The 72,089-nt window shown below is 42.5% G+C and overlaps 1 protein-coding gene across 2 annotated transcripts; it reads right to left on the bottom strand.

The window, feature by feature from the left end:
• Positions 1–35,437: 35,437 nt before the first annotated feature.
• On the bottom strand, positions 35,438–65,426 carry AGTR1 (angiotensin II receptor type 1). 2 transcript variants are annotated; one of them, XM_030217034.1, is made up of 2 exons: positions 65,339–65,426; positions 35,438–37,800 (listed from the first exon to the last, which is right to left on the bottom strand). In XM_030217034.1, the coding sequence occupies exon 2, from the start codon at positions 37,747–37,749 to the stop codon at positions 36,664–36,666; it is 1,086 nt and encodes a 361-aa protein (XP_030072894.1). In that variant the 5' UTR covers positions 37,750–37,800; positions 65,339–65,426; the 3' UTR covers positions 35,438–36,663. The 2 variants fall into 2 exon arrangements, with proteins under 2 accessions (XP_030072894.1, XP_030072895.1); XM_030217035.1 differs by lacking the exon at positions 65,339–65,426 and adding an exon at positions 50,051–50,108.
• Positions 65,427–72,089: the final 6,663 nt, after the last annotated feature.

Raw genomic sequence — 72,089 nt, 5'->3', positions numbered from 1 at the left:
TCCAGATAAGTGCTACTGACCCAGAGGTGTTATCCATATACCCTTGGATTCTATATATGGCACCTAAAATTACATAAGTACATAAGTATTGCCACACTGGGACAGAGCAAAGGTCCATCCATCCCAGCATCCTGTTTCCAATAGTGGCCAATCCAGGTCACAAATACCTGGCAAGATCCCGTCAAAAGTTCAACACATTTTATGCTGCTTATCCCAGAAATAAATAGTGGATTTTCCCCAAGACAATTTAATATTGGTCTATGGACTTTTCCTTTAGGAAGCTGGTCAGACCATTTTTAAACCCCACTAAGGTAACTGCCTTTCCCACATTCTCTGGCATTGAATTCTAGAGTTTAATTACACGTTGAGTGAAGATACATTTTCTCCGATTCATATTAAATTTACTACTTTGTAGCTTCATTGCATGCCCCCTAGTCCTAGTATTTTTGGAAACAGTAAACAAACGATTCACGTCTACCCTTTTCCATTTCACTCATTATTTTATAGACCTCTATCAAATCTCCCCTCAGCCATCTTTTCTCTAAGTTGAAGAGCCCTAGATGCTTCAGCCTTTCCTCATTGGGAAGTTGTCCCATCCCCTTTATCATTTTCGTCACCCTTCTCTGTACCTTTTCTAATGTCATTATATCTTTTTTTGAGATGCGGAGACCAGAAGTGAACACAATATTCAGTGGCGTTCCTAGGGGCACTGACTCCCGGGGCGGTCGCCGATGCGCCCCGCCCCCTGGGTGCAGTGCCCCGCCCTCCCGTGCAGCGCGAACTCCCTTGTCACCCCCCCACCCCGGCGAAAGAACCCCCCACCGGGTGCACGCCGCTGGGGGGGTGCCGCGCACCGGTCAGCTTCGTTGTTTCCATGCTCCCTCTGCCCCGGAACAGGAAGTAACCTGTTCCGGGGCGGAGGGAGCATGGAAACAATGAAGCTGACCGGCGCACGGCACCCCCCCAGCGGCGTGCACCCGGGGCGGGCCGCCCCCACCGCCCCCCCCTTAGTACTCCACTGACAATATTCGAGATGTGGTTGCACTATGGACCAATATAAAGGCATTATAATGTGCCTAAATTTGGCATACACCAGGAATATTCCATAATTACACTTTACTTAATTGACAAATAAGATAATGTTCAAGCACCTTTCTGACCTCATTTGCATCTTTCTTTAAATTAGTCACCTTATTTTCTTACTCCTGTTATTCTGTCTTATCTATTTATATGTTCCATCTTTGCTTACACCCTATGCTGTCTATGGGGTCCTTTTACTAAGGTGCGCCAAAACATGGGCTGTGATAGTATAGGCACATGTTCTGGGTGCATGCAGATCCATTTTTCAAAGGCCTTTTTTAAATTTTTACCGAAAATGGACGTGCAGCAAAATAAAATTTGGCGTGCGTCTATTTTGGGTCTGAGACCTTACTGCTAGCCATTGACTTAGCGGTAAGGTCTCATGCGGTAACCGTGCGGTAATTGTCTACGTGTGTAGAATGACGATTACCGGCTGCTTTCCGCCACATGCAGGAAAATAAAATTATTTTCTGGCGTATGTAGTGGATGCACGTAAAAAACAAAATTACGGGTGGGCCTCGTGGTAGCTGGGCGGTAACTCCAAGTTGACATGCGTTGGGCACACGTAGGTGCCTATGTGGCTAAGTAAAAGGGCCCCCTAAGTGTATTGTGTTGTCATTGTAGTGCAGCATATTGTCCAGCTTATAATTGAAAGAGAAAAATGCCTATATTGCGACCCAAATCGGGAGATGGGCGTCTTTCTCCCGTGGGCACCCAAATCGGTATAATCGAAAGCCGATTTTGGGTGTTTCCAACTGCAATCCGTCGCAGAAATGGGTAAAGTTGACGGGGGCGTGTTGGAGGCGTGGTGAAGGTGGAACTGGGGCGTGGTTATCGGCCGAGGATAGATGGGCGTCTTTAGCTGATAATCGAAAAAAAGATGTTTTTACCGCGATTTTGGGTCACTTTTTTTGGACTCTTTTTTTCACGAACAGGTCCCAAAAAAGTGCCCCAACTGACCAGATGACCACTGGAGGGAATTGGGGATGACCTCCCCGGACTCCCCCAGTGGTTACTAACCCCCTCCCACCAAAAAAAACAAACAAACTTTTTTTCCAGCCTCTATGCCAGCCTCAAATGCCGTACCCACCTCCATGACAGCAGAATGTGTTCTATCCTGTGACAGCCTTTCCCTGGTTCTGATGTGGCTCTTGGGTGAGTGTGACATCTTTTCTGTTAAGGGCACTGCAGAGTCACATAAGCAATGCATTGTGGTGGGTGTAGTGTATTGGGCTCCATGATTCCACTAACTTGTGGCAAATGCTCACGATGTTGGTAGTTGGTAGGCTCTACTCCCATGGTGCTTTTCCCTCTGCTTACTCGGTCAGAGTGTGCCCTGTTTTGTTTCCGGTAGTCCATGAGGTAGTGGCCATTTTTGTAAGCCAGTTTTAGATCCCTTTCACGTGTTAGCCACGCTACAGAACTTAGTTCTTAACTTGAATGTGGCTGAAAGAGGGCATTGTACAGCATTCTGCCAGCTCTGACCTACTGCTCATCTCAGTACCAGGGAGACTCGTTGCCAGTGGGGCACAACCTCTGATCTGCAGTTAACTGTGAGTAAGCGTGCTTATTCCAATAAAGGACGTTTTCGGAGAGATTAGTCTTCAGGTGTCAACTGGTGTGCCAATGTTATATAGCAGCAACCAGTCCTAGAGGCCTGCGTGTATGCAGGTCCCTCGAGCACTTTTAGTGGGTACCGCAGTGCACTTCAGCCAGGCGGACCCAGGCCCATCCCCCCCTACCTGTAACACTTGTGCTGGTAAATGGGAGGTCTGCAAAACCCACTGTACCCACATGTAGGTGCCCCCTTCACCCCTAAGAGCTATGGTAGTGTTGTACATTTGTGGGTAGTGGGTTTTGGGGGAGGGGGGTTGGGGGCTCAGCACCCTTGGTAAGGGAGCTATGCATGTGGGAGTGTTGTCTGAAGTCCACCGCACTGACCTCTAGGGTGCCCAGTTGGTGTCCTGGCATGTCAGGGGGGCGAGTGTACTATGAATCGTGGCCCCTCCCACGACCAAATGGCTTGGATTAGGACATTTTTGAGCTGGGCGTTTTTAGTTTCCATTATCGCTAAAAAAAACAAACGCCCAGCTGAAAAACGTCCATTTTTTCGAAAATACGGTCTGTCCCGCCTCTTCACGTACCCGTTTTTGGACATAGACGCCCATGGAGATAGGCGTTCGCTTTCGATTATGCCCCTCCACGTCAGGAGCGTAGCTATGGGTGGGCCTGGGTGGGCCCAGGCCCACCCAATTTCAGCTCAGGCCCGCCCGGCCGGCCGCCCACCCAAGCGCACACACACTGCATCAGAAACGGTACCCGCTCTGGCTCATCTGATCGCTCCAGACTCGCAGCGGTAAAAGCAGAAAGCATCCAGGCTTTTCAACTCTGTCCGTCCTTCGCTTCCCTGCCCTCTCAGCGCGTCCCGCCTTTCTCTGATGTCATTTCCTTTCGGGTGGGCGGGACGCGCTGAGAGGGCAGGGAAGAGGGAAGCGAAGGACGGACGGAGTTGAAGAGCCTGGATGCTTTCTGCTTTTATTGGCTGCCCGCGCCAGTTCGCCGCTGCGACTAGAGGAGGGAAGGAACTGGAAGCCATTTAGAAAATATTTTTCTACTCCCCCGCGCAGCCGTCGCCGTTCACTCAAATCACAGGAAGCAAACCTGTGAGCTGCTGCCTGCGTCCACGTTGTCGTTCTTTATTGTTGGTGAGCAGAGGGAAGGATGGGATTGGGAGGGGTGGTGAGTACAGAGTATGGGTAATGGGGGACTAATGAAGTGGGTGAAAGAGGGGGGGAGGAATTTAGGAGACTGGGTAAGGGAGAGACAGAGGGGGGACTAGGAGTGCTGGAAAGGGAATGAGAGGGAGATGGTCAAAGGGGAGAGAGGCGCATCGATGGACATGGATGGGAGGACAGGGCCCAGGGAGAGAGGAGAAATTGCTGGACATGGAGGGGAGGGCAGGGAGAGAGGAGGGTTGCTGGACATGGGTGGATGGAGGAGAGGGCAGGGAGAGAATTGTTGGTCTGGGATGGACGTGAAGGAAGGAAAGACAGGAAGGAGATGCACATGGATGGAGGGGAGAAAGAAGAAATTCTGGACATGGATGGAGGGGAGGGAAGACAGAGAAAGGAGATGCACATGGATGGAGCGGAAGGGAGAGAGAAGAAATGCTGACATGGATGGAGGGGAGGGAAGAGAGAGGAAGGAGATGATATGAGGGGAAAAGAAGAGAGGAGGAAAACTGCACATGGATGGAGAAAATAGGCAGAAGCTGGATCCACTGGACAGTCAAGTCTGCGGAGGACCAGAAATGAAGAAGAAAGGAGGAAAGGAAAGAAATAAATGGAAAGGAAGCCCTGGAAACGGAGTAAAGAGGACATATAGCAGCAGAATCGGATACTGGGCCAGCATGATCAGAAAAACAAAGTCACCAGACAACAAAGGTAGAAAAAAATCATTTTATTTTCATTATAGTGTTTGGAATATGTCCACTTTGAGAATCAGGTGCTCAACATTAAAAATTTATATTTATTTACTTATTTATGGCATTTTATCCCACATTAAACATGAATTAGATTGGCACCTGGGATCATTTAATTTTTTTTCCTGGAGAGAGTAATGCATTGCCTCCACCCCTAGGCTCTCTCCCCGGCTATAGCCAGCACTGCAATTTTGAGAGGAGGTGGACCGGGGGGGGGGGGGGGGGGGGGGGGGGGGGCGCAGAGGTGGACCAGGGAGAGAGCCTGTTGTTAAACATTTACCAGTAAACCACTGTCTAGTGCCCACCCATCCAACCTGTTGGCCCACCCAAAAATTGATTTCTGGCTACGCCACTGCTCCACGTCATACTATGTATTATTGTTTGAATATTTTTACTGCTGTAATTGTCTATAGCTTATGTTTGAGTTGTTCTTGTTGTACACTGCCTTGAGTGAATTCCTTCAAAAAGTGATAAATAAATCAGAATAAATAAATAAATAAATAAATAAATACGTAGTTAATTGGTAATAATTGGGTGCTAAAACAATTTTTGACTCTAATTGGCAACAGTTAAAATGTATGCATCTTTCTAGTAGAGATTCTATAACGATGTGCGCGTAAATTTGTCATGTGGATCTGAAAAGGGGGTGTGGCCTTGGGAGGGACATAGGCAGATCATGGGCATTCCTAGAATTTGTGAGCAGTGTTATAGAATATGGTAGATGTGCTTAATTTCAGCATGAGGATTTACACCAGGTTTCAGTTGGTGTAAATCCTTGTGCCCAAACTTGGACCTGTATCCTGTCACTAAGGCAAATTTGGGCGCTGTTTATAGAATAGCGCTCAGCATTCATTTTTTTTTTTTGGTGCCCAAATCTGGGCACCATTTATAGAATCTAGCCTGTAGTGCTTCCGAATATCCTTACATAGTCTGACGTCCTGCATGACAACGTGCAGGACGTCAGACTCACAGAAACAGAACGAAGCCTTGCGCCAGAAGAAGAGGACCTCGGCTGGCGGGGGTTGGGGTCCCCTGCCAGCAAAGGTAGGCGACGGCGACGGCGGGTTGGCGGCGGGAGGGGGATCGAGAGGGTCGTCGGCAGGGGGGTCCAGGGCCAAATCTACGGGGTCCTAGGCCCCACGTAGCTATGCCACTGTTCTGGAGATGGTTTCTCTCACTTCTCTCCCCTCCCTCTCATTCTCTCTCCAGCTTGCAACTCCAGCACTCCTGCATCTGTGCTTGCATCTGTAGCTAGGCAGAGGGGTGGGCTAAACCTCTGACTTCTAAATGTACTTCAGCCAAAGACAATAATTTAAGAGTCAGGGAACATGGGAGACAAACTAACTAGGCCCAAATGCTGGGCCTTAAGTACTAGGACATTCCATCACAGAAATCGACATACACCCTAGGGGGTCTAGCTAACATATGGCAGGCAGAACCACTGTGACCATTTCAGATGGGGATGCTATAATAAATGGTACACACCTCCTTTTTACTCTACTATAGTAAGGTCTTGAACCCATGAGCATACCGGACTAGTAAGTGGTCTTGAAAGGATTCTTACATATCTTTTTGATTTGCTTTGTTGCAATTAGCTAAAGTAATATAACTAACACATCATTACTGTTAAAGGTGCAGCACAGTTTATTCACACTATTTGAGGCCTTGGGCAAGTCACTTAACCCTTCATTGCCTCAGGTACATACTTAGGGCTGGATTAAGTAAATAGTGCTCAACAATAGGAGATGGGAAAAATCAGTGTTTTAGTGCAATTCTATAAAAGCCGCTCCGAGATGAGTGTCCTTTATAGAATAGCAGCTGGAAGGGATTCCTGTACCCAACTTTGTGTGCAAGGACTGGTGTAAATCCTGGCATGGAAGTTGGGCATGGATCCCCAGAATTCTATAAAACTGCACACATCTTTTGAGAATGCTCCTGACCCACCTATGCCCCTCCCTAGCCATGCCCCATTTGGGCGCTAGTCTTATAGAATAGTGTGCAGCCAGATCCGTGTACAATCCCTTATTGGCTTAAATTAACATCAATAATTAATTATTAGCTTCCAATTATTGATGCTAATTGGCTCATTAATCAATTGGATTGCAACCAAATCTGGGCACTTGTGAGCCCTCCAGAGACAGGAAAATTATGAACTGTACCTGGATGCAGCTCACCTTGTAAAAGCCATGAACCAACAAAAATCAATCAACCAACCATCTAATAAATAAATAAATAAATAAATAAATAAATAAATAAATAAATAAATAAATAAAGTTTGTAATATCTAATATATTGTGTTAAAATAGAAAACTGTTGTTTATACCTCAATCATGGGGTTTGTTTTCATGAGGGAGACAATGCTATGTTGCCTGGTTTGAAAATATCTGCCAGCAGTGTTCCTGTTTGGAGTACAGGCTTATAATGTAAGTGCTATAATTTACTGTAAAAAAATGACATTAATTTACTCCAGTGTGCTTCAATCTTTATAATCCTCTATGCTAATGAATCTGGATGGGGTGCATCATAACAGATAATAAATGAAATGTGAAACATCTCGGATATGGGGGGGGGGGGGGGGGGGGGGTTATATATGGATGTATTTGTGTATTCCTTTTTGCTACCACCTTTCTATTAAGGCTTGCAGAATCCTACCATGAGCTTATGGGCTATGATAAAACTTTCTAAAGTGAAAACAACTGAAGTGTACTAGTCTATTTATTCCTCTGCTTAATACCTAAAGTGTCTGGGGTGAATTCTATATATGGCGCCAAAAAATTGGCACTGAAAAAGCGCTATTCTATAACCCACACATAAAGTTAGGCATGGTTTATAGCAGTGTTTCCCAAGTCCAGTCCTGGAGTACCCTTTGCCAATCAGGTTTTCAGGATGTCCGCAATGAATATGCATGAAAGAGATTTCATATAATGGAGGCACTGTATGCAAATCAAGTTCATGCATATTCATTGTGGATATCCTGAAAACCTGACTGGCAAGGGGTTCTCCAGGACTGGACTTGGGAAACTGGTTTATAGAATAGTACTTACGCCCAGATCTAATGCCTAACTGTAGGCTTGGCTATTTGCACCAACTGAAACACAGTGCAAATGTATCTGCCTAAATTGGGCACTTATACCCTGTGTGAAGAAACAGTATGTTTTAAGCATGTAAAATGTATTGGATATTTTCCTGCATTGTTCTGAAGTGTATTTCTCCTGTTCGGCCAGCAGATGGTGAATATTTATGCTTGAAGCTGTTACAGATGATAGACTTGACTGTTTTGGACTCTGATTGGCCTGGAGTTTGAAATTACCCAGTAGTGCTGACTGTTGCTTCAGTCTTAGCCTGGAAGAAGAGGGAGACATATCTGTTTGCTAAGGCTCTGTGAACAATTATATGTCCTGATCTTCCCAGGTACTGTTTAGCCAGTATGCAAATGTTTAGGTAGTGTTATAATTGATCCATATTTCAGTTACCTGTTATTGTATGCTAATTGCACATTTTTTTGTTCATTGCTTCAGTGTGAGAATAAACATATTTGTTTGTTTGTTCTGCCTGTCTAGACTGATAAAAAATCCTGGTGGTTTGTGTGTTGGGTCTGTGAGTGTTTTCTGGGATCTGTGGGACCACTAGGAGTGTGGCTCCAGTAACCTAGAAATCACTGGGGATAATTTGAGAGCAGGCAACTCGCCCAGAGGCAGTTGTGAGCCAGTGGGTGGGAGGAGGGTGTTAGTGTAGATCACAAGCAGCAGGTGCCTGAGCTGTGCTGGGGATAGACCCTCTAAGTGGCCACGGGGTAACCCCATGTGGGTGGTTAGGCATTTTGTGACACTCTCCACCTTATTTTCGAAAGAGAAAAACGCCTATAGTGCGACCTAAATCGGGAGATAGACGTTTATCTCGCAAAGGCGCCCAAATCGATATAATCGAAAGCCGATTTGGGCGTTTCCAACTGCACTCCGTCACGGAAACGAATAAAGTTCACGGTGGCGTGTTGGAGGCGTGGTGGAGATGGAACTGGGGCATGGTTATCAGCTGAGGAGAGATGGGCGTCTTTTGCTGATAATCGAAAAACAAAAAAGGCGTTTTGACCGCAATTTTGGGTCACTTTTTTTGAACCCTTTTTTTTCCACGAACAAGTCCTGAAAAAGTGCCCCAACTGCCCAGATGACCACTGGAGGGAATCGGGGGTGACCTCCCCGGACTCCCCCAGTGGTCACTAACTCCCTCCCACCAAAAAAACCCCCACTTTAAAAACTTTTTTCTAGCCTGTATGCCAGCCTCAAATGCCGTACCCACCTCCAAGACAGCAGAATGTGTTCGATCCTCTCACAGCCTTTCCCTGGGTCAGATGTGGCTTTCGGGTGCACTACAGGGTCACATCAGCATTGCATTGTGGTGGGTGTAGGGTATTGGGCTCCGTGATTTCATTAGCTTGTGTTACAGTCTCATGATGTTGGTAGTTGGTAGGCTCTTCTCCCATGGTGCTTTTCCCCCTGCCTACTGGGTCAGAGTGTGCCCTGTTGTGTTTCCTGTTGTAGTCCATGCAGTAGTGGCCATTTTTGTAAGCCAGTTTTAGTTCCCTTTCCTGTGTTAGCCACGTTACAGAACTTAGTTCTTACCTTGAATGTGGCTGAAAGAGGGCATTGTACAGCATTCTGCCAGCTCTGACCTACTGCTCATCTCAGTACCAGGGAGACTCGTTGCCAGTGGGGCACAACCTCTGATCTGCAGTTAACTGTGAGTAAAGGCGGTTATTCCAATAAAGGACGTTTTCGGAGCGATTAGTCTTCAGGTGTCAACTGGTGTGCCAATGTTATATAGCAGCAACCAGTTCTAGAGGCCTGCGTGTATGCAGGTCCCTGGAGCACTTTTAGTGGGTACCGCAGTGCACTTCAGCCAGGTGGCCCCAGGCCCATCCCCTCCCCCACCTGTAACACCTGAGCTGGTAAATGGGAGGCCTCCAAAACCCACTGTACCCACATGTAGGTGCCCCCTTCACCCCTAAGAGCTATGGTAGTGTTGTACATTTGTGGGTAGTGGGTTTTGGGGGAGGGGGGGTTGAGTGTTCAGCACCCTTGGTAAGGGAGCTATGCATGTGGGAGCTTTTTCTGAAGTCCACCGCACTGACCTAGGGTGCCCAGTTGGTGTCCTGGTATATCAGGGGGGCCAGTGTACTACCAATCCTGGCCCCTCCCACGACCAAATGGCTCGGATTAGGACGTTTTTGAGCTGGGCGTTTTTAGTTTCCATTATCGCTAAAAAAAAAAACAAACGCCCAGCTCAAAAACGTCCATTTTTTTCAAAAATACGATTCGGCCCGCCCCTTCACGGACCCGTTCGCGGAGATAAATGCCCATGGAGACAGGCATTTCCGTTCGATTATGCCCCTCCACGTATTCTATAATAACACATTTAAATGCTAGGAACACCCCTGTTCTACCCATGACCCTCTCATTTCCACATGCCTTTTTACTAGAGTGTAAAATTTAGGCGCAGATCCAGTGCCTAAATTTATGCATGTAACTTCCAATTAAACCTAATTAAAGCGATAATTACTTGTTAAAAAGCCAATTATTGGCACTAATTATCTCATTATTCAATTAATTTGCACATGCAAATTTGGCACACACCCAAATCTGAGCGTGTAATTTTTGGCGACTTCTATAGAATCAGAGGGTCTGTGCCTTCTGTGTGGTTTCTGAACACTGCTATAGCCTTTTGTAGGTAAAATTATGTTTATTAAACACTTTCTATACTGCCTTTTCTGCAAACAGGTCAAGGCAGTCCACAGTCTAAAATAAAAATAGAGGACAATTCAGAAACGAACGCCCATGTTCCATAGGAAGGAGTATATCACGCATCAGACCAAAAATTTATATTAGATTAATAGAATGAGTTGTTCTTTATTGCTGAAAATTAATGACTTATATATTCTTTCTGATCATGTATTTACGACATTCTTGTTTTCAAAGTATATTTGTCCTTAAAAGGGAAGAAAACCAGCAATTCTCAATCTTGATTTACATCCAAACCCCAACAGAGCACATTTTCCTGCATTAATACTATTTTATCCCCTGGGTTTCAAATTATTCTATTTGACTGCTATAGCTTGTCTCTATAATTGAAACAGATGCATATGCACTGTGACCCACTTCACTTATAGTTTAAAATTAAAAACTGCTTAACGATTACTTGGAATGCTAAGAAAATACTCCAGAGAGGAACAGCGTTGCAAGTCTCTTATCAGTAAAATGATATAAATTTTGTGGGATGATCATCATCCCTAATTACATTTTTCAAAAAATGGGATTTCCTAAACATCTCTGACTGCTTAGTTCATAAAATTCATACTGTATTAAACTGGCAGGAAACTAACTAACGGTACGGGTAAAGATAACATAGATGTGACGATTTTAGGACATCACAGAGGTGTGGGATGAACACGGAGGAACTCTATTTAGAAAATAGATGGTAGAAAACAAAAATAAATTAAATTGAAAAAATTGAAAAAAAAAGGCTTAAATGGCTGAAGGGGGTGGATGTGTGAGTGACGCTTGGACGGCTACTCCGCCTGCAATGAACTACGGCCGGTGCCAGGCAGACTTTGTAAGTCTGTGTCTGTATATGGCAATCCGGTTTAGGATACTTTTGAAAAATACTAACGCACGAGTTAACGTGACCAAAGAGGGAACATACTGCAAAATGCTTTTGTGGTAGCCTGTTTTTCTAACGCTAATTGCATGTTAGGGCTTAACACCTATTAGTAAAAGGTCTCACACGGTAACCGAGTGGTAATGGTCTACGCGTATCAAATTCCACTTGACGCACGTAGCTGCCGCACGTCAGAAAATAAAAAATATTTTTCAGACACCAAAATTTAAATTACTGCAAGGTCCACGGGGTGACCGGGCGGTAACTCCAATTTGGCACGCGTTGGGTGCGTGTAGGCGCCTAGGAGGCTTAGTAAAAGGGTCCCTAATGTCTAACTTGTGATGAAACCTATGCTAACTGCTTAATGCTGTTTAGAAACATGCCCCTTTATTTCTCACTTGTTCAGATAGTCGTTTGGACTATAAACTGCTTTTAGCAGTAGTTTATCATGCCTACAAAAATTAGAAAAGGCTTTCTAGAATTACTAAATTTGGTGTCTAGCTTTAAAAGTATTTGTAATTTTGTGGTGTTAATGACACATTTTGTGCATTTGATTTAATTATGTTAACTTTTTTGTATCTAGCTTCCTCATTTTGGCTTGTATACTTATTTTATTTATTTATTTGTTACATTTATAGCCCACATTTTCCCACCTGTTTGTAGGCTCAATGTGGTTTACATAGTATATAAGTGGAGGAGTAGCTTAATGGTTAGTGTAGTGGCCTGACAACCAGGGGAAATGGGTTTGAGTCCCACTACAGCTCCTTGTGACTCTAGGGAAGTCACTCACGGGATCCTTTTACTAAGCCATGGCAAAAAGTGGCCTGGTGGTAGTGTGGGCACTTGTTTTTGGCACTCACTGGGCCAGTTTTTACTGCATCTGGGAAAAAGGACTTTTTTTTTTCAGTGGGTCGGAAAAAGGGCCTGCGGTAAAATTGAAACCAGTGTGCGCCTATTTACAGCCTGAGCCCTTAATGTCACCCATTGATCTAGCAGTAAGGGCTCATGTACTACGCATACGGTGATGGGTTGGTGCACGCCAACTACTGATTAACTCCGGAAATGCAGTAGGCAGTAGGAATTAAAAATATAATTTGTCCCTGTAGTATGGGCGTACGCCAAATCCAAAACTACCACCGTGGAGGCACTCTAGCCTGGTGGAAGTCTCATTTTGGCACTCACTGCACCCACGTAGAGCCTACTTCGCTTTTGTAAAAGGGTCCCTTAATCCTCTATTGCCTCAGGTACAAAATAAGTACCTGCACATAATTTCATTGTAACCATAGAAAGACAGTATTTCAGATCCCATCCCCTTTCCCTATATCTTCCTTTAAGATTTGAACTGCCTTCAACACTGTTTATTGAATAGGTGGTGATCGAAGTAGAATAAATATTGAATTATTATTACTGCTAAAATCACTACATTTATTCTTTTTCCTGTCGCCATGAGAAGGAAGGGTCCCCAGTTAATTCACCTTAAAATTAGTAATTTACTAAGGGCTCCTTTTACTAAGGTGTGCTAATGGATTTCGTGCACGCTAATGATTAGCGCTCGCTAAATGCTAAGAAGCCCAAAGCAGTAAAATGGGCTTGTTAGCATTTAGCACATACTAATCATTGATGCACACTAAGGGCCATGTTTTCTAAGCCACGTTAACGTTTTTAGCATGTGTTATCCCTGTATGCATGTTAACCGTGTACGTGCCTACAGTATCCCTATAGGCACCTACACAGTTAGCGTACGCATTAATTGTAGGCGCGTTAAAAATGCTAACACGCCTTAGGAAACAGGGCCCTAAATCCATTAGCGTACCTTAATAAAAGGAGCCCTAAGAGTGGTTGAATTTTGGATGATTTTGTTGAAATGTTTGTTAGTTTTGAATTTTGGATGATTTTGTTGAAATGTTTGTCAATTTTAAAGCATTTTATTTCAGTCTCTTTCAGAAATTAAGTAGAGGAGTGTGGTAGCTGTGTTAGTCCACTCTTAAGGTTATCAATAGAAATCAAACAAAATAAAACATGGAAAAGAAAATAAGATGATACCTTTTTTATTGGACATAACTTAATACATTTCTTGATTAGCTTTCAAAGGTTTCAGAAATTAATATGTATAAAATTAAAGGTATATGCGTTAATAAATTTTATGCTCACCAATTCAGATTGTACATGTGCAAAGTCAATTTAATTCTATTCTTAATGCACATAAAATTTCTGAATCGAATGCACACGAACAAATGCACAGCAGTAGAATTTACATTACTTTCCTTCTCAATGAGCAGAGAGCTGCTCCACTCTGCTTGCCAAATCCTGACCCTCGGATTGTGCTATCCCACTGCATTTGTGACTTGCTTTTGAATACTGTACTCCAGTACACTTGCCCCAGGATAGGAGCATAATACTTGATAGCCACTCACAAACATATTAAAGCTAGTCCAGTAAACAGAGTTATTACTTTACAGTACTTCAACTTTAGATGCATTTGACATTTAGATTAGCAAGGAGGGAATTAAATCCTCTAAAATGCTCTGGCAGGAAGTTATACTAGACCTGCAGAGCTGGTTGAACATGATTAAAATAATGAAGGGGAAGGCAATAATTAAAACTACAGTCCACTATTTCTCTTCGTTTAGTTCTCGGTGGTTCTTTTAATTAAGCCGGAGAGTGATCTTTTTTGTCCCTTTACATTCAACTTTCTGTAATTTCTGTGTTTTTGTGTACTTGATTTATGATGACCACTTTCTTGTCCATTGAGATAATAACACGTGTAGGCTGTCTTCATTCTGCAAGGTACAAATACTGACAGTAAGTTAGATGTTCACTGTGCAATAATCAGGGCAAGAGTTATGATTTTGCCACCCATACAGTAGACAGGAGTGGAGGGTGAGGGATTGGATCCTCCCTTGTAGCTTACAACCGGGGGGGGGGGGGGGGGGGGGGGGGGGATAGCTTGAACCTGGAAAGCAGCCATGTTCATGCTTCTATGAAGTAGCATCCTTGGATGGTCCTTAAATATGTGGGAGAAGGCTACTTTATGGTTTTCGTACTTGGAGGCATATTTTCAAAGCACTATGGAACCTTGTAAGTCTAAGTGCTTTGAAAATGAGCCCATTGGTGTCATAGGCAATTGCCTATGTTGTCTATTCCTTTACATCTGGGCCTGGCAATAATATATTTCGTAAGGGTGATGTGGGGAAAAGTATTATACACAAATTTATTTGTGTTTTCAGTTGAAATGAAATGGGGGAACTTTAAATGAAAATCTCTGTTGGTTTCAATTTGTTTTGAACACGAGAAGCAAGAAAAATGAATGAGAATTGCTGGTTTCATTTTTAAAATTGCACCAACCTAAACAATATAATAAAAACGTCCCATTGATTCTGTGGTCAGTCCATAAACTATAGGAAGATAGAAACAGAAAATATGATGGCGGATAAAGACCATATGGCCTATCCAGTCAGTCCACTCGTACCAGCTATTTATCTCTACTATTCCTTCTCCTCACTTAGGGGTCCTTTTACAAAGCCACAGTAAAAAGTGGCTTGTGGTAGTGTGGGCGCATCTTTTGGGCACGCGCTGGGCCACTTTTTACTGCGTCTGGGAAAAAGTTCATTTTTTTAATGGGCTGGGAAATGGGTGTGCGCAAAAATTAAAACTAGCGCACACCTATTTACAGTCTGAGCTTTTACTGCCAGCCATTGACTTAGGAATAAGGGCTCCCGCTTTACCCACACAGTAACCATGCAGCACGTGCCAACGTGGCCGCACTGCTGATTACCACCAGGAATGCCCCCGTGGTAGAAAATAGGAAAATATTTTATATCGTGGGATTCGGCACGCCAAACTCTGAAGTACCATCAGGCGCATGAGGTACCCCGGCGGTAGTGCCAATTTAGCGCATGCTATCCGCATGTTAGCCCTCCCGCAGCTTTGTAAAAGGGCTCCTTAGAAATCCTTATTCCTCTATACTTGTCCTCAGGGCCAGTCTTAGGCAGAGGTGACCGCACAGGGCCTCGCGCTCCCAGGGACCCCGTGGTCACGGTCACATCCCCGGCACTGGTGGCCACTCAGAATCTTAATTTGCAAATTTGCAATCTCAGAAACCACCTCTCCCCTCCCCCGCAATGTTCCCTAGGGCCTCGCACTCCCATGGTTGCACGTTGATGGTCAGAATCTTTCTGCACAAGTTCTCAACCTCGGAATCCCCCCCACCCCACCCCATCCCACCCCCCTAGTGCTGCCCTGCCTGGCTTTTACCTCAGTAGGCACGCAACTCAGCAAGCAACCAGCAGTCATTTTTTTTCACGTGGCTGAGCCGTAGTGAGCAACAGTACAGCTGAGCTGTGATTGGTCACGGAGCTTGTCTCTTTCTGATGCTAAGGGCTCTTCTAATTGGTGGGGATTGATGACCTTTGCCAATCAGAAGAGTTCTTTTAGGTGCCAGACAGGCTCCCTGATCAGTCACAGATGCTCTTCTTTAGCTCTGGCTCAGCCACATGAAAAAGCTGTGACTGAGTTCACACAGTGAAGCCTGCAGGCAGTGGCTACTATGGAAGATCAGCTGCATGGCCAAAACCAGATCCCATGAAATACTAATCCTCTGGGCAACAGTGACAAACATGCTCCCAGTTCCAGAGGTTCCCACTGAGCCACCAGTGGGTCCTTGATCAAAGACTAAATAAAAGCGCTCAGCCTGCTGTGTTGCGCCTCTTAGGCCGCTGACTTGGGCTTGTTGTGTGGTGGTGGCACCAGATAACTTAAGTTTCCACTGTTCCCATTTTGATCAGTGGCGTACCAAGGGGGGGGGGGCGGTGGGTGCGGTCCGCCCCGGGTGCACGCCGCAGGGAGGGTGCCGCGCACCTTTAGGCTCCGCACATTCTGTGCTCCCTCTGCCCCGGAACAGGTTACTTCCTGTTCCGGGGCAGAGGGAGCATGGAAAGAGCGAAGCTCACAGGCGCGCGGCACCCCCCCCCCAGCAGGTAAAAATGCACCCGGGGGGGGGTGTCCTTTCGCCAGGGGAGAGGGGGTGCCCTTTCGCCGGGGGTGGGGGGGGTCATGCTGCACTTGGAGGGGGGGCGCATCGACGATCCACCCCGGGTGTCAGCCACCCTAGGAACGTCACTGATTTTGATTGAGTGGGTGGCACAAGCACTGGTAAGAATCAGATTATTTTTTATTTTATTTTATATTTATTTATATCACTAATACTATTTTGGTTTGATATTGACTATCAGTAGTAATTATTTTTTAGAGAACACCACTTAAAACTAATTGCATGATTTTCTATGCAATGTTCAGCTGTTCTTATTTCAAATTCATTGTTGTGGTAATTATTTTAGAGGATAATACTTTGTAAAGTTCCTGAAGGTGATTTCTCCCTTGGTTAATATGATTTTAGAGTTATTAATTTTTTTTGAATTTTCAGTGTGCATACATAGAAATTTGTTTTTTGAATCTTGTCAAAAAGAGAGGAGCTAGATGGGGCAGGGCTAAGCAAGAATCCGGGTGGGGGGCCCCACCGAAGTGGTCTGCACAGTGCCCCGCAATTGCTAAGACCGGCCCTGCTTGTCCTGATTTCAGATACAGTCCAAGTCTTCACCGCCTCCACAGGGGTGCCATTCCATGCATCTAGTACCTTTTTATAAAGAAGTATTTCTTTAGATTATTCCTGAGTCTGTCCTCTTTTACCTTCATCTTCATTTCAGAGCACCTCACATAAAGATGCATCTGTTTGTGAAAGCCTTTTTGCTATAAGAAGACTTATCTGATTGTGTCTTGTTTCTTTTTCTTTAGTCAGGACCATCTTTTTTGATCCTGTCTTAGCGTTGTGTACTTAGCGATTAATATATGTTTAAGACTATGTATGTAACTATTGTCACCCGCCTTGGATAAAGGCGGGATATAAATGTAGTAACTAACTAACTAACTAACTAAATAAATCTAATATAATAAAACGCACCGTGAACGTTCTAATGAGGACAACATTCTGAAGTCACTAAAACACTCCCTGAAGGGTTCGTGGAGTTCGTGTTGTGAAGCCACCCAGCCGTCTCTGCCCCGCCCTCGCGTCAAACGTCATGACGTCGAGGGCGGGGAAAACACACGGATCGCGAGGGCCCTCTGTGGTGGCGGTTCCGGCAGCGCAGCGTCAGGGAAGGAGGCGGCGCTCCCGACGTCTCTAGCCTTCCCTTCGCTGTGTTCCGCCTTCTTCTGACGTCAATGATGACGTCAGAAGAAGGCGGAACACAGCGAAGGGAAGGCTAGACGTCGGAAACGCCGCCTCCTTCCCTGATGCTGCGCTGCCGGAACCGCCACCACGGAGGTAAATTAAAAAAAAAAACAAAAGAAAAGGGATGTTGGGGGGATAGAAGAGGGTGGGCAGCAAAGTTGAACACTGGGAGCAGGAGGGCAGGGGAAAAACGACAGCATGGATGCGAAGAGGGGGGGGGGGGGGGAAGAAGAGGGCGGGCCAGGCTGGGACATGGGACAGAGAGGAGCATGGATGCCGGGGGGGGGGGGGGGGGTCATGGAAGGAAGAGAAGGGAATTACAGGAAAAGGAAGAATGGAGGGGGCAGGGGACAGAGGAGCATGGATGGGCATGGATTGGAAGGGCATCCCTCAGGGAGAGAGGGAAATTGCTGGAAAGGGATGAATGGAGGGGGCAGGGGACAGAGGAGCATGGATGGGCATGGATTGGGAGGGCAGGGCTCAGGGAGAGAGGGGAATTGCTGGAAAGGGATGAATGGAGGGGGCAGGGGACAGAGGAGCATGGATGGGCATGGATTGGGAGGGCAGGGCTCAGGGAGAGGGGAATTGCTGGATAGGGAAAAATGGAGGGGGCCAGGTGACAGATGGGCATGGATTGGAAGGGCAGGACTCAGGGAGAGGGGAATTGCTGGATAGGGATGAATGGAGGGGACAGATGGGCATGGATGGATATGGATTGCAGAGCAGGCCTCAGGCAGAGAGGGGAAATGCTAGATAGGGAAAAATGGAGGGGCCAGGTGACAGATGAGCATGGATGGGCATGGATTGGAAGGGCAGGACTCAGGGAGAGGGGAATTGCTGGATAGGGATGAATGGAGGGGACAGATGGGCATGGATGGATATGGATTGCAGGACAGGCCTCAGGCAGAGAGGGGAAATGCTGGATAGGGAAAATGGAGGGGCCCAGGTGACAGAGGAGCATGGATGGACATGGATTGGAAGGGCAGGACTCAGGGAGAGGGGAATTGCTGGATAGGGATGAATGGAGGGGACAGATGGCATGGATGGATATGGATTGCAGGGCAGGCCTCAGGCAGAGAGGGGAAATGCTGGATAGGGATGAATGGAGAGGGCAGGTGACAGAGAAACATGGATGGCCATGGATTGGGAGGGCAGGGCTCAGGGAGATAGGGGAATTGCTGGAAAAGGATGAATGGAGGGGGCAGGGGACAGATGGCCATGGATTGGGAGGGCATGGCTCACACTCTCTCTCTCATATACAATGTCTTTCTGACTCTCACTCTCACACACTCTGTCTCACACTGTATCACATTCACTCTCTATGTGCCACACAGTCACTCACACACTCGCTTGGTCTCATACACTCACTCTCACAGAGAATCTGTGTCTCACACACACTCTCTCTCTCGCCCACACACACACACTCTCTCTCACACTGTGTCTCACATACACACTTGCACACACTCTCATTCTCACAAACACACTCTCTCACAAACACACTCACACCCAGACTCACTCTCTCTCTCACACACTCACACTTTCACTCTGACTCTCAAACAGTCACTCTCACATACACTCTCCCAAACATACACACTCCAAGGAAAACCTTGCTAGCGCCCGTTTCATTTGTGTCAGAAACGGGCCTTTTTTACTAGTAAATAAATAAAAGAAATATTCCCCATCCTGCATATGCAGATCTTCAAGGGACAGAAATTGTACAGCAAAATTTTAAAATGACAAAAGAAAACACACACAAAAAAACCACAAGCCCAAGAATATAGAGCTTAAGAAAATCAGTCACAAACAATTCTCCAATAACCCAAATCTTGGGACTCACTGACAGCACAACTTACAAGCACACACATGCAGTGGAGAAAAAAACCTCAGTTGAACCAACCAACAACAGTTTCAAGGCGTAGGCCAGGCTCACCATTATGGGAAAAAACTCCACTACCTAAGGTGTAAGAGTAACTTATTAAAGTGACAATAAAGAGTCACCAGAGTAGGGATAAGATCACAGGAAAAGCAATTGTCCAATGGGCATCAAACTTCGTTCTGGTTTAGGCATAACACAAACTTAAAGTAATACTCATCACTCAATCTTCTTATTCTTCAGTCTGAAGCCAACCAGCATGTCCACAGATCCCATATACCCAACAGGGATTCCCCGTTTCGCTGAAGCTGCTTTAGGGGTAATGATAGGAAAACAATTCCTGTGTCTTAGGTGAGCCTGGCCAATATAAGAAAGCATATCGACTAGGGGGAGAGAATGAGGATCACTAGTGCCTGCTGAAGACCTGCAAGTGGTAGGCAAGGACTTTGGAAGGGGCTATGAAGGGTGTCAAAGGTCCCTGGAGGAGAGGGGAAGACTAAGGTGGCAATTAATTTTTCCTGGCTGGGTTGGATGGGTAGGGTCCCAAACTAGATCCTGTTTTGTTTGGCTACGTTTTTCCTTTTTTTTGTGTGTCGCGGTAGCGTGAGCACATCTTTCAGGCGCACGCTGGGCCATTTTTTACCATGTCCAGGAAAAAGGGCCTTTTTTTAAGATCCTGGAAATTGGATGTGTACTAAAATTGAAACCAGCACGCGTCCATTTTCAGCTTGAGACCTTTCCGCCACCCACTGACTTAGCAGTAAGGTCTCATGCGCTACCTGTGCGGTAAACATGCAGCGTGCTCCAACTGCCATTTACTGCCGGGTAGGCATCCTGTGGTAGAAAATAGGAAAATATTTTCTACCATGTGTTTTTGGCATTCACCAAATTCGGAATTACCACCAGGGGCACGCGGTAGCCGGGCAGAAAAGCTGATTTGGCACACGCTGGACGCATGTAGGCTCAAAGGCGCCTTTGTAAAAAGGCACCAAAGTTATAAAAAAAATCAATAAAGGAAAAACAATACAAAGAACAGCACAATACAAAATTTGTCCCAGTGCACATTCCTGAAATTAAGAAAAGATAAACTCTTTCTAGCACAATCAATAGAGTATTTTCAAAATGTCACAGCAATTTACAAACTCTGAATACAGCTAAATGACCTATTACTTATCTACAAGCAACTTATAACCCCTGAAACGGTTTATTAATTCTGTAAATATTCTAAATAATGAGTTATAGGCCTTAGACAATTCCATGGCATTCTTCTGTATCTAAGATTTGGACACTGCAGTACATAAAGTCTGTAACAAAGAACAGCCTCGGGAAATAAGCTCTTAAAGGCTAATTGTTAATAACCGAGGTCATATGATTTTAAAAATTCTTTAACATCAGGGGGAACCTGCTTAGGTAAAGGTTCAGTCAAGGTTCTTGTCTTGCTTTGAAAAGTTGTTATTCATACCTCTTTTTTTTTTTTAAATTTGCTAACGAGCAGCAATTTGTTTCAATCAAGCCTGTGTCCCATATGGATTAAAACATCTTAAAAAGAAAAAGAATAAACAGATGCTGAAACACTTGAAAAAGGCAGGAAAATGATTCTTGTTGGCTAGGATTGAACTTCCTAGGCTACAGAATTTTAGGAAGTAGGGTTTCTACTATTCTGTGTAGGAAACCTTTTGAAAACTAAGGAGGCCTTTTATTGAACTGCATTATGCATTTAGCATGCGAAGTAACACACTGTCAGCCAGTACCCACATTAACCATTACTTCAGTGACATTGAACTTACCTTGCACTAATTCCTGCATTAACTGACCAATGTGGCAAAAGCTGTAGACTGGGTAGAGACTGGATGATGGCAGGACCTTACACTTAATGGATGGTACCGTACTGTGCATTAAATTTACAGGCCGCAGTTAACCCAGAACAGTTAATGTCACCTCAGTAGATGATGCATCCACATTAGCTGCAGTTCAGTTATCACCCAACGTGTAATTAAACTCTGTAATTCATTGCCGGAAAATGTGGTGAAGGCGGTTAGCTTAGCAGAGTTTAAAAAGGGGTTGGACGGTTTCCTAAAGGACAAGTCCATAAACCGCTACTAAACGGACTTGGAAAAATCCAAAATCCCAGGAATAACATGTATAGAATGTTTGTACGTTTGGGAAGCTTGCCAGGTGCCCTTGGCCTGGATTGGCCGCTGTCGTGGACAAGATGCTGGGCTTGATGGACCCTTGGTCTTTTCCCAGTATGGCATTACTTATCTAAAGGGGGTGTAGCCATGGGAGGGGTATTGATGGGTCAGGGGTGTTTCAAGAAAATAAGTGTGATGTTAAATTAGGGTTTTTTTTGAGGGGGTACTTGGGGGTACTCAGTACCGGCACCTTTTCCATTGTCTGCTAAAATTGACCCATGGGCCCCAAGTTTTAATGAAAGAGCTCAGGCTCTACACACCAATTCTACCTTGTCATAGATTCTGTGACTGGTTGCAGGGGGCCTGGCTATTGTAGGGTGCGTCCCTCAGTGATCACCTCACCACTGAAAGGTGGCCTGGCATTTGAGTACTGGCACCATTTTTGCTAGAAAATAACGCACTGGATGTTAGAGAATAGGGTCTTTTACGTGCCCAACTGTCATTAGTTGTACACCATGTTTCAGTAGGTGTAAGTGCTGCTCCCAAAGTTAGGCACCAGGTCTGCACTAAGCTAGTATTATGTACAAGGTGCTCTACGCAGAGCAGACTTTGCAGGATACTGGTTTAGCATAGAACTTCTAAGTGCCTAACTTTGGGTGTCATTTGTGATTCCCTCCCTATGTATTTTGGGTCTACGTTAGTATTAGTGCTTAACATTTATTTAATTATTTATTGGGATTTATTTTTTGCCTTTTTGAAGGAATTCACTCAAGGCGGTGTACAGTAAGAATAGATCAAACATGAGCAATAAGCAATTACAGCAGTAAAAATATTCAAATAACAATGCAAAGTATTTCATAGTATACTACTTACAATGTCAACATAATATGCAATAGAAAATTTTAAATGACAGCGTATAAGCAAAGAGGAAACATATAGATATGTAAGAGAGTAAGAGGAGTTAGAAAGTAAGGTGACTAATTTAAAGAAGGGTGCACATGACGTCAGAGAAATGATTAACATATAGAAAGGTAAGAGAGTAAGAGGAATTAGGAAGTAAGGTGATTAATTTAAAGAAAGTTGCACATGAGGTTAGAGAGCTAGGGTAGGACCAGTGAAGATCCTAGGTTGGCTGCCACCCAGGGCAGATCGCCAATGCGCACCCCCCCTCCTGGGTGCAGCACGACCCCCCCTCCTGGTGCAATGACCCCCCCCCCCCCCCCAGCACATCAACCCTCCCCCCCCAGGTGCATTCTTGGCTGCAGCTCTTGGCTCTGCTGGCTCCCTGCTCCGGAACAGGAAGTAACCTGTTCCGGGGCAGAGGGAGCAGGGAACCAGTGGAGCTGAGAGGCGCGTGGCTGCTCTCTGCACCCCTCCAGCGTCATGCACCCGGGGCGGACCGCCCCGACCGCCCCGCCCTTGGTACGCTGCTGGGTAGGACATACATTAACAGAGGCTTTTGTGTTAAAATTTAAGGGGCTCTTTTACTAAGCTGCATAGGTGCCTACGTGTGCCCAATGCACGCCAAATTGGAGTTACCACCCGGTTACCGTGTGGCCCTTGTGGTAATTTCAATTTTGGCACGTGTCCGCTACAGAAGTCTGAAAAATATTCTTTATTTTCTGATGTGCGGCAGCTATGCACGTCAAGTGGAATTTGACATGCGTAGACCATTACCACCCGGTTACCGTGTGAGACCTTACCGCTAGGTCAATGACTTGTGGTAAATGGATGCGCGGCAATTTTCATTTTGCCGCATGTCCATTTTCTCCAACACAAAAAGGCATTTTTTTTGTACGTACACTAAAAAAATAATTCTGCACGCATCCAAAACATGTGTCTACACCACCGCAGGCCATTTTTCAGTGCACCTTAGTAAAAGGACCCCTAAGAGAGATGAGGGTTGTCCGTTGTCGAATTCACACCTTAGGACCCCATAGGACACTTATTCCCAGTCTTCTCCCCTTTGCTGTCAGCACACACACTCTTATCCAAGGGAGCAGGTTCTCTATGAGTGGAAGGAATCTCTTCAGGGCCCCAGCATAGAGATCCCTTCAAACAATGACAGAGACAGATATAGGATGCTCCAACTCTCTTTGTTGAAATTATGTTTGAAATAATTACTGATTTGAAGTCTTTCCCTTTTGAAACATTCTGGATTTACACATTTACTCTAGTGGCATTTTGTGAGATTGACATTTATCTCTAGTAAATTTTTCATGCTTTTAAATGTCTTGGTCAGGGTATGGCGTTTTTACTATATGTTTACACTTAGAGCCCTGGAATGTTAAAATATGTCACACATTTCGCACATTTTTGCCAAAATATCTATATTCCCAAATTCACAATTAATCTAAAATGGTACTGCTTACTTGCATTCCACCCTTTTGTCATATAGGGATCCTCTATGTTTATGCCATGTGTTTTTCTTCCAAATCATGATTGGATTTTTTATTTTCTTTTGGCAGAGAGGTCTTGTACTCCTAAAGCAAGGGAACTCTTCAATTCTAGGCAACTTTCTCTTTCTTGGAGATTAATGTCATAAGTAAAGTTTTATTCCTTCTTTCTGCTTCCAGGACCTTACTCTGTTTTCCTTCCAGGATCTCATTTTTCTCTTGCTGTTTCCAAGGTCTCATTGACCCATTGCCATCTGCTTGCAATAAATAATTCTTGTCATTTCTGTTTACAGTTCTTGCTCTCTCTTTTGTCTCAGGGTCTCTCCTAACCTTTAATGTATTTCTGCTCTTTCTCTCCCTCATACACAACATGCTCACTACCACAAAATGCTTTAAGCACGTTCTCTGTATGCAAAGGGAACATTGAGTAATTGAAATAGTATGCGTGTTGTAATTACCTTAAATAATTTTGAGTTTATTTCTCTGGCTAACCTCTTATGCTTAGTTAAATGACATGTAACTTCAATCAAAATAAATGAAACATTTAGGGTGTGTTTTACTAAAGATTAGCACATGTTATCTGCCACAAGGCACTGCTGCAGATAACATGCACTAATCATTAGTAAAAGATCCCTTTAGAGAATGGAATTTATAGATTATGGATTCCATTAACAATTATCTCCCTAATTCTATATTATTGCATGCCTATTTTCATGTGCACACATTATAGGATACTGCCAGTTATGTGTGTAACTTATTTGTTAAATTAGGCACTAATTGGTATTATCAATCAATAATTAGCTATAATTTGAGTTAATTGGCGCTAATTGGCACTACTTTGTAGTTATGCATGTAACTGCAAATTGCTGGTATTTTGTGACCTTAGGAGCCATTTTACTAAAGGGTTGGCATGTGCCAATCCAGAACTTCTGCCAGGCTAACGTAGGAGCCCAGCGGTAGTTCCCACCTCCAGCATGCGCCATTTCCGGTGGTACAAAAATATCTTCTAATTTTGTAGTCCAGGGGCTTAACCGGGGTAATCGCTGCCTGGTTACTGCTGGGTTACTGTGGGAGTCCCTACTGCCATCTCACTTACAGCATGGCCATTTCTTTTCCTAAAGAAAACCCCAGCCTTTTATCAGTTGCAGTAAAAGGGGGCCTCAGTGAGCATCAGAAACTCATGCCGATGCTAGCGCAGGCCCCCTTTTACTGCAGCTTAGTAAAAGGGCCCTTTACCCCTGGATTCTATATAGCGCGCCTAGAGTTACTCACAGTTCTGTGCATAAATCTAGGCATATTCTATAGCTATACATGTAGCTTGTTTTAACAAACTGTTAACAAGCAATATTGAGCACTAATTTGAATTTATGCACGTACGTCGCTAAGCATATTCTGTAATCTACTGCAGGCAAAAAGGGGCATGCTTAGGGGCGTGGAAATGGGCATTTTGTGAGTGATCCAAAATCTACGATTGTTATAAAATATGGGCCAGTGTGTGTAAATCTACATGCAGGGATTTACATCAACTTTTCATTGGTGTAAATGGATGTGTGTAGATTTAGTCGCATGAACTATGCCTAAGTGTATTCTAAATACCGTATTTATGCATAGTGTTTAGAATATGCTTAGATGCAATTGTCTAATTTTGGGCACCATATATAGAATAGGGCCCTATGTGATTTCTTTAGTGCGCAACTGCTAGGTGGTGTGGATGTGGGAGGGGCATGGGTGGGACAGGGGCGTGTCTAGCAGTTATGTGCTAAGGTTACAGAATGCCATCAGTTATGCACCTGAGAGCAATTGGTGCAAGCATTTCCATCAGCCATTATGGCAGTATCAGTGGCGTAGCCACAGGTGGGCCTGGGTGGGCCGGGGCCCATCCACTTAGGGCTCAGGCCCACCCAACAGCAGCACATATTTAGTGCTAGCTAGTGGGGATCCCAAGCTTCGCCAGCTGAAGACCTCCCCTTGATGGTGCTGAAAACATTGCTTTCCACTTCAGCAGTCTAAGCTTCCTAAGCTGCTGATACTGGCCTCATTGCATGGGGGGGGGGGGGGGGGGGGGGAGGAGAACACTTGGTGCCCACCCACTTCTTGACTAGGCCCACCCAAAATCTGCTGTCGGGCTATGCCCCTGGGCAGTATAACTGCTCGTTCCTAAAGTTAGGTGTGTAACTGTACACTTGTGCTAATATTCTATAATGGCCATTAACACACATGCTTTAGGTGCCTAACTGTAGGTGATCTTTTGAGAATTACCTCCTATTTGTACATGGAGTGGAAGAATAGACTATGGTTAGAGCACTGGGCTGACAAACATGGAAGCCCGGTTCTAATCCTGTTGCTGCTGTTTGTGATCTTGGGCAAATCACTTAACCTTACATTACTTCAGGTACAAAATTAGAGCTCCTTTTACAAAGCAGTGCTACTGATTATCGTGCGCCGAATGTGAAGAAGCCCATGGGATTTGAATGGGCTTCTTTGCAATCAGTATGATGCTAATCAGTAGCACTGCTTTTAAAAAGGTGCCCTTAGACCGTAAGCCCTCCAGAGACAGGCAGATACCTCCTGTACCTGAATGTAACTCACCTTGAGCTACTAATGAAAATGGTGTTAGAAAAATCCAAATAAATACATTTTGAGGATAGAAATGACAGAGACAGGTGGCATCTTACAGAGTAACCATTTTATTGAGACATGAGCTTTCAGGAACGCTGCCATTTTTGTTATACTAGTCAAACATAGCTATCCTTTTTAAAATGCCAAGGATAGATAACAAATAATTGCCTATGAGGAACCCAAATTGGGATGGAAAAGATGATATATCCAGTCTGGGGAATGTGTACTTGCATGAAGGTTTAGCATGTGATCCATGTCGGTTTTGATAGATGATTCAGTTCTAGCTTTGCCCCATTACATCTAGAGGCTTAAAGTTCTGCCTTTTCCAGAGAAATACTATGGTAGCAAGTGGGACAGAAGGCAACTCTGCCAAGGCCAGTCCGCTAGGTGAACCTCCAGCCATGTACCCCCCCCCCCCCCAACCAAAGTGTGGCTCAAAGCCCTTTCCCTTCCACTCCATAGTCCAGCATCCATTAACCCCCTTCCAGGTGGCCTGCATCTCCCCTTTCCTACCTCCCCTCCCTAAGGGTCCAGCATCTTGTCCCTTCTTTCCCTTTTCCTTCACCATCCCCAAGAAGTTCAGCATCTTGCCTTCCCTACCCCTTCAGGTATTCAGTAGCTTTTATTCATTGATTAATTTTGTATATTAGAATTTATTTTGCACAATTTAGATAAAATTCACCCAAGATGATGTGGAGCAAAAATAATATGAGCATAGGCAACAGACAAATACGGTAGTAAACATATTGAAATAGCAATACACACTATGGCATGGAGGGGCATAATCGAATGGAGATGACCATCCATAAGGGTGCTCATCTCTAAGGACGTCCCAGCGAAGGGGCGGGGAAACTGCTATTATCGAAACAAGATGGGCGTCCATCTTTCATTTCGATAATACGGTCGGGGCCATCCAAATCTCAACATTTAGGTCGACCTTAGAGATGGTTGTCCTTAGAGATGGTCGTCCACGGTTTTCGGTGATAATGGAAACTGAGAATGCCCATCTCAAAAACGACTAAATCCAAACCATTTGGTCATGGGAAGAGCCAGCATTCGTAGTACACTGGTACCCCTGACATGCCACGACACCCTAGGGGGCACTGCAGTGGACTTCAGAAATTGCTCCTAGGTGCATAGCTCCCTTACCTTCGGTGCTGAGCCCCCCAACCTCCCCCCCAAAACCCACTCCCCACAACTGTACACCACTACCATAGCCCTTACGGGTGAAGGGGAGTACCTAGGTGTGGGTACAGTGGGTTTTGGGTGGGTTTTGAAGGGCTCACATTTACCAGCACAAGTGTAACAGGTGGGGGGGATGGGCCTGGGTCCGCCTGCCTGAAGTGCACTGCACCCACTAAAACTGCTCCAGGCACCTGCATACTGCTGTCATGGAGCTGGGTATGACATTTGAGGCTGGCATAGAGGCTGGAAAAAAATTTTAAAAATTTTTTTTTAGGGTGGGAGGGGGTTGGTGATCACTGGGGGGAGTAAGGGGAGGCCATCCCCAATTCCCTCCGGTGGTCATATGGTCAGTTTGGGCACCTTTTTGAGGCATGGTCGTGGAAAAAAAATGGACCAAGTAAAGTCGACCAAATGCTCGTCAGGGATGCCCTTCTTTTTTCCATTATCGGCCAAGGACGCCCATTTCTTAATCACACCCCAGTCCTGGCTTCGCTACGACTCCAACATGCCTCTGTGAACTTTGGTCATCCCTGCGACGGACAGCAGTTGAGGACGCTCAAAATCGGCTTTCAATTATGCCGATTTGGGTGACCCTGAGAGAAGGATGGCCATCTCCAGATTTGTGTCTAAAGATAGGCGCTCTTCTCTTTCGAAAATGCCCCTGATATTGTGCTACTTACAAGGTCCACACAATAAGCATTAAAACTTCTTAATAGACAGTATAAGGTGTAAGTGGAGGTGGACTGTAATGAGCTCACAGCACCTTCCGGTTGAGTATAAGAGAAGAATGCACAATAATTATCATCTAGATATATTTTAGTTAAATGGAAGGCATCGTAACACCATGCTATGCTAGTTCATTCACTGTTTCTATCTCTTATGGAATGACTTGAAGGGGTTATCTAAAAGCAGGGAGAAAATAAGCATATGGTGGAAAAGCACAGAAATTAAGCATTAACTAACAGATAAAGCCAATGAAAAGTAAGCACCTGTCAAGCACATTAAAATATAAAATTTCTCTTTAATATTGCATCATCCATGATTCCAAAGAAAATGCATATGAAATATTTATTTACAATAACACCAAAGAAAACAATGATACACAGTCAATGAGTTAAGATTAGTCCAATGGTACCGGTTTGCTATTTTTAAAGAAACAGACCTGCTTTCTTTCCTTACCAGAGACTCTCACTCATCATTTTAAAGGTGTTTTGGGAAACTCTGCCTATCACACAATGGTATCAGCCGAGTTCCCACTGGCCAGTTCCCACCTACCAATTCCTCCCCGAGACAATTCCGACCAAGGACTCCCCCCCCCTCCCCGGTCATTTCCCACACTCCCTAGCCTTTTTTTTTTTTACTGACCTTAGCTTCTTTCTTGTATCGGGTCCCATAAGTCCTGGTAATTTGTTATAAATCGTAATCAGTTTGTCATTTTGAGGGGCTGAATTAGGTTGAAACCTAGTTAAGGGGTGTAGGGGGCATTGCCCTCCCATATGAACTATAGTATGTATTTATCTATTTACTTATTTATGACATCTAGATCCTGGATTAAACATGAATGAGGTTGAAACCTAGTTTGGGAGGTATATGTGTGTGAGGGGGGGGGGGGGCATTGCCCTACACATGAACTGCATGTCTGGAAGGGGAAAGAGATGTCTAAAAGAATGTTGTGTGTGTGTGTGTGTGTGTGTGGGGGGGGGGGGGGGGTGATGGGATCCAAATGATCTGGAGGAGGAGAGGGAGGGAGATAGGTGGGTTATAGGTGGGAATTGGATCAGTGGGAATTGTCCTGATGGGAATTGGTGGGCAGGAACTGTCCAGGTGGAAACTGACCTAGAACCTACACAATAGGAGTAATTCTATAAAGTGGGTGCTAATTATACACATGGAATATACATGTAAATGATTATAATAGTGGCATACACATGTGTATATGTGCATATACGCCCAAATTCCACCTACAGGCTGTTCTGCAAAGACTTGCATACCTTGCGTAATGAATATTTGACAGATGGGTGTACACACTGGCAGAGTCTGGGCATAGCATCAGCGGGACTTCAATCTTACAATGCAGAAACAGATTGATCAGGTGATTTCAACATCTGTTTTTCAACTTCGCCTCTTGAGTAAGTTAAAAGGTATAGTGCCTGCATCAGACTTGGACAGTTGTGCAGAGCCTGGTACAGACAAAAATTGATTATTGCAATCCATTTTATTTAGGAAAGTCATCTACTAGGTTCCAGGGTCTGCTGATGATCCAGAATGCAACAGCACATCTGATTATGAGAATACTGAAATCTCATATTACACCAGTTTTAAAAGAGCTCCATTGGTTGCCAGTGATGCAGAATGATTTTTAAAGTCTTATCATTGATTCATCAGTGAATATATGCTAATGCACCAATATATATTTAAAATAATTTCAGTATGTATTACCCAAAATGTTCTTTACGATCAGAGACTGCAAAACAATTATGTCTTCCATCAGTGACAGCACATCATTATGCTGAGACTTGCACAAGCGCATTTTCCATTGCATGGCTCATAATGTAGAACATACTCCTAGAGCATTTAAGACTTTGCACAAATATTCAGTTTAAAGAGTATTTAAAAGATCACAGTTTTGTGAAAACTTTTCTGGAAGGATGACACTTTTTTTTTTTTTTTACTTCACTCAAACTGTTGTGGTCTTATGTATTTGAATTTTTAATTGTGTATGGTCAAAGTGGGATATACATGTGGAAAACTAAATAAAAATTTATGTGTATAACTTACACAGTACTATAAGTTATACACAAACATTGGTCAGTGGTCTCTTTCATAAAGCATATAGGGATAGGTTTATTGACCACAACATGTGTACTCTAGAAGAAAGACGTGCGAGAGGGAATATGATAGGGACATTTTAAGTACCTCCATGGCATTAATGTTCAGGAGGTGAGCCTTTTTCAAATGAAGGAAAACTCTGGAATGAGAGGGCATAGGATGAAGTTAAGAGGAAATAGGTTCATTGTTAGTTTTGTTTTAGCGCATATGCTAGTGTTTACCTTGGACTTCTGCAGGCACTCTATTTTACGGAGGGACAACTAATGTTTCTCTGTTCTATTGTTATCATCTGCATTGTCTATATATGTTATTTTTTTCAGTTACATAATAGGACTCCTGCAAAGGCTCTATAGCCAAAACACTGCCCATGTTGGGTCCTCCATTTGAAAAGTGTTGACCTCTGTTTCATGTTTAACTACAATAAAAGTCTGGTTGCTGCCATCCTGGCCCATTTGTGTGATCACTCCCACCATCCTTTGCCTTGCTTGGATTTTTGTCGGAGTGTTTTGGTTTCTCTTGCTTGTGTTGTACAATTTTAAAATGTAATTCACTTGTCAATTGTCTGAAAATTGCCCATCTTTACCCCTGCAATTGTTTGAAAATGGCCCTTAAAGAAAGAAGCACTGAGCACAAACAAGTCTAAAACAGGGCAATTTTCGAATCAAATGATGGTCATTTTTGAACCAGAAAACATCTATGTTTGGCACTGGATTTTTGGCCATATTTTTGCAAAACGTCCAAAATCAGATTTGGATGTCATATCCAAAATGCCCCTCTTTATATGATGTTTGTGCTCAATTGTTCTAGACATTTAGACAGAGGAACCTGTTCTCTAGGTGTTTAATGGGAATGAAATGAAAGAAAGCATTTATTGACTTTTGTTTTTACAGGTTTTATTGTTGGCATGATAGTTTTGATATTACACAATATGACTTCATTGTTGTGAGAAAGTGAACAGTGGGGACATAAAAAACTCACTTTTCATTTTTCTTAGTTTCAGGCTGTGATGTCAGATTTCTCCGCTAAGCTGTGTACAAGCTTCCCACTCATATACTACCTTGTGGCACAGCTGCAGCTGTCTCATGGTTTGAAACATTCCAGTGCCAGCTGGTCCCATGTGGTTCAGAATGTGAGTTCTGGAGCCGAATCCTGTGGCAAGATATCGGTGGGAGATCTAAAGTCCTGATGAGCAGAACATTGCTCGATAGTATGCTGCTAACACTTAGGAAGCTTTCTACAGTTACATGAACTGGGAAATGGTAGTCATATTTCAATAGCTATACAGAGATTGACAGCATAGCCACCTGACAAAGAGAAGCAAAATGAGCTAGTTCTGTTTTTAATCCTGTTAGATATATACACAGTCCTAGTTTTCTTAGGGAATTAAGGAAATCAATCCATTGAATGCATGACGATATAATTCAGATTCCCTGGAAAATAAGAATCCAAAAATGAGTTTTGTTTACTGGATAGCCCTACTGAAAATCTAGGTAACTTTAAAGAGATAACTTATTTTAAATTGTGCAGTGGCCATCAGCCTGAGAATCTATCTATCTATGTATACACACACAGATTCTGGCATTTCCTAAATCCTTGTCTTTAAGTACAAGTTTTATGACCTATGAAGCCTCAACATAAAACTGGAAGAATTTCAGCTCTAACTGTACCTTACAATGCTTCTAATAGAATATAAATCCTCAGGTAATATTTCAGAGTTTCAATAAAATATCTAAAACATGAGAATATTTAACACAAAACACAAGTTGTGAAGGAGCAAAACAGAAGAAACATATAATAGCTTGAAGAAAATAAATATATATATGTATATATATATATAAATACGATGCCGGTTAAGCACTTTATCTTGATTCTGCCTGCAGAACCTTCCCACAAAACATATAGGCTTGAAACATGGTAAATAAAACATCCATAGTGTAAGGTAAAAATGTCATTACAATGTGCAGCCAAGACAGATATTTTATAGATGTAGGGCCAAATTCTATAAATGGCACCTTAAAAATCGGTGCTGAAAAACCATATGGTTATCGTGATTTTATAAACTACGCCTAAAGTTAGGCATAGTTTATAGTAACATAGAGGGGCATAATCGAACGGGGACAGCCATCTCTAAGGGCGTCCATCTCTAAGAACGTTCCGGCGAAGGGATGGGGCAACACGTATTATCGAAACAAGATGGACGTCCCATCTTTTGTTTCGATAATACGGTCAGGGACGCCCAAATCTTGACATTTAGGTCGACCTTAGAGATGGTTGTCCTCGGTTTTCAGCAATAATGGAAACCAAAGACTTCTATCTCAAAAATGTCCAAATCCAAGCCCTTTGGTTGTGGGAGGAGCCAGCATTTGTAGTGCACTGGTCCCCCTGACATGCCAGGACAACAACCGGGCACCCTAGGAGCAACTGCAGTGGACTTCACAAATTAATCCCATGTGCATAGCTCCCTTACCTTGGGTGCTGAGCCCCCCAACCCCCCCCCCCAGGTCCGCTTGCCTGAAGTACACTGCACCCACTAGAACTGCTCCAGGAACCTGTATACTGCTGAGATGGACCCGAGTATGGCATTTGAGGCTGGCATAGAGGCTAGCAAAAAGTTTTTTTAAACTTGTCTTTTATGGTGGGAGGGGGTTAGTGACCACTGGGGGAGTAAGGGGAGGTCATCCCCGATTCCCTCTTTTGGTCATCTGGTCAGTTGGGGCACCTTTTTGAGGCTTGGTCATGAAAAAAAATGGACCAAGTAAAGTTGGCCAAGTGCTCATCAGGGATGCCCTTCTTTTTTCTATTATCGGCCGAGGACAGCCATCTCCTAATCACGCCCCAGTCCCGCCTTTGCTACCCTGCCGACATGCCCCCCGTGAACTTTGGTCGTCCCTGTGACGGAAAGCAGTCGAGGGTGTCAAAATATTGGCTTTCGATTATGCCGATTTGGACGAACTTGCGAGAAGGACGCCCATCTCTCGATTTGTGTCAAAAGATGGACGCCCTTCTCTTTCGAAAATAAGCGTGCTAGTAACATAGTAGATGACAGCAGAAAAAGACCTGCACGGTTGATCCAGTCTGCCCAACGACACCCTTCTCTTTCGAAAATAAGCGTGCTAGTAACATAGTAGATGACAGCAGAAAAAGACCTGCACGGTCGATCCAGTCTGCCCAACAAGATAAACTCATATGTGCTACTTTTTGTGTATACCTTACCTTGATTTGTATCTGCCATTTTCAGGGCACAGACCGTAGAAGTCTGCCCAGCACTAGCCCCACCTCCCAACCACCAGCCCCGCCTCCTACCACCAGCTGCATAGGGGGAGATTATAGGATATGTGCACACACTGTTCTTGTGACTAAAAGTGGTGCACCCATTTAGACCATGTAAAACCACACCTAAATACCTGTGCCTAAGTTGGGCACAGATCGGGTGTATTCCATAATAGTACGTATAGTTTTTTGAAATGCCCACTACCTGCCCATTCCACGCCAATGGCCATGTCTCATTTCAAATGCATGCATTAGAATTTATGTGAACCACATTATAGAATACACCTAGAAAATTGCGCGTACTAATTCTAATGCTGCTAATTGGTTGTTAAGTAACAATTATCGGCGCTGATTGGAATGTTAATTAAGTTGTGTATGCAGTTTGGCCATGTGGCCAAATTAATGTGCACAACTTAAGGTGCCATATATAGAATTTGGGGGATAATACATAAGAGATATGAAACTCATGTACAGAAAGATTTTAGAGGTGATTTTTGATGGCATAGGAATTATTTACTTGTATAAAAATCTGATTTACAAATGTAAATGGTCATATATATATAATTTGATGACTTTAGAATGCTGCCATTTATACTAATAAGACCATGACATGCACAGTATTGGAGGCATGTTATGGGTATGGTCTTTAAAATATATACATATTCCATATTTCAGAATGGCAATGCACTTATTTCAGAAAGCTTTCCTATTGGCATTCACACCTGACTGGAGTCAGGAACAGCAAAGAAATTAGTCTAGGCAAAGGAGGAGAGAGAGAGCTAAACTGTTATTACTTCTTTGGTGTTTGAAACCACCTCAGACTTGGATTACCCTGAAGGTGTAGTTTTGCAAACTCCAGCACTTACAAGGGTAAGTGCTTTTGCTTATGCGGGTCTAGCGCCTACATTTGTACATGTCGGCTCTTACATGTACAAAGCTCCAAATAATTTATAATAAAATAGTCGTTTCTGATGCATGTGCCACCAAACACCATGGATTTTTACCGTAGGCCTCATTTATTTTGGAAAAGGCTCTGCATTCAGCAAGTCCTTTTAAAACTGTGAAATCCTTAGAGTTTTTTTTCAACCTAGATGACCTACCTGGGCTTGAAAGTACGACTGAGAGGAATTAGCAATCCCTATTAGAGTTGGGTCTATTTAGGGCAGACCTTAGAAAAGATCTTTTGAGGGCAATGTGCAGTCTGTGGCAGTCAATGGTTTTTAAACTGCTGAGATCCATGGCCAGAAATGAACCCAAATATTCAATTCCAGGCCTTATGCTGGCTCCAGCATTGAATATCTAAATTAACTGCATAGGGGGAGATTCTATATATGGCGCCTAAAAAAATCAGCGCAGAAATCAGTGCTAACTATATTCTATAATTGGTGCCTAGATTTAGGCGCCAATTATAGAATACACTTAGTTCATATTTCAGCACCTAAATCTATGCGCATCCATTTACACCAAATGAAATTGGTGCCAATCCTTGCGCGTAGATTTAGGAGCACTAGGCCATAATCTATAACTAGGTGCTTAAATTTCAGAATGCCCACAAAATGCCCATTTCCATACCCCTTTTTGCCTGCATGCATTAGAAATTTGGCACATATCGTTACAGATTACGCTTAGGGAGTTGTGTGCCTAAATTCTAATCAGTGCCAATTAATTCTCATTATTGCTTATTAAATGCTGTTATCAGTGCTCGATAGCTTGTTAAGCTTGTTAAATTATGCATGTTGTTATAGAATCTGTGCCAATTTCAGCGCCAATTTCTAGGCATGCTATTTAGAAGTCGGGGCTTAGTGGCCAATATTCACATTGGCACACTGTTAGCTTGGTGGATAAAATTAGGACAGTAAAAAGATTGTCCTAACTTTATCCACTTACTTATTGCATTGGCTCTGTTCATGGACCAGCCCTGTACTAATCGGATAGTGCAAGGGTAGTTAATGCTGGTATTTAGTGGCCCTCTCTCCAGGTAAGTGCCACTGAGTATCAGTGAATAGACAGACACAATCAATTTAACCAGACAGGAGGCTCTCCTGCCATTAAATTGCTTTGAATATCAACTCCAACTTGTTTTACACAAGTAAGGACATTTTTATCCACATAAAATGGGCTTTGAAAATTGCCCATTATCTGTGCTGTCTCATAATATATGTACCTCTAATTGCTGGGAAAATGGTATTTTGGAGGATCTGGAGAGGGCTGGGGGTGACACTGTCCCAACTGACCAGACCCAGACAAATCGCAGGTGTAAAGTCCACAGGTAATTTTGTACTTGTTGACCTTGCTGGCTCAATTTTCAAAGGCAAACCCCAAGGGGGGAGAGGAGGGAATATTCTGGTTGGATGTTCAAAGGTAAATACCACAGAGTTTCTCTATGAAAATCTGATTACAGCTGCTTGGGTCTGTAACCTTCCTGGGGAAAGTGACAATTGTCCCCATTACAAGTCTTTTAATAACAGCAAAATTAAAGAAAGAACATACTGTAAATAAATCTAAATTAAACTTCATACAAGCAACGTACTGTACGTTGAAAACAAAACCTACATTATACAGTGTTTTAACTCAGCATTTTAAGTCCATTTTACATAAACTGCATTGCAGGAACTTATTTAGTCCATCTTTTGTTCCAGTCACATCAGCAATGCACCCATCTAGCTAAACGTTTTAAGTCAAACGTGATATGGACAGAATGGCAAACATGCATCATTTTACCCTTTTTGTATTTATAGCATTGTGAAATTGTTTCATAAAACAATTTGTCTTGGAAACTGGTAAGAAAATGCATTCACTCTTTCCTCAGACTTTTTTTTTTGCTTCTTGCTTCTGAAGGATAGCCAAACATTTTCAGCTTCTAAGCACTCCTAGTGCTTGACAGGTAAACTAAAAAAAGTGGCAAATATAGTGATAAATTTTCACTCAATGTCAGCTGCCCCAGAAGGCTTTTTCACAGCTGTGTTTAAGTGCTCTGAAAGGCGATATGAAAGAGTACTCATTTTCGTGGTCAGGCTTGGATGGGACCTCACGTTTGGTGGAATGTATTTCAGTATTTGAAGGAAGTGCTTTCTAAAATTTTTCCCAAAAAATCCATAGAAGAAAGGATTCAGACAGCTGTTGAAGTATGCTATGCATATGGTGATTGGCATACCTGTATCTACCACATCTTCAATGTTGCAGTCATTTATAACCTTCAGTTGAAGTAAAACATCCAGAAAAGTGAATATTTGATGAGGAATCCAGCACAAAAAAAAGACCAGCACTATTGCTACAATCATTCTGAAAATGTCATCACTTCTAGACCTGTGTCTCTGAATTCGATAAGCATTCTTCAAGGCTTTACCGATTAACGTGTAGCTTGTTGAAATGACAATAAAGGGAATCAAGAAACCCAAGATGTTTTTTGACAGGCCCATGCCAATTAGATAATAGCTGCTGTTATTGCGGTACAAGAGAGCACAGACAGTTGCATTTGTATTCTCAATGATAAGTATTTTACGGTAGATCAAGGCAGGCAAACTGGCCAAGCATGCCATCAGCCAGATGACAATGGAAATTAATCTGGCCAGAAACATGGTGCGTTGAAGACGAGCCTTCATTGGATGGACAATAGCCAGGTAACGGTCAATGCTGAGGCACATCAGTAGGAACACACTAGTGTACAGGTTGAAGGTTACTGCAGCTGATGTAAATTTACACAGGAAGCTTCCAAAAGGCCAGTGGTAATGCATGGCGGTGTAGGCTGCCCAGAGTGGCAGAGTGAAAAGGAAGCAGAGGTCTGCTAGGGCCAAGTTCAGGAGAAAGATGCTAGCCACCGTCTTTAGCTTCATATAACAGTAAATGACAAGTATGATGGAGCTGTTTCCGAGTACACCTACAATGAAGATAATGCTATAAACAGTGGGAATCATAATAAAGATGTAATTATGCCTTCCTGACTTGGAGCAGTCAAGCTGTATTCTTTCGATGGCACTTTCGTTTTCTGTATAAGAACTGTTGATCATTTTGAACTTGTAGATTCTGGTAGCATCCACACGCTATAAAAAAATATTAACCTGGGAAAAGAAACAAAAATATTTTGAGTCCTCCTGTTGTTAATGAAATATTAAGGGCTCTGGGGGCAATTCTACAACTGGACAACTCCAAATGCCAAGGACGTGTAGCGAGATCCTATTTTATAATGGAACCGTGGCAACTAGGTTTCGTTCTAGAATACTGTTGTAACCCAATATTGGCCTCCCTAACTTTTAGGTGTCTGCAGTTACATCAACCATAGAACAGGTATAAGTGTAGATGGCTAAATGCGGCAGGGATGTGTGTAACTAACTTAGAGGTCCTTTTACTAAAGTGCACTAACAAATGGCCTGCGCAGTTGTAGGCGCATGCATTGGATGCGTGCAATTTTTTCAGTGCCTTTTTTTTGTCCGAAAATGGCCATGTGGCAAAATAAAAATTGGCATGTGTCTATTTTGGGCCTGAGACCTTACCATCACCCATTGACTTAGCAGTAAGGTCTCACACGTTAACCGGTAGTAATTGTCAGCATGCATACACTGCTGATTGCTGCCCGGTTAGCGCCATGTGGTAGAAAATAAATAATATTTTCTGCTGCGTGTATCAGACGAACATAAAAATGGAATTACCGCTCGGGGCACACAGTGGCTGGGCAGTAATTCCAAACTGGCATGCGTTGGACGCACGTAGGCACCTACACACTTTGGTAAAAGGGCACCTTAGGCATGTAAGTGGGAGCTGGGCCAATATCCTGTCCCTGTGCATGCTCCCTTGCAAATACATACTATTTAAGTTAAGTGCTATGCTGCACATACCTGCTTAAGTGTTCTGCTAGCACAATTGCAGGTATGTGCATGAGTACTAGTATTCTAAATATTTATGTGTATAAACGTGGACATATTATTAAATAGCCTGTAACTTGTGAAGCACTTTCTCCTTAAGCATAAAGAACAAGATATACTAAGCATTTTCCCACAGAGGATGGAAACATGGGAAACTTTTAGCACATCTGTCTATAAATGTCTCTAATGGGACATAACAAGTGTTAATGGTGTTAGCACATGCCAACCAGAATTTCTACATGAATCAGTGTTTAGCATAATATAATAACTGTACAAGGTAGACAAGGCTGTTATTTATATGGCTAGTGGAGAAATGCATTACTTAAGGATATACTAACAAATCAGTGAAATAACATATTACAAGTTATTTTAGTTTATTTCTTCCAGAAATGATTTTCTGTATTTCAAGTTACTTTCTGCAAAACGCATAGCTTTACCACTTGAGCAAGGGTAGGAGATGACTCTTCCAATACTGGACACTTGTATACTGGTTGGTTCTCAAAAATGATGTTTCTTAAGAACAGCTAAGATCTGACACGGGACCCTGTTTTGGCTCAAAGGAACTTCCTTCAGGGGTCTGGAAATGATACAATAAAATATTACCATCATACAGTGTACAAGTGTCCAGTGTTGGAAGACTTGTCCCCTACCCTTGCTCTATTGACTGTTTACTCCGCAAAGGATTTTTTGGTTCCTTCACTTTGGCGGCTATTTTCCTGTGCTTTACCACTTGATAGGTTTTGAAGAGTTCACAACGAAGAAAACCAATACAATCACTGGGAAATTACAGAAATTAAATAATATAAAAATTTAAACAATTCAACAATCTTCTAATTCAAATATTTGCTAAAAAGAAATATTTTTAAATACTTCTGAAGTAAGAGATAAGTGGGTTGATGTTTAAATCCTAAGGGCAAACTATTCCAAATGTAGAGAGCTTGAAAGAAAAAGAACCAAGTAAAAGTTGTGTAGAGTGTAAACCCTTTACAGAGGGAAAGCTCAGTAAACTGATCACAAGCCCAAAATGTTTTGTTAGATTGAGATAATCCTGTTATCACACATACCTCTGCATGAGGGGTAATTTTAACAGAGACATTTACAGGCAAAATTCTATAAATGGCGCTCAAAAGTTGTTGCTGAAAAAAAGTGGTACTATATAGAGGGGCATAATCGAACAGAAACGCCTATCTCCATGGGCGTTTATCTCCGAGAACGGGTCCGTGAAGGGGCGGACCGAATCGTATTTTCGAAAAAACATGGACGTTTATCTTTTTTTGAGCTGGGCGTTTTTGTTTTTCAGCGATAATGGAAACCGAAAACGCCCAGCTCAAAAATGAATAACTCCAAGACATTTATTCGTGGGAGGGGCCAGGATTCGTACTGCACCGGTCCACCTCACATGCCAGGACACCAACCGGGCACCCTAGGGGGCACTTTTACAAAAAAAAAAAAAAAAGGTAAAACAGCTCCCAGGTGCATAGCACCCTTCCCTTGGGTGTTGAGCCCCCAAAATCCCCCTCAAAACCCACTGCCCACAAGTCTACACCATTACTATAGCCCTAAGGGGTGAAGGGGGGCACCTACACGTGGGTATAGTGGGTTTGGGGGGCGGTTTGGAGGGCTCCCATTTACCAGCACAAGTGTAACAGGTGGGGGGGGGGGGGATGAGCCTGGGTCCACCTGCCTGAAGTCCACTGCTCCAGTGACCTGCATACTGCTGCCAGGGAGGTGGGTATGACATTTGAGGGTGAAAATAAAAAGTTGTGAAACGGCATATTTTGTGGTGGGAGGAGGTTCGTGACCACTGGGGGAGTCAGGGGAGGTCATCCCCGATTCCCTCCAGTGGTCATCTGGTCATTTAGGGCACTTTTTGGGGCCTTATTCGTGGAAAAACAGGGTCCAGGAAAAGTGCCCTAAATTCTCGCTAAAAACGCATATTTTTTTTCCATTATCGGCGAAAGGCGCCCATCTCTGATCGGCAGATAACCACGCCCCAGTTCCGCCTTCACCACGCCTTCGACACGCCCCCATCAACTTTGTCTGCATCCGCGACGGAGTGCAGTTGAAAACGTCCAAATTCGGCTTTCGATTATACCGCTTTATTCGTTTTTGGGAGATAAACGTCTATCTCCCGATTTGGGTCACAATATAGGCGTTTTTCTCTTTCGATTATAAGCAGGACGGTATACTATAATTTGCGTTCTGGGGTCGATGCTCTTTATAGAATAGCATGTAGTGCCGGGACCCATGCTCAGCTTTGGGTGTAAGGAGTTACATCACTTGAAACCAGGTGTAAATTTGGTGCGCCAGTTGAGTGTAGATCCCCCCACCACCCACGAATTCTATAACACTGCGTGCATTTTAAGGGAATGCCCCTGACCTGCCCATGCTCCTCCCATGGCCACATCCCATTTTCAGATCCATGTTATTCTATAAATGGGCACATGTGTTTTCACGCGGATCTGCCATTTCTACCTCATTTCAGTACCTTGCATCAATTTGAATGCTTTTCCGTACCACAGTAGCACCTAAGATTCAGTGCCATATTATAGAATTTCTGTCAAATGCCTTTTAAAAACATTTATAAAATTACCCCCATGTAGAAACAAAGCTGTAGAGTGGACAGTTAGCTCCAGATTCACCCAACAGGTTTGACAAAGTCCTGGATTTTTTCCATTACATGTAGAGTTTTGTAGTTCTAATTTCTCAATGGCATTCTTTGAATATTTTATTTATTTATTTGGATTTTGCTCACACCTTTTTCAGTAGTAGCTCAAGGTGAGTTACATTCAGGTACTCTGGATATTTCTCTGTCCCAGGAGGGCTCACAATCTAAGCTTGTACCTGAGGCAATGGAGGGTTAAGTGACTTGTCCAAGATCACAAGGAGCAGCAGTGGGATTTGAACCGAGTTATGTACTTTGCTTTCGGATTCTTCTGAATCACAAGTGAATAATCAAGCTGAAAGAAACTAAATGAAGCAGTATTTTTTTCTTGTGCTTTTTTATTTTCCAATGAGTGTACATCCTTAGTATCAGGGGCGTATCTGCGTGGGGCCACAGGGGCCTGGGCTCCCACAGATTTTGCCCTGGACCCCCTTACCGCCATCAACCCTCCCCCGCCGTCACCTACCCCTGCCGAGGTTCGCTTCCTCCTGCCGGTGCCTTTAAAAATATTACTTCAGCTGGTGGGGGACCCCAACCCCCGCCAACCCAGCTGAGGTCTTGTTTTAAGTTCTTCTTCCTTGTGCTGTTGAAAGCTGCAGCCTGCATCCCTACCAGTTTTGGATGGAGTCTGACGTCGCAGCACGTTGTACGGGCAGGACGTCAACGTGTTGTGACGTCAGACTCCGTCCGAAACTGGAAGGGATGCAGGCTGTAGCTTTCAACAGCATGAGGAAGAAGAACTTAAAACAAGACCTCAGCTGGGCTGGCGGGGGTTGGGGTCCCCCGCCAGCTGAAGTAATATTTTTAAAGGCACCGGCAGGAGGAAGCGGACCTCGGCGGGGGTAGGTGACGGCGCTGGCGATAGGCGGGGGAGGGTTGATGGCGTGGGGGGGGGGCAGCGGCGGCCGTGGGGGGGGGGCTATAATGTGCCACCTCACTCTAGCTCCTGCCCCCCTACCGCCGAACCTCAGATGCGCCCCTGCTTAGTAGATGCCTTAAAAACCTGACTGGCTGTGGGGATCACCAGGACAAGGTTGGAAATCTCTGCTTTATGCAGTGCTGAGCTTTACCTTAATCTTAAGAACTGTCACAGGTGGCCTAGCTTCATCGACACTCCAACTCTACCTTGCTAGGAGCGGAAGAACTGGTATGCAGTTCTAGAAGTGGAGGTGGCTGAATTGAGGACAGTATCCAAATTCAAAAAATTAAGGACCCTTACAGAAGATTTGATGGAGAGAAAGGGATTATAGAGTTTAGCAACATGTGATGGGAAGACTGGATAGGTATGGTCATTAGGGGTTATTTTAGATGGCTTATTTGCAATTTCCACAAGGAAATTCTGGCATTTACATGTGAAAATTGACATTCGCTGTAAATGGCAATTTTAGAAAGGGATCAATCTATACATGGATATCCATAATATGTAGAAATTTCAAAGGACTATGTTGGGGGGGGGGGGGGGTGTTTTGCTCATGGCCTGAGCAGGTCAAAGATCTACAAATGTATTACCAGTTTCATAAAGAGAATGCATGTGTATGACCTAATGTTTATAGCATCTCTGGCACATATAGATTTATAAAGTGTTTTTTCCCCCATCTACCCCTGTACAGAAAGAATTAAAGGAGTTAGCCTCATTTACCCATTTTTAAAATTTCCCCCTCCAAATTAATAAATAAAGCTTGTGGCCTCTCTATTTAAGCAGCAGCGTTCACCTGTATAGGTTTGCAAAATGGCTTCCATATTTGTGTAAGTGCCAAGTTTCTTCTATTGATTTTCCTCATATGTATGTTTGTAAAATGGCTACTCCTGCAGCAGTGCCAGCAAATACACATGCACTCCTGCACATAGTTTGTAGAAGGTTCTATGTCGGCAATTCTTTATTCTAAAATGGTGGAACTATTTGCCTATTGCAATCAAATGTCAACCTGATTTGGTATTTCACAAAAAACTGAAAGCTTTCCTCTTTGACAGATTCCTACACATTGACAGAATAAGGTAGTTTGTTATTAGCTAACAATGGTCTATTATTTAGTTCTTATAGGTCTCTTATTTTACATTTGTGGTTACTTTGCTTGTTTTATTTATTGTAAGCCACATTGAACTTGAGTATGTTTGCAATAATGTGGGGGTATAAATGTTAATGAATAAATAAAGTACTACTGGAACTGGGCATATCCTGACCTGGACATTTCAATCTTTATCTGCCATTCTTTTCTATGTTTTTTTATACTGTGCTTTTAAAAATAGCTTTATATAATTTCAAAATATGTTAGTAGCCATGCAAGGTATTTAAGAACAACTATTGTTTTGGATGATGCACTTCAAATAACTTAAAAAGCATGATAGAACTGAACGTTTGCAGAGATCAACAATATAATTCTGTTTTGCAATACAATGGAAGGACATCTAGATAAGAAATACCAAGGACATTATTATAAATAGTGCAAATAGAACCAGCATATAGCTGGCACAGGGGTATGTCTTTGACATCTGCACATTTACAAGCGTAAGGACTTCATATTATATATTGTTGTAAATTCAGGTTCAGTTTCAGACAATTATTTACATCCTGTACAAGAGCGTAAATTCAAAATCTGAAAGAATAACTCCAAAGAAAATTGAAAGAGTAATCACAAGGTTTGCCTACATATTTACTTACTCAGATAACATTTGAAGGCAAAGATCTTCCCTGTAAAGTTCAGAGGCCAGTGGCAGCTTCCATTGACCCTACATGTGGCTCCCTGACTTTTTCTTTAGAACAAACTCTTCTCACACTCCAGAATTTTCCTTCCAGTAGTACCTCCAGAACAGCTTGTCTGTTTTCTTGTGGGATTGTGCATCTCTCAGTGAGTCTGAGCCATACAGTGAACAAACTACCATACTATAATTGCAAGGTACAAATATTGAAGCAGTTTTGAAACTATGCAGCTCAAACTTACTGAGAGCAATGTGATGCGGTAAAAGAACAAAACAACTGTTCCTGAAGTGGCACTGGCAGCAAGACTCAAAGGAAGATGAAGAACATTTAAACTGAGTAGAGGAAATTATGGTGGCCTAGTGAGGGAAGAAGCCGGTGGGGGTTGATACCAATACTGGATGGGTTCGGTGTATATTGTTAGATAAAAATGTGGCGGAGGCACATTCGGGGAAGACAAGATGGACTGAAAGAGAAATTTCCTTTCAACGCAGTAGAAAAAAGAAACTCCCAAAGTGTTTGTTAGATATTACTAAAAGCTCAAAAATCTGCCAGATACCGTTTGGAGAAACAAGCTAAAGACAGATGAACCTAGCAGAACAATCACAACATGCTCTGGCTGTCATGATATGGCAGGCCAAGCGTAGTATGTGGTTTTTTTTCTACCCTATGTGTTTTTTTCCCAGCACTATTTCTGATCCCTCATCTGCAATCAACTAGGCAGACCTTTGTTTGCCAGCCAACAGTTTACAAGAGAAGATGGAAGCAGTGACAGGGAACATATACCTGTTTCCTGCTTGCTTTTCCCATGAGGGAGGCAACAGCTCAAATATGCTTTTGTGCAGTTCTTCATTATTGAGTGCGCTCAGACTCCCACCGGGCTAATGCCTATATTGCTAACTGCATTTTGGAAGGGCAGTCAAGCCAAATATAAAAAGAATACTTTTGTGAGGGGGAAAAAAGACATGAAATGTTTTGAACAGTGAACATAGTTCAATATGAAAAAATTAACCTAAAACAGGACACTGCCATCGGTTTGCCTTTGACCCAGATTTTCCTTTTCATATTGTACTAAAGGGATGCAGACTGAGGTTCACAGCTGATCAGCAGTTTGGATGCTTTCCAGTTCCTTAGAGTTAGGAATTCTATTGCATTATCTTATCTGCATTCTTTGAAAAAAAAAACAAAAAAAACGAGGCGCTAGCTGGAGGGAAGGCTAAGGGTATGCTGCATTTCTAAATGTCTTCCCTTTCTAGTTTTTTAACAGCCTGAGAAAAACCAACTTTAAAGACACCTATGTAAACCTCAGAAAAAAAACAGGTGAGAAATTTCGATCCAGTTCAAACATTAATCTGGTAAATCACAAGAGTAAAAAAAAAAAAAAAAAAAGAAACCTCAAACTATTCCACACATTTTAAAGACATGTCCAGATTCTTTTAGCATTTAATCACTATAAATGTCACACTTTATTTTTCCAGATACAAGGATTTTAAGGGTCAGTAGTGCCTCCTTAAAGCTGTAAACTCTCTGGAGCAGATAAATAGTGGAATTAACTACACATTAAGGGCCCTGTTTACTAAGCTGCACTGTAGAGATTTTTAAAGTGTGCTAAAAATTAGCACATGCTAATTCTAGAGGCATCCATATATTCCTATAGGTGTCTCTAGCGTTAGTGCATGCAATTTTTTTAGCACGTGCTAAAACACTAGCACATATTAGTAAACAGGGCCCTAAGTCAATGGTGACTTCTGGAAACAGTTACTACTAGAGAATGGTTGCAGGATGCCAGCAGTTTTATTTTCAAAGCATATGGACATCTTAAGAGGCTGAAATGGATATCCATGTGCTTGAAATGTCCAAGCACCAATTTTGCAAAGGCAGAAAAAGGGACATCCAACACTACAGTGCATCTAAACAGCAAGAGGCCATGTTGTGGGAGTGGTTTGGGCAGGATGAGAGAGGGCCTGAAATCTGGACGTCCAAGAGCGATTACCGAAGGGGAAGAAATGCCCATGTCTGAAAAGGACATTTTTATTTAGACCTGTTTTAGACACATCCAGGATACAAAAAAGGTACCATGATTGAGAATCTGTCCACTGGAGGGATTAAGGCATGACAACCTCCTTAATCTCCCAGTGGTTGCTGTTCCCCTCCTCCAATGAAAGAGGAGTTGAAAGGAGGTACCAGGCTCTGTGAGAACTTCGTGTATTATGGGCATTTCGAGGAGTAGCCTAGTAATTAGTACAGCGGACTATAAATGAAGGGACCCAGGTTCAAATCCCACTTCAACTGTTATTTTTTGGTAATTGTGAGCCCTCCAGAAACAGAACCTAAATATATAGACCACCTGCAAGCCTAAAGGCTATAGAAGTGGCGTACAGTCAGGTATAGTAGGTATGTTATTGATCCTGAAGGGCTCATTATTATAAAATAAAGGAGTTATAGTGAGATTTAAACCTGAGTCCCTTGGTTCACAGTCCACTGCACTAATTACTAGGCTGCCCCTCTGCTCTGCATTTTCAAAGTTTGTTCATAATTTGGACATTTCCGTTTGTAAAATGGATGTTCATGCTGGACATTTCAGTGTATGGGTGTCCATCTCATATATTTTTGAACAAGAAATCTTGATGTATTTCCTTTTCAAAAATACATGGGAGATGAACATCCATTTGGGACGTTCTGACTTGGACATCTTTTCAAAGATGCCCTTCCATGTCAACTGATGCTTTGTTTGTTGTTTTAATTGAAAAAGGTAAACAATTAATGTAAAAAAAAAAAGGATTCTCATACTGAGACACTGCTCACTTTACTTTGGCTTTGCTTTCTATCTCTGACCAACTCATTCCCTTAGCTCCATCCACCTCCCTCAGATCTACTCAACAGAACCTACCCACATTCCCATATTCCAGCATACTACATTGAACTCATTGCCAGACTTACCGAATCTTTGATACATGAGATAAGACTTGAAGCACCTTATAGTTGTTTTAAATATGGGGTAAACACTTGGCTTTCCTCACAGGCCTTCGCGGGATAGATCCTTGTCTAGGCTGTTTTTCTCTAACTTCTCTATTCCATCCTGCCCCTCTTCAAGTGAAATTGTGTGCCCCTCTTCCGCTTTAATTTGGCTTCTCTTCTTTGTTTCTTTATGTATTGTCTTACTCTAATCTTTCTTTATATCTCTTTATTTGTCCTTCCTTCCCCTCTTTTTTTTAAATCACAACTTACTTTGCTATTTGTTACTGAAAGGTGGTATATTAAATAAGTAGGTAAGTATTATTCAAAGTTTTACTCTCTAGTTTTTGCTCTGCGTTGCTTTCAATACAAATGTTGAAAGCAATGCAGAGCTTCAATATAAATGTTGGCAATTTTAGAGCCTCTTTTAATAAACCGTGCTAGCAATTCCCACGTGGCAAATGAGAGGAAGCGGTTTAGTAAAAGAGACCTTTACTCTTCAAGTCTATGCTGGCAGCTCAAAGGGTGGTCAATATGCCTTATTCTTCAAAACATAAATGCAGATTCCGATATATTCAGATTCTACACATTTACAGCTGGTTACAGCATTTAGAGCTTCCCTTTTCAACTTAGAATCTTTATTTTAAAATTTATACCCCACCTAAAAAGTGATGCGGCTTATAAATTAAAAACATTCATAGAAGTAATTCATCAAAAAAGAGATGTGGAGGAAGCCACTACTTGTTCTGGAATCGGTAGCATGGAATGTTGCTACTATTTGGGTATCTATCAGGTACTTGTGACCTGGGTTTGGCCACTGCTGGAAGCAGGATACTGGGCTAGATGGACCATTGGTCTGACCCAGTATGGCTATTCTTATGTTCTTAATGTTAGAAACAAGACTATCGCTTAAAACATTCTTCCAAATAGTACAATGAATCTACTGTATAAAAACCAGTTAATTAGCAGAGAAAGCTTGAACAAACAGATGGATCTTCAAAAATTTCTTAAAATTGCGACAAGGTGATACAAAAATGCAAATGACCTGGAAGCTTATTCTATATCAAAGAACTTGCAATTGAAAAAGCTCTTGCCTTGATTTACATAATTTAGGGAACTCAGTCCTGTTACTGATAGCTGCTTTACATTCTCTAATTTCAGTTGATGTAAAGGGTAGTATAACTGCCCCACTTGATGTAAGGTATGATAAATCAAGGTCATCACTTTGTATTGTATTCGACATGCCACTGGTAACCAATGAAGTTGCTTAAGCAATGAGGTAACATGTTTATACCTAGTCTGGTGGTTACTGACTTTTGGAATTGGACCAGAGCTTTTTCTATGCAGGTGCTGCAGTACATGCACTGAATCTGTGAATGTAATGTGGAAAACCACGTGACCCCTGACAAAGGGTGAATCTCTTCATAAAGGTGGTTAATAAATCTCAATAAATAAAATAAAGACATTACAGTAATCCATCTTATTCAAATTCAGAGTTTGTGCCATCATTCGAAAATCATAAGGACTCAACATAGCCTTCAATCTAAAAATCATCTGTAATTGAAAAAAAAGGAGGATTTTACCACTTGACTAATTATGTTCTTGCAGACAACCAGGAATCAATGATAACACCTAAACTGTTCATCTGATTGTTCACGGGGATAGAAAACTTGTCCAATATACAAGGACCATTCATTGTTAAATCCACTTCCCCCCCTAACATTATTACCTCAGTTTTTGCTAAGTTTAAAACTAATCTATTCTCCTGCATCCCCAATCTTCAAACACATTCTCAATTTGTCTGAAATGTCTTCTCCTGATGCTGTCACTGGGAAAAACTGTGTACATTCTATAACTCACATTTAGTTCCTGAAAAGTTTTTCCTAATGTAGACAAATATTAAAAAGAAGAGCAGACAAGGTGGACCCCTGGGGCACTCCAATCTGCATCAGAAGAATTGCATATTTTCTATCCCTAATTCTCATTTGCATATCTTGCTTTCAAATAGGATACAAGTCATTCATAAACTGTACCATGTATACCCATTTTAAATAATCTCAGCAACAAGATTGAGGTATTAACCATAGCAGAAGCAGAAGACACATCTAAGGTCACCAAACAATGGGGTCCTTTCACTAAACTGTGCTAATAGATTCAGTGTGTGCTAATGATTAGCGTGCGCTAATGGGAAGATTCCCATTATATTCATATGTGCGTCTTTATCATTTAGCAAGTGCTAATCATTAATGTGTGCTAAATCTGTTAGCACACCTTAGTAAAAGGACCCCAATATGTTTTCTTCTTATTCATACCCCTCAGTTTCTTTCACCATAGAGAGTAACAGTGTTTCAACACTGTCTTTATAAAACCATACTGGAATCTGTCCAATCCCTCATGCTCATCCACACAGACTTCCAGTTGCCTCAAGACTACTTTCTCAACTACTTTTCCTACTACAGGCAATACTGAAATTAGTCTATAGCTACTTGCTTTAGAAGGGTCAATTCTATCCTTTTTCAGTAATGGTCTCACTGTAGCTAATTTCAGATTTCCAGAAAAACTCCCAGAGGACAAAGATGCATGAACCACCAGTTCTAATGATGGTGCAATAGGCTGAGCTAGCTATCTAATAATTGAGGAGGAGCAAGGACCCACCACTGACTTTGTTGGAGTCAAAGCTCGAACAATAGCCTCCACATCTTTCTCTTGCATCTCTTGAAATTGTATCCAACATATATCTATCAATTGGACATCCTCATTATCAACCTGTTCTATTTCACCACCCAAACGTTGGTCCAAAACCTATTTTATGCACCAAATATCATGCAAAATCACCAGCATCAGGTCCTTTATAATCCTCCCCACCTACTTCTTCCTTACTCAAATAGTCTGAAATAACTTATATACTTGAATATAAACCAAGAACATTTTTTGCTTAAAGGGGGGGGGGGGGGGAACGTTAACTTATAAACTGATGGTTTATATTCAAGTACTGGTTATCCTCTGTCTCTTTTCTTCCCTCTTCCCCCTGTGGCATCTGGCATGCCTGCTGTGGTGTCCTGCCGCAGCTGGCTCTGCCCCTAGTCCTCTCAACTGGAAATGCTTACTCCCTCCTTCCCCCCCCCAGGACTTACCATAGGCCCCTTTCACGGTCCTTCCTTAAATCCCTGGTGGTCCAGTGGTGGACTGGGGCAGGAGCGATCCTCCTATGTTCCTGCTCGTGCAGTCTCCATAGTGAAAACGGCTGCTGCAGGTTTCAGGGGGCAGTAAACACAGAGATGCTCATTATATTCCTATGGGCGTCTCAGCATTTACCGGCAGATGATTTTTACCGTGAGCTAAAAATGCTAGCGTGGCATTGTAAAAAGCCCCCTTAGCTATTAGAAGTTGCAAAGACGGTATACATCTCCTGGTTTGTCAGGATGTTTTCTCTTTTTTGGAATGAAATATAGGGCACACACTTATTTAAAGAGCCATTTTAAGTTTGGGGTAATACTGATCACATTTTCTTGTTTTTGGCTACACGGAATTGAAAAATTGTTATATATGAAACATTGCCATGATAGTTTAAGGGTTCTTTATCACATTTTACTAAAGTGTTGCACTTACCACATGGTAAGTGCCCAAATTAGATCATTCAAAATGTTCTATTATAAATTTGAAAGAACTACATTGTACCACTAGATGTCTCTGTTACAATCAACAATTAATAGAGCGTTACCTATTTTTGTAAGTTATTTTTTTAAAAATGTGTTCTCTTCCCTATTCTATAGCTATGACTATGTGGTTGAAAACAAAATTACATGGATGATACTTAATTGCTATGTTTAAAAAATGGTCATATTTAAGTCTGAATCATTAGAAAAGAAATACACAAATTTATTTAGTTTACATGTCATAGTGGATGACAACAGAAAAAGACAAATTGCCCTATCCAGTCTTCCAGTTTACCCAGTTTTGGGGAGCAGTTATCAAGCAGCAATAGGCCACTAACCCACATTATTTGCCCTTTAATGCATCCTAAAGGGCACTAATGCTGGTTTCAGTGCCCTAACACAGTGATAATTAAATCACCCCACATTACATAGTAATGAGATGCAAAACGTGCAAATGAATGTAAAGCAGCATACTACTACTATGTAAACACTATACCGTGGCTTGTGGTGTGCACATCAGAAGCCATGATATAGCCAGTAAATTAACCCCAGCTAGGGGTTGCCAGCAGTGCCATTTTGGAAGAAGGCACCAGCAAGAGCAGGAGAGACTGGGGGGGGGAGGGGGTGCTCCTTTCTGTACCACTAGACACCGGGGGGGGGGGGGGGAGGGGATATTCAGTCAGTGTTTTGCTGAACACTGCCGGCGATATGCCCACAAATTAAATGCCAGGCCATATCCGGGCTTCAGCATTGAATTTCCTGGTGAGCTGGGGCAGGAGTGATTCTCCTATGTCCCTGCCCGTGTAGTCTCCATAGTGAAAATGGCTGCCGCGAGTTTCAGCGGGCAGTAAACGCTGGGATGCCCATTATATTCCTATGGGTGTCTCAGTGTTTACTGCCAGCTGATTTTTACCTTGAGCTAAAAATGCTAGCGTGGCTTTGCAAAGACAGTGTACATCTCCTGGTCTGTTAAGTGCGACATTCAGTCCCTAACCGGCTATGGGACACTACATAAAGATAGGACTGACTTATGTGGTCCTATTTATGCAGTTACCCTGGCCATTTAAGTGCTGAATGACTATGTCCTGTCTTAAGATTTCTTGATTCAGTTTTCATTTTATGCTGCTCTTATTGTAAACTTGTAGAGTCTTCTGTATTTTTATATTTTCCCTCACAAATTATGCAAACATTTTCAGCATCCTACCACAGTAAAGATAACAGAAGGTGTCTCAAGGGTCATTATGAGCACACTTTCACTGCAGCCAGCAGGTACTGCCATAAGAGCACTTCCTGTCTCAACCCTGCTCTGAGGGATGATGATTTGAACCTCAAGTCCCTGCCTTTATACTGAAGATGAATTATTCAGTGGAACAGCTTTAAAGTAGCAATATCAGCTAGAATTTCAGCTTGCTTCTCTCCAGGTTTCATTTGTGTCTTTTTGCAGCTTATTCACATACTCTCTTCCTTTTTAAACATGGTATATGTGAAACCCTGTTTTGCATAGGACACAGAGGTAGAAATTGGAATGTTCAGTTACCCACAGTATTTTACAAAAAGCTTTGCCCAACTTGGAGCCTTCTGTAAAATACCTATAAAGGACACTGGGAAATACACATGTATTTCTTGGCACAAACAGTAGCGATTTCAAGAAATTACACGTGCAGAAAAAGAGTGGCTTCTTCTATGAATTATTGCATATCGAAGAATTGATTTTTTGCTATTTTCATTCACAGAAGTCAGGAATTATCTGGGGGAATTCTATAAATGAAGCCTGAAGTTGAGCACAAGTTAGGCATCTATCTTTCGGCACATAAGCAAATTCTAATGGATGCACGGGGAAGAAACGAAACTGAAATGCCAGATTGGTGTGAAAGTTGACTTATGCACCCAGTTATAGAATAGTGCCTAAAAGTGTTTTCATATATAACTGCAAAGGGGGTGTGGCCATAGGAGGGGCCAGAGCACCCTTTATTGAACAGTGCTGGATGTCATTTACTGAATCCAGCCTTATAAGAGCCATATTCTAGACACACACACATACATATATATGTATAGCCAGTTAAGAAGCAAAGCCCAACTACTCCCTTGATCACTCATTTCAAGCTCTGGCACAAAAAAGGGCACTTCGTACAACTGCATGCACACCTCACAGGTACAAATACTGATGGGGAAATTTTTGGAATTATATATGTATATCCCATTGTAAAGTGCACATACTTTTGATTTGCCCAAACAAACCTCCATTAAACAGTTTCCTTCTGAGTCATCTCCTCAGGTAAATGGTAGAATTCTGAAATCTTCATTTACACATGCATGCAATCTATGGGCCCTGTTTACTACGGCGCGCTAGTGTTTTTAGCTCGCGCTAAAAATTAGCATGTGCTAACCGTGTAGACATCCATAGGAACATTATTTTTTATTTTGTCACATTTATACCCCACATTTTCCCACATGTTTGCAGGCTCAATGTGGCTCACATTAAACTGAGAAGGCAATCGCCAACCCGGTTATTAATCAATTACAATATATTGTGGTAAACAGAGAGTGTAGAACAAGTTGAAAGGAGGGAAAAGGGAAAGAATAAAAGAGTCCAAAATAGTCCATTAATGTATTGCTTTGGAGGACTATAGGATTTATGTTGGATCCTGGGAGTAGGCTTTCTTGAATAAGCCGGTCTTGAGTAATTTCCTAAAGTTAAGATGATTTTGGGTAGTTTTGACAGCTTTTGGTAAAGCATTCCATAATTGGGTGCTGATAAAGGAAAAGGAGGTAGCGCAAGTAGATTTATCCTTCAGGCTGTTGCAAGTAGGATAATGGAGGTTTAGGAATGAACGGGATGTTCTTGATGTATTCCTAGAAGGAAGGTTGATTAGGTTATTCATGTATCCTGGGACTTCTCCATAAAGAATTTTGTAGACTAGGGCACAAATTTTGAAGTTAATTCTTTCCTTTATTGGGAGCCAGTGTAATTTTTCTTGAAGGGGCTTAGAATTTTCAAATTTGGATTTACCAAAAACTGTATTTTGGGCAGTCTGAAGTCTCTTAACAAGTTATTCTTTGCATCCAGCATATATTCCATTACAGTAGTCTAGGTGACTTAATACCATTGATTGAACTAGGTGTCGAAAAACTTCTCTAGGAAAGAAAGGTTTTATCCGCGTCTACACAGTTAGCGTGCGCTAATGCTTAGTGTGCACTAAAAACGCTAACGTGCCTCTAGAGCAGCTTAGTAAACAGGGCCCTATATGTGTAAATGCCAAGATTTACAGGGCTTCTAAAATAACTTTTTTCACAACTTATGTCAGCACCTTTTTAAAATAGACGTGCAGGATTTACGGTAACAATACTCATTAATAGGGCTGTTTGTGTCTTTTATGAACTAACATAATTGTAATCAGAAGGTTAAAGTAACTTCAGGGGTGTTGAAACATTAAAAAACAAAAACAAATGCTGTAAGTTTGAATTGATAATGGCTGATTACATTTTGCATGAGGAGTAACAAGGGCATATCTTTCTTATAAATTAGCGATCTAGAACCATATAGGAAAGGGTTTCTCAACCCAGTCCTCAGGACACACTCAGCCAATCAGATTTTCAGGATACCCACAATGAATCTTTATGATAGATGTATATACCACGGAAGTAGTGCATGCAAATTTCTCTCATGCATATTTATTTTGGATATTCTGAAAACCTGACTTGCTAGGTGTGTTCCGAGGATTGAGTTGAGAACCCCTTATCTAGAGGATGCTTGGGATGGATTTTGAATTTTAAAAATAATACTTGCCTTTTCCAAATCTAAGCTCCAGAAGAGTTGTATGTTCAAGGGCATGAGCTAGTTCCCAATACAAACTGGCTTACAATCTTGTTGTACGTGAAGCAATATAAGATGAAGTGATTTGGCCAAGATCACAAGGAGTGTCTGTGAGAGAGGCTTCTACTGATCACTAAGGGGGTCTTTACTAAAGCTTAACTCGAGTTATCTGCAGCAGGGCCCATGTTATTCCTACGGGCCCTTCTGCAGATAACTCGAGCTAAGCTTTAGTAAAAGACCCCTAAGGTACCCCTCCGCACTGGTTGAAAGGTAACTCTCCCCTTTATCTCAATATCATTTTATATTGCTTAAAAGTATTAAGATGAAAATCTGTAGTACATTTACCCTGTTTACTAGGCTGTGCTAGTGGCTGCCGCACGGCAGTGCTGACACAGCCCATTCAAAGTGAATGGGCTATGCCGGCATTAGCACACGGCAGCCGCTAGCATGGCTTATTAAATGGGGGGGGGGGGGGGTTAGATTAGTACACTAAAATGACTATAGAGCACTGGGACTATGGGTGAAGAAGGTGGGGACATAGAAGGTATAAACTGTATAATGTTTGTGTGCAGAGAACTTATTCAAACAAGCGGTAACACTAAGGAAGGAATTCATCAGGCAGTGTTAGGGCCTTAACACACTCATTAAGGGAATTCATGCACACTAAATGTTAAGAAGCCTACAGGTATAAAATGGGATCCGTAGAATTTAGTGTGTGTTAATTCCCTTAACATGCATTAAGACCCTAACGCCCGCGTGAAGGACCTAACACTGGTTGATGAAGTCCCCCCCCCCCTAAATGTTTTTTGTTCCAGGAAAATGGCTGTCTTTGCTGGTAGGTATCATGAGATTATCACTCCTACAAGGACAAGTAAACATAACAGAACATCTCCATGCCTAGTAATACCCACCCCAAAGAGGAGGGTGTTGGACAGGTAGCTGTCACAAAATGAAGTTGAGAGGCCAGTGACCACATGTTCTATTAGTGACATGTAAATCCAGATGGAATTGAAAAAAAATGTGATATATATAGTAAATTCCGCACTGTGAAAAAAATATCCTAATATGGTATTTATTATGGGAAAACACAACTGTACGGTGTTAGTGGAAGGTGACACACATCACTGAATAGCATTAGTGGCAGAGGGCAAGAACCAATCATGGGACATTCATGTTGTATACCATAGAATATTCTCTGCCTGCATTTCTACTATTCAGATATAAGAAAAATCATACCACAGTTGGAAAATATAAAGCAATGTACCCTGCAGACAAATGGGCACATGTGAACATTTTTAAAAGTGGCCCCCCACCTAATTCGATGTACTCATGAAAAATCAAATCAGTCTGACAAACCTCCTACAAAACAAGTGCCGTATTCTCAGTTTAACATACAGTAGATTGGCAGCAATCTGGGGATTTCCTTGGATAAGTAGATTTCCCCTAAAGCTCTGAAGCAGAAATGCTACATATTTTTTGAGGTGGGTTTCAAAATATTTGTTCTTTTCATTGAGCTCTAACGAGGCTGCGACTTTGTTTTAGTTTAACCTCAAATACTAACCTACAACTACTACAACAACATTAAGATGGGATAGGGAATATGGGCCCTATTCAACGTCTGAAGGTAGCCCAAAGTAATCAACCAGACTGACCAATTCAGTATTTCTTAGGAGAATTCCTTCCATGTGGAGGATTCTCAATGGCCTTCAGCTTTGAACTGAAGCTCATATATTTTGAAAGTGCTTGACAAATACTAATTGGTCACTTCAGATTGATAGATTTTCATCTTGTTTTTACCAAATCATTTTGTTAATAATATTTCAGTGCATTCCAGATTAGACGCTCTACAGTGACACAGAGGGGCCAAAGTTCTGTGCCATGATGAGCGCAAAGTTATCTGGAGAAAGATATCCAATTAAATGGGTCTTTTACTAAGGTGCACTAGTATTTTTAGCTCGTGCTAAAAATCAGCTGGCACTAAATGCCAAGATGCCCATAAGAATATAATGGGTTTCTCAGCATGTAGCTCCAGCTGATTTTTAGCGTGAACTAAAAATGCTAGTGCACTTTAGTAAAAAAAACAAAAACCTAAATTTGGGAAATAACTCTGGCATAACCAAAGTCAGGTAGATGTAGTCAGCTGGATAGCACTGATTCAGCAGCACCTGGTTAAACAGAAGCTATACTCCCAGATAAATTTTGTCTGGCAAAGAGGTCCTTTTTACTAAGGCGTGCTAATAGATTTAGCGCACACTAATAATTAGCATGTGCTAAATAATAAGATGCCAATAGGAATATAATGCACAACTCGCCCATTTATATTCAGAACTGTTTCATAATATCTGCTTGTATACTATTACTATGTCTTATTATCATCATGCTGACCAAGATCCTTCTGTAATACTAAATGTTTATTTTCTAGCATTCTTCCACTACTCATGATGTATTGTAAGCCACTTTGAGCCTGCAAAGAGGTGGGAAAATGTGGGATACAAATGCAACAAATAATAATAATGGGCAGCTTATCATTTAGCGTGCACTAAATCTGTTAGTGTGCCTTAGTAATAGGACCCCAAAATGTATGCGGTTTGCAAGTGGGAATTTTAAAAGGCCAGGTTTTAGCCAGGTAATTGCTGAATGTCACCCTGATAAATCTTTTGAATTTTGGTCTCATAATAAGCAGTCTCTAATCCTTTGATCTATCAAGACACACAGCTCATACAATGAAAAATAAAAAGAGGCCTTGAGTTAGACAGTAAGGCCATGACTGAAAGGATTTAAAGTTGGTGAAATTATTTTTTTTTTTGGGGGGGGGGGAGGCGGGGAGCGTAACTTTAATTGAGGAAAGCCATAGAGAATTACTACTTTACCTAACTGGTTAATCAGTAAAGAATTGAATCTTGCTCTAGACATATTGGGCCCCTTTTACCAAGCTGTGGCAAAAAGGTGCCTGATCTGGCATTGCACATGTTTTTGATGCGAGCCGAGGCTCCCTTTTACTGCAGCGAGTAAAAGGGTAGGGTTTTTTTTCAGCAGGAAATGGCTGTGTGGCAAGTAAAGCACTTGCCGTATGGCCATTTCAAGGAGGGAGCCCTTACTGCCATCCATTGAGGTGGCAGTAAGGGCTCCCACACTAACTCGGTGGTAACTGGGCAGTGCTGGCACTGCCTGACTACCACCGGGTACAGACTGGTGCAACAAAAATAAATATATTTTTTGTAGCACCGGACATGACGGCACGCTGGGGGTAGGAAGTGCCACTGGACTGTTGTGGTAGCCCAGTGGTACTTCCTGTTTAGTGAGCAGTAAGCCCACATTGGGCTTATCACCACTTTTAAAAGGGGCCCAATCTGTATAGGAAAACAGAGCACATGCTGAGTGGCCCTCTATCGTTCCTGGTCTAATTCTTCTAAAACCACATCAGGCAAACATCTATGGTATCAACTACCTGGAAAGATAAGAGAAGTGCTGGACAATCAAGACAGAAAAAAATAGAACACGTGTCTTTTTAGTTTAGAAAAGATACACGTGTGTGTAAAATAAAAAGCATACATACTAATATATAATATATATTACATTTCTAGAGTGGTTTGAAAAAAAAATCAAAATTATGCATGACTATCAGGCTTATTATCGAAAGAGGACGCCCATCTTTCGACACAAATCGCAAGATGGGCATCCTTCTCACAGGGTCACCCAAATCGGCATAATCGAAAGCCAATTTTGGGCATCCTCAACTGCTTTGTCGCGGGGACAACCAAAATTCACGGGGGCATGTCGGAGGCATAGCGAAGGCAGGACTGGGGCATGCCTAACACATGGGTGTCTTCGACCGATAATGGAAAAAAGAAGGGTGTCCCTGACGAACACTTGGACGACTTTACCTGGTCCTTTTTTCCTTACGACCAAGCCACAAAAATGTGCCCTAAATGACTTGATGACCACAGGAGGGAAATCAGGGATGACCTTCCCTTACTCCCCCAAGTGGTCACTAACCCCCTTCCACCCTTAAAAATAATATTTTTAAAATATTTTTCCAGCCTCTATGCCAGCCTCAAATATCATACCCAGCTCCATGACAGCAGTATGCAGGTCCCTGGAGCAGTTTTAGTGGGTGCAGTGCACTTCACGCAGGTGGACCCAGCCCCATCCCTCTAAACCCCACCAGAAACCCACTATACCCACATCTAGGTGCCCCCCTTTACCCGTAAGGGCTATGGTAGTGGTGTACAGTTGTGGGGAGTGGGTTTTGGGGGGATTTGGGGGGATTTGGGGGGCTCAGCACACAAGGTAAGGGAGCTATGTACCTGGGAGCAATTTATGAAGTGCACTGCAGTGCCCCATAGGGTGCCCGGTTGGTGTCCTGGCATGTCAGGGGGGCCAGTGCACTACGAATGCTGGCTCCTCTCACGACCAAAGGGCTTGCATTTGGTTGTTTCTGAGATGGGCGTCCTCAGTTTCCATTATGGCCGAAAATCAGGGACGACCATCTCTATGGTTGACCTAAATTTCGCGATTTGAGCGTCTTCAACTGTATTATCAAAACAAAAGATGGACGCCCATCTTGTTTCAATAATACGGGTTTCCCCGCCCCTTCGCCAGGACATCCTGCAAGGACGACCTCAGGAAAACTTGGGCACCCCTTTCGATTATGCCCCTCTATGCATCAGTTTTTTTATAGCATGGTCAGAAGCTTCAAGGAGCAAGAAAGTAATTTTAATAATTCTAGATTAATCAGTAATGAAATTTCACTTTTTGAGTTAAAGTTAACAGTAAGTAAGTAAGAAGTAATTTAAAGACTATTTTTAAATTATGACCAACTGGATGTTTTTTGACTTTAGAAAATATTGCATGGCAATATGGCACGCTTTAGAAGATTTTGACCCCTTTCATTACATCCTAAACCTTAGGGCTTAGATCTCACTCCCTTCAATATATTAATAGTTTACACTGAAATACGAAATACTTTCACGTAGCCTCATGTGACAAGAGGCCATTTATGATGGAATAATCTTCAGTGAGGCTTGTCAGAAGACATGTTACACAGCACAAGACTGAAAGGAATAAACATTCAAAACTTTGTGGTGCAACTGGGGAAGGGATCTTGAATTTAGCTCAGAACTTTTTTCAGCAGTAGCATTTCGATACAGTAGGAATTTTCCTGTCCCCAGGGGGCTTACAATCTAAGGGGCCCTTTTACTAAAGCTTAGCGCATGCTAATAGAGTGCGCTAAATACTAAGAAGCTTATAGGTATAAAATGGGCTTTAGTAGAAAAGGTCCCTAAGTTTGTATCTGATACTATGAAAGCTTAAGAGTTTTGCTCAAGATCTCTGGCTCAGCCCACTGCTCTAACCATTAGGAGGGAGGAGGAGGAGGGAGGAGGAGGGAGAGGGAGGGAGGAGGAGGAGGATTATTAGGGTACCAGGATCCTCACCCAACTTTGGGTGTAAGGATTTACTCCAACTGAAACCTTTTATAAATCTTGGCATGTAAATTGGGCGCAGATATCCAGAACTCAGTAATACTGCACACATATGTATGATGGTCTATACATATATTACATAGTTTATTAGTTAATATTTGGGTAGATTTTGATTGTTGATATTTCATTTTCAACTTGAAGATCAACCAAATTTTGTCTTTATAAAAAGGGTGTAAATAGGTGTTTTTAAAATCTCCTTTGTATGCAATGATAACACACATTACAATATGAGTCAACCCTTAACCTGTTCAATGCTCTTCCCAAGGCCATGCCCCCTTTGGAGTTACGCGTTATGGGGATTTTTTAGAAAGCATCGGTAAGCCCAACATGGACTGACCGACTGCTAAATCGGGACTACTAAAAGACCAACAGTCACTGGCGATAGTACTGCCCTGAGCGTGCGCCATTTCTGGGGGAAAAAGAACCCCCCTCCCCTGGAAATGGCTTTTGTGGTGGTAACCCAGTGGTAAATGGGCATTGCCGCACGCTACCCAGTTACTGCGGGAGCCCTTATTTCCACCTCAATGGGTGGCAGTAAGGGTTCCTCCCTCGCATGGCCACGTGGTAAGAGTTCTCTTACAGCTTGGCCATGTTTGTCTGGGGGCTTTTTACCTGCTGCGGCAAAAGGGCCCTGGTGCATGGGAAAAACAGCCCCTGCCGCAAGCACAGGGCCCTTTTTCCTGCAGCTTGCTAAAAGGACTCCTATAAGATTTGTGGACCTTTATAGAATGGCACTTAGCAAGATTGCGTTTGCAAAATCCAATTTGTTGCCAATTAACATCAATAATTGATTGCTAGCATCCAATTAGCGCTAATTGGCTCGTTAGCCAATTTAGTTAAGCACGCATTTCAGAATGGTGTGCAATTTTGCATGCTATTTATAGAAATCTCCTGAAAATGGGCTTTTAAAGCATGTTAGTGCAGAGTTTTGAGATGCTAAAGAATGTAAAGCCTTAGCGATAGGCAAATTACAGGGATCATTTTTCAAAGTGTTTTCTGTGTGTAAAGCATTGATTTATATGCAGAAAATAGCTATTACAAAACTGCATGGCCACATATCTGCATTACAAGTACCTGTACCAACAAAGGTACATGTGCAAAATACGTAGCCTTTCATGGGGTGTAGTTTGGGTGGAGCTGAGGCAAAAGTGTGATACTCGAGTAAGTTATAAAATACATGTGTGCATACATACAGCGCATGCACACATTTAGATCTTCTTTGGAGCAGGTGAAAAAATGTGTATATGCCATTATGGCTTTAAGAGCCTGTTTGACACAGATACCTATGTTGTCTTTATAAAATATCAACAATTAAAACCCACACAAACATGAACGAATAAATTATATAGGGGTTCTTTTTCAAAACAAGAAAACGTCCAAAAAGTGGCACAAAGCAGCAAAATCATCCAAATTGCTATTTTTGAAGCCCACCCCCAAATGTGTTTAAAGAAACAGTACATACTAGCCTCTGTGACAGCTTCAGATGTTATGGCCAGTCCAATTTGAACAGCAAGCTGGAGTAGCCTAGTGGTTGGTGTGTAGTGCACCTTAGAGAAGGTGACCCAAGCCTATATCTTACTCTAACTGGTAAAAGTGTGAGCCCTCCAAAACTCTACTGTACCCACGTATAAGTGACACCTGCAGACATAAGGGCTATTGTAAGGTTGTACAGTTGGGTACAGTAGGTTTTTGGTAGGTTTTGGAGAGCTCACCAAGGGGGTAATGGTGGTGAGACGTGTACCTGAAATGTTTTATGTGAACTCCATTGCCCCAAGTAAGCCGCATTGAGCCTGCCATGAGTGGGAAAGCGTGGGGTACAAATGTAACAAAAAAAAAAAAAAACCAACTTCACTGCAGGGCCCCTAGGGTATCCCACTGCTCTGCTGGGATGTCTTTGTGGCCAGTCTACTAAGAATGCTGGTCCTCCTATACATCCCAATGGCTTGTTTTAATGTGTTTTTCCTTTGAATGTTTTTTTCCCCCCAAAAATGGTCCAAAAAGATAGACGCACTGAACACAAAAATATCTAGCAAATGGCCATTTTCAAAAAACAAAAAGTTGGACATTTTTCTGGTTTGAAAATGGCCATTTTCACTACTGCATTTTTGGACATTTTCTGTAAAACATCCAAAATCAGATTTAGATGTCATATCGAAAATGCCCTTCTACATATACATATGAAGTTTTTTTTTTTTTTTTAACAGATTTGGGATAATTATTTTTGAGAACTTGCTTGACTGATTGAAAACTTTTATTTTAGCAGAGAACCTATGATTATACTTTGGAAACCTTTATAAAAAATAAACAGGAAAGATCCTTTGTATGATGGTCCATATATATTACATAATTTATTAGTTGATATTTGGGTGGATTTTGATTGTTGATATTACATGCACCACCTGAAGTTCAACTACATTTTGTTTTGTCTTTATAAAATGGGTGTAAATAGGTGGGGTTTTTTTTGGACTCTTCCTTATATGTAATGATAACACATTAAAATACGAGTCATCCCCTAATTTCTTGTATCTCTTCTCTTGCTAATTTTCATGTAATAATAAGTATGCTAGCAACCTGTTTAGACAAATTTCAAGTAGGATCCTGGTCTGTGATCATGTGTCAGGACGTTTTCTGGCTGAAAAATTTGTCTAAGAATAGTTTTTGGGAAGCTCACCATAACAGGCTAAAATGATACTCTGGACTGAGCAAAAAAGTAATTTTCCTCTTAGTCATACTATTAAGTGCAATTAGTTTTGGTATGTTCTCGGCATCCATATTGCCAACACATCCTTGCTATGCTTGTTTTTAAGGGATGTTTTCATGAAATGAGATTTTGCTAAGATAGCTGTTATGTAATGAGACTTTTAGCTGTATTGTGTGGAAGCTCTTCAGAGACTGTCCTGTCTATTTCATGATGAGGATCACTTGGTATGTAGATTAAGACCTAAGGCTAGGTTTACTAAGTGGTGCTATGGGGGCGTTAGCGTTTTTAATGCGCATAAATGGTTTACACGTGTTAAACGCTAACGTACCCATAGAAATGTATAGGCGCGTTAGCGTTTAACACGCCTTAAATTTACAGGTGTGTTAAAAACACTAATGTACCTTAATAAACATACCCCCTAATGTGATATTTACTCACCACTCTTATTTTAAAAAAATACATATTATTAAGATTTAGTTCACGCCTTTTCACTAGTAATTCAGGGCATAGGAGCCAGATCTGTGAAGTTGAGCACTCCCAATATTAAGTAAGCTCCTTCACTGTGGGGGGTCCCTTTACAAAGGCATGATAGCATTTTTAGCGTGTGCTAAAAATAAGCATGCACTAAACGTTACAGACGCCCATAGAAATATATAGGCATCTCTAACATTGTGCATGCTTATTTTTTAGCGCGTGCTAAAAACGCTAGTGTGCCTTTGTAAAAGGACCCCTGTGTTTGGCATTCCAAACCATTTTGAAATGCTAGCGCCTATGGTTCAAGGAACATTACAGTCAGGTAGAATAAGTATTTTTCTGTCTCCTAAGAGATGCTACTGTGTTACCACTCACTACCATACATTAAGTTGCATTATTTATCACAAGTTGCATTTTATGCAATGGGACCTATTTACTAATAACACATATCCGTTGCATTAGGTGCTTGAATATGGTAGAGCACTTTATCAAACCTAGTCCTAAATCTGTAACTGAGGGAATGGAGGGTTAAGAGATTTGCTCATGGCCAATGGGGAGTGTCAGCGGGCTATGAAAAATGTGTTTTATTAAAAAGCTATATATTCTGTTGCAGAGCTGTTTCTCTCTATCTATGCCCCTGTGTTTCAGTTTAAAAGAGCTTTGAAATCTGAAGCACTCGGAAATTCTTCACCAGTAGTTTGGGGGGACCAAAATCTTTGCATGACACACCACATATGGAAACTGTTCTCCCTCTTCCCACTGGATCCATAGTTCCTAGAATTTTCTGCAAGGTTCTGTAATAAATCTGAATTATATATAGAAAAATGTATTAACATGAAAAAAAGGCTTTTTGTTACTTTATAGGACTTTTATTTTACTTCCTTTCTGTGAAAAGAGTTCATTAAACCTTTCCCAATAGATAAAGGGCTCTTTCTGGCCATTCTGTAAGGAATAAAGGACCTCACTGAAAAGTACAACGCTCTTAATCTATAGATTTAAGCTACCAAGGTAGTTTGTCTCCAAGGAAAAAGTGATTTTTTTTGCTAGACCTGGTACACACTGTAGCTCAAAATAAATAGGGAGCTCCAATCAAACTACCTTTGCTATTGCGTTAACTTATCTGAAACCCTATATTCATTTAGCAGGAACAATACAGGACAGAAACTGCACTTACTGAACAACTGACCGTTATGGAAGTAGGATTAAAGAACATAAAGTCACTGAGAAGAAGCTGTAGGCGATAGCATTTTAATGGCTTGATGTGAATAACACTCAACAGCTGTGCTCCATCAGGAGAGTGCTGACTTGGTGAAGTGAACATAACTCCCCAAAACTGGCCACAAATGTATTTAGTATAATGAAAATGTAGTTCATACTTTCTGTTTTTGTTGACTTATTTCTATATGCATGGCTGACACAATACTGCATTCTTGCATTATTTTCTTATTTTGGAATCTTTGCAAATTAATATTCCTTTCATTTTGACTAATATAAGATTGTTCTAAAGATATTGTAATACGCAAGTTCTCAGGACCTTTAGTTCCTTTCCAGATCTTTCCATGACTGATATAACTAATATAACTCTAAAACACCCTATGTCTACAGAATTTCCAAATAGCTGTATGATTTAAAGGTACACAATCACTGTCGTGGATGAAGCCACCTTTTGAAGATTTTTGTTTCTAGAAATAAAAAAGTTAGTCCAATAACACGTCACCTACATTTGTAGTTAGCTCTTAAGTTAGGTTGTCTTCATCAAGTAACCTACAGTCTTTTTATAAGAAATTGAAAATTTTATTTTCTTCACTGATTGGGTAGAGAGTTTCTTGCATTTGTCTAGATTAAAATGCAATGCAATGCGAAGAGTTACCACTGTTAGCTGCTTTGAATGAAATTTTTTATTTGCATGAGTGGCATATAAAATGTTACATGTAAATTAAAAAAAGTGAATACATTTATTTGATCTGTATCTCCTGTGGAACAATAGAGCAATCACACAATCTTATTCAAATTTCCTCCTGAAATAGTTTTACAGATATGATTGCTTAGGTCAATAATAGTTATTGCCATTTTTGAGCGCTTGGAGTAACACTTTATGTATTGTATAATGAAAAATAAAAACGTTTAGTGATTACAACGAACCTAACAGAGGAAAAAGGAAACAGTTAATACAATAGCAATCTCTGCTAATCCTGCAAAAAGTAATAGTGGTGATAGTCACATCTTTTCATGAGGATCAAAAACTAAGCAGATCGAAAAAGTCCGAGGGAAGAAATGAAACTTCCAAAACTTACTGCTGATTCTGGAAAGAAGCTGGGTTGACAGCAGCCAAAGCGCTGGGTCTGCAATCACAGCGGTGCCTCTCTGGTCTGTATACACAGCTGCAACCTCTGTTTCTCTCTCATACTCTCGCTGATTAATGAAGAGGGGGGCTGTGCAGAATCTCAGAAGGGAGGCTCTGTCCAGTCCTTTTTTAAACCTGTCATGTGTTATATTGCTTCAGGCCAGCCATACAACATTTTTATAGCACCGGGTGCTTGCTGCGTGGCTTTATTTCCCAGGAATCATGCTCAACTGGGGTGTTAATTTGTGCCTCCTTTGGCAGGGGGACATACTAATCTAACTAGCCCCCGTCCTCTACACTGCCCCCCTCCTTCTCCTCAAACTGCCGATTGGCACTCAGGCACTTTTCATTAATGAACTGCGTCACCTATTGTAATTAGATTTTTTTTTTCATAGCACAGCCGAGGCAGGAAATTGGTCCTGAAAACTTGCCCCCATCTTGGAGAAAGGGGTTGATACATTATGTATCTCTTTATTTGGTCTTCTGTGCAAATCAAGGGCTCCTTTTCACTTCCCCATTTAAGCCACAGCAGGAAAGTGAACGCTACTAATGGTCTGTAATTGCTGATTTCTGAGATAAACAACGTTATCATACCCCGGCTGTATTACCTCTTGCTGACGGAAACCTGTTGAACGTATCTAATTTAAATTTACACTTCTACAGGGAAGTGAGAAGACAATATCATTAACTTATGCAGATTATGAAATCCAAAGAAACATTCAAATTATGAATTAACAGGAAGAAAAACACTTAAAAAAATTCTATTAAGTTAATGAAGCATGGCATTTTATCCTTGACAGGTAAAGAGTATTAATGATTTACAATAAACTCACATTTTTAAAATTAAAATTATGAAAACAATTTATAGACACTGAATTATTAAGCAATAGTCCTGCTGGATTAGGCATTATGGGGGCGATTCTATATATGGCGCCTAAAAAAATAAAATTGGCACCAAAATCAGTGCCAACTAAGCATCAATCTATATAAATGAGAACGGACGACTCACCCGCAAATGCGCAGTAGAGACCGAATGTTGAGAGAGCAAAAGTCCAAGCCCCGCCTCCACCAGCAGTAGAGCCCAATAGGGAGGAGGTCTTGGACATGGGCATGGAAATCGGAGGAGGAGGGAGGGACGGAGGGGCGGAATTGAGAGGGAAAGGAATGCAGCGATGGAGGCGAACTGACGACAGGACTCACGGGAGGTAACAAAAGCAGCTGAAGGCAAGGCTTAGGCAAGTAAGTTAGTAGGACACGGAGACGGCAGAAAGAGGGGGGGTCGACGCCGGGGGGGGGTCAAAGGTGGCGGCGGCAGTGGAGGGGATGGCACGGCAGAGGAGGTCACAATCGCGGTACACTTAGGGGATGGGTGGATATGGATGGGAGCCGGAGGATGGAGAGCAGGGGAGAGAGCAGTTGATGGACACGGGTGGATGGAACAGATGGGAGGGGGGAGACGAGGGTTGCTGGACATGGGTGGATGGAGGGCAGGGGACAAAGGATGGTTGCTAGACATGGGGGGAGGGCAGGGGAGAGAGGAGGGTTGCTGGACAAGGGTGGATGGAGGGGAGGGCAGGGGACAGAGGAGGGTTGGTGGACATGGGTGGATGGAGGGGAGGGGAGGCCAGGGGAGAGAAGAGGGTTGCTGGATATGGATGGAGGTGAGGGGAGGTCAGGGGAGAGAAGAGGGTTGCTGGACATGGATGGATGGAGGGGAGGGCAGGGAGAGAAAAGAATTGTTGAATATGGATGGAGGGGAGAGAAGGGAAGGCAGGAAGGAGATGCACATGGATAGAGGGGAGCCAGAAGACATTTTGGACATGGATGGAGGGGAGAGAACACAGAGGAAAGAGATGCACATGGATGGATGGGAAGGGAGAGAGAAGAAATGCTGGACATCCAGCTGTTCCACTACATTTTTAAAAACAAAAATCTCGCCCGTTTTAATGGGCTTAACGGCTAGTATTCTATAACTGGCACCAAGATTTAGGTGTAGTATATAGAATATGCTTAGTTTTTATATCAGCACCTAAAACTATGCGCATCCATTTACATCAGCAAAAACCTGGCGTAAATACGTGTGCGTAGATATAGGCACACTGGGCCATGTTCTATAACTACACACATAAATTTTGGAATGCCCATGAAATGCCTATTTCCTCACCCATCGCTTTTTACCTGTGATTGTTAGAAATTATGGGGTCCTTTTACTACTACTACTACTTATCATTTCTAAAGCGCTATTAGACGTATGCAGCGCTGTACACTTGAACAGGAAGAGACAGTCCCTGCTCGACAGAGCTTACAATCTAATTAGGACAGACAAACAGGACAAACAAGAGATAAGGGAATATTAAAGTGAGGATGATAAAATAAGGGTTCTGAACAAGTGAAAAAGGGTTAGGAGTTAAAAGCAGCATCAAAAAGGTGGGCTTTTAGCTTAGATTTGAAGAAGGCCAGAGATGGAGCTTGACATACTGGCTCAGGAAGTCTATTCCAGACATACGGTGCAGCAAAAATAAAAGGAACGGAGTCTGGAGTTAGCAGTGGAGGAGAAGGGTATAGATAAGAGAGATTTACCCTGTGAACGGAGTTCCCGGGGAGGAATGTAGGGAGAGATGAGAGTGGAGATGTACTGAGGAGCTGCAGAGTGAATGCACTTATAGGTCAATAAGAGGAGTTTGAACTGTATGCGGAAACGGATAGGAAGCCAGTGAAGTAACTTGAGGAGAGGGCTAATATGAGCATAATGACACTGGCGGAATATTAGTCGTGCAACAGAATTTTGAACAGATTGAAGAGGAGAGAGATGGCTAAGTGGGAGACCTGTGAGAAGCAAGTTGCAATAATCTAAGCAAGAGGTGATAAGAGTGTGGCTGAGGGTTCTGGTAGTGTGCTCAGAAAGGAAAGGATGAATTTTGGTGATATTAAAGAGAAAGAAACGACAGGTTTTAGCAGTCTGCTGAATATGTGCAGAGAAGGAGAGGGAGGAGTCGAAGATGACCCCAAGGTTATGAGCTGATGAGACAGGAAGGATGAAAGTGTTATCCACAGAAATAGAGAATGGGGGAGGAGGAGAGGTTGATTTAGAGGGGAAAGATAAGAAGCTCAGTCTTGGTCATGTTTAGTTTCAGATGGCACTGAGACATCCAGACAGCAATGTCAGACAGGCAGGCTGATACTTTGGTCTGGATTCGGCTGAGATTTCTGGTGTGGAGAGGTAGATCTCTCTAAGCCGCGTAATGCTGTACGCGCGCCCAAGCACGCCAAAATGGAGTTAACACCCAGCTACCACATGGCTCTTGTGGTAATTTCAAAAGTGGCATTTGATGCGCATAGGTCATTAATGCCCGGTTACCGCACGAGTCTTTACTACTAGGTCAATGGCTGGCGATAAAGTCACAGACCCAAAATGGACGTGCAGCAAGTTTGATTTTTTGCAGGTGTGCTGAAAATGGATCGGCGCACACCCAAAACCAGCACATACACTATCGTAAGCCATTTTTCAGTGCACCTTAGTAAAAGGACCCCTAGGTGCATTGTGTTACAGAATACGCTTAGCGAGTTGTGCACATAAATTCTAATTAGTGCCAATTAGTGCTCATTATTGCTTGTTAAGTGCTGTTATCAGTGATGATTAGGTTGAAAAAGGAAAGCTGCTGTTGAGAAGGGCTTCTGTGGGCTCATGGGGCACTCATATGATAAATGCCCAGTAGGCCACAGTCTTGACAAACTATCCAACGAGTAAACAGATAGTTTCAACTCTAGTATTGGGGGAATGTCAGACAGGTACAAAGTAATCCTTCTGAATCAGGCACATTACTGGTAACATATCTCTTATATAACAATTATGATTGATTTGGAAGACTTGGAGGGGCATAATTGAACGAAAACGTCTATCTCCATGGGCATTTATCTCCGAGAATGGGTCCATGAAGGGGCGGACCGAACCGTATTTTTGAAAAAAATAGACGTCCATGTTTTATTCGACAATTTGTGAGCTGGGCGTTTTTGTTTTTCAGTGATAATGGAAAATGAAAGCGCCCAACTCAAAAACGAATAAATCCAAGGCATTTGTTCGTGGGAGGGGCCAGGAGTCGTAGTGCACTGGTCCCCCTCACATGCCAGGACACCAACCGGGCACCCTAGGGGGCACTTTTACAAAAACAAAAAAAAGGTTAAAGAGCTCCCAGGTGCATAGTACCCTTCCCTTGTGTGTTGAGCCCCCCAAATCCCCCTCAAAACCCACTGCCCACAAGTCTACACCATTACTATAGCCCTAAGGGGTGAAGGGGGGCACCTACATGTGGATACAGTGGGTTTGGGGGGGGGGGGGGTTGGACGACTAAGCATTAAGCAGCACAATTGTAACAGGTAGGGGGGATGGGCCTGGGTCCACCTGCCTGAAGTCCACTGCACCCCCTAACAACTGCTCCAGGGACCTGCATACTGCTGCCAGGGAGGTGGGTATGACATTTGAGGGTGAAAATAAAAAGTTGTGAAACATCATTTTTTGTGGTGGGAGGGGGTTAGTGACCACTGGGGGAGTCAGGGGAGGTCATCCCCGATTCCCTCTGGTGGTAATCTGGTCATTTAGGGCACTTTTTGGGGCCTTATTCGTGAAAAAATAGGGTCCAGGAAAAGTGCCCTAAATTCTAGCTACAAACGCATACTTTTTTTCCATTATCGGCGAAAGGTGCCCATCTCTCCTCGGCCGATAAACCACGCCCCAGTTCCACCTTCGCCACGCCCCCGACAAGCCCCCATCAACTTTGTACGCTTCCGCGATGGAGTGCAGTTGAAAACGTCCAAAATCGGCTTTCCATTATACCGATTTATTCGTTTTTGTGAGATAAACGTCTATCTCCCGATTTGGGTCGAAATCTAGGCGTTTTTCTCTTTCAATTATAAGGTGGTTGGTGTGTTTCGTTGACCTCAGTTTTGACCAGAAACATAAGGTTTCAACAACAAGAGGATAAGCATGGCAGTAGAGATTATTGATAATTTTCCATCATTAGGTCCAGCAGCTTTAGAAACTGGATTATTGATAATGACTACAATTCATGACTACCAGCAAGTAATGAATTTTGATCTTATTCATACTCCATGCTTTGCAGGCATTTTATGATTATCACGATTAGAGCATTATGATATTCATGCCCAGTGAGAGAAACACCAGCTGACCTTTTTGTTCACCTTCTACCAACAAAGTTGCCTCATTTAGAACTGTAGGACTTTGAGCCAGAAGAGACTACTCAGGTGCTGAGGTGTTTAGCAACTAATGTAGAGATGAAAAAATTGTCTAAAAATACCAAGCAATCTGATTTTCAGGATTTTTGGATAAAGTAGCTGAAGGTAAGTTACTTCCTCACAGAACTTATGTCTGTCCAATAGACTTACAATCGGGGTGTGAGTGGGGAGGTCCTGTTTGGAAGAATTTGCTCATCTGAACCAGAGCTAAAGGGCTGAAGCAACAGACAGAACCAGGGAAGCAAAAAAGTCAAAATCCTATCAATGTTACTTTAGACAAGCCGCTTAACCCTATACTGTACTGCTTCAGGTATGAACTTAGAATGTAAACACTCTGGCTTCAGCGTTCAGCCTGGCTAAATATAACTCAGATTGGACTATTACTGAAAAGGCATAAGCTAAATCAAATAAACTAAATTTGAAAGAAAATCTAAACAAGATGTTCATCAGGCTTTTGCCCTTTCCCATAGGAGTGCTGATCTCCTTTGTGGCTGAAAAGGTGGCTCTCTCCAACCCTGTGTGGATTATCAGGCCATGAGTGCAAGCACTATCCATAATTATAATCTTCTTCTCATTAATGTACTCCTGGAGCATCTCTAGTCTGCTCACATCTTCACTAATTTAGGGCCCCTTTTATCAAGCTGCGGCAAAAGTGGGCCGGCGCTGGCATTGCCTTGCAAGCTATTTCGGGGGGGGGGGGGGGGGGGGGAAGAATACCATCCGGTCCAGAGCTTTGCTACTCTTCAGTTTGTAGAACTGCCCCATTACATCCTCTAGGTTTATAGAGAATTCATTCAGTTTCTCCGACTCGTCAGCTTCGAATACCATTTCTTGCACTGGTATCTCACCCAAATCTTCCTCGGTGAAGACTGAAGCAAAGAATTCATTTAATCTCTCCACTATGGCTTTGTCTTCCCTGATCACCCCTTTTACTCCTCGGTTATCTAGCGGTCCAATCGATTCTTTTGCCGGCTTCCTGCTTTAAATATACCTAAAAAAATTTTTTTACTATCAGGTGAATTTTTGAAAAAGAAGGGCACCCATCTTCCGACACAAATCGGGAGATGGGCGTCCTTCTCTCTAGGTCACCCAAATCGGCATAATCGAAAGCCAATTTTGGGCGCCCTCAACTGCTTTCTGTCATGGGGGCATGCTTAGGAGATGGGCGTCCTCGACCGATAATGGAAAAAAAAAGGGCGTCCCTGACGAACACTAGGCTGACTTTACTTGGTCCATTTTTTTTCATGACCAAGCATCAAAAAGGTTCCTGAACTGACCAGATGACCACCGGAGGGAATCAGAGATCACTTCCCCTTACTCCCCCAGTGGTCACTAACCCCCTCCCACCCTAAAAAATATTTAAAAATACTTTTTTGCCAGCCTCAAATGCCATACTCAGGTCCATTGCAGCAGTATGTAGGTACCTAGAGCAGTTGTAGTGGGTGCAGTGT

The sequence above is a fragment of the Microcaecilia unicolor genome, chromosome 10 (assembly GCF_901765095.1).
Source record: "Microcaecilia unicolor chromosome 10, aMicUni1.1, whole genome shotgun sequence".
NCBI lineage: Eukaryota > Metazoa > Chordata > Amphibia > Gymnophiona > Siphonopidae > Microcaecilia > Microcaecilia unicolor.
Note: the sequence above shows the minus strand (reverse complement) of the source record. Positions and strands in the feature narration are given on the sequence as shown.

Excerpts from the sequence above, each read along its gene's own strand:
- AGTR1 (XM_030217034.1), bottom strand. The coding sequence starts at position 37,749 with ATGATCAACAGTTCTTATACAGAAAACGAAAGTGCCATCGAAAGAATA.